Source organism: Eutrigla gurnardus (genome assembly GCF_963514095.1).
Source record: "Eutrigla gurnardus genome assembly, chromosome: 17".
Classification (NCBI taxonomy): Eukaryota; Metazoa; Chordata; class Actinopteri; order Perciformes; family Triglidae; genus Eutrigla; species Eutrigla gurnardus.
The window spans coordinates 20,917,111-20,981,906 of NC_139928.1; the positions used below are offsets into that span (position 1 = coordinate 20,917,111).

The 64,796-nt window shown below is 41.1% G+C and overlaps 5 protein-coding genes across 5 annotated transcripts; 1 reads left to right on the plus strand and 4 right to left on the minus strand.

Moving 5' to 3' along the window:
- Window positions 1–1,147: 1,147 nt before the first annotated feature.
- On the minus strand, window positions 1,148–16,548 carry LOC311027431 (uncharacterized protein; the record flags this gene model as incomplete). The annotated part of the gene is made up of 2 exons (XM_084031458.1): window positions 1,148–2,460; window positions 16,329–16,548. 2 exons carry the CDS (start codon window positions 16,546–16,548, stop codon window positions 1,778–1,780), a joined length of 903 nt encoding a protein of 300 aa, XP_083887584.1. The 3' UTR covers window positions 1,148–1,777.
- Window positions 16,549–33,955: 17,407 nt separating this feature from the next.
- Window positions 33,956–37,456, minus strand: LOC311027432 (uncharacterized protein; the record flags this gene model as incomplete). Its single annotated transcript, XM_084031459.1, has 2 exons — window positions 33,956–35,386; window positions 37,355–37,456. 2 exons carry the CDS (start codon window positions 37,454–37,456, stop codon window positions 34,268–34,270), a joined length of 1,221 nt encoding a protein of 406 aa, XP_083887585.1. The 3' UTR covers window positions 33,956–34,267.
- A 5,251-nt stretch (window positions 37,457–42,707) lies between these two features.
- LOC311028346 (uncharacterized protein) lies at window positions 42,708–45,388 on the minus strand. The gene has a single exon (XM_084032835.1). It carries the CDS (start codon window positions 45,307–45,309, stop codon window positions 44,143–44,145), a length of 1,167 nt encoding a protein of 388 aa, XP_083888961.1. The 5' UTR covers window positions 45,310–45,388; the 3' UTR covers window positions 42,708–44,142.
- Window positions 45,389–47,610: 2,222 nt separating this feature from the next.
- On the minus strand, window positions 47,611–52,547 carry LOC311028345 (uncharacterized protein). The gene is made up of 2 exons (XM_084032834.1): window positions 52,066–52,547; window positions 47,611–50,247 (listed from the first exon to the last, which is right to left on the minus strand). The coding sequence occupies exons 1-2, from the start codon at window positions 52,256–52,258 to the stop codon at window positions 48,992–48,994; spliced, it is 1,449 nt and encodes a 482-aa protein (XP_083888960.1). The 5' UTR covers window positions 52,259–52,547; the 3' UTR covers window positions 47,611–48,991.
- A 1,604-nt stretch (window positions 52,548–54,151) lies between these two features.
- On the plus strand, window positions 54,152–59,656 carry LOC311027433 (putative HLA class I histocompatibility antigen, alpha chain H; the record flags this gene model as incomplete). The annotated part of the gene is made up of 6 exons (XM_084031460.1): window positions 54,152–54,535; window positions 55,754–56,020; window positions 58,245–58,410; window positions 58,516–58,607; window positions 58,713–59,006; window positions 59,457–59,656. Exons 1-6 carry the CDS (start codon window positions 54,478–54,480, stop codon window positions 59,654–59,656), a joined length of 1,077 nt encoding a protein of 358 aa, XP_083887586.1. The 5' UTR covers window positions 54,152–54,477.
- Window positions 59,657–64,796: the final 5,140 nt, after the last annotated feature.

Sequence of the window (64,796 nt, forward strand, 5' to 3'; positions counted from 1 at the left end):
AGGAAGTTTCCGTATCACCGGTGAATATTTCGGCATCAAGTATATTAAGTTGTGATCCGAGTTGCCCAGCGGCGGAAGCAACTTGGCCACAAAACTCTCCTTAATGTTCGTATAGAACAAATCAAGAATTTTGTTGCCCCTCGTGGGGAAAGATACAATTTGTTTAAAAGACGGGAGAACGGAGGAGAGAGAGCAGTGGTTAAAATCCCCATTTATTATAACCAGTACGTGCTCCACTGTCTCCCTCTCCCCACAGCTACACTGACCCGTTGGATGTTTTCCTATTATATTAAGTGTTTTATTCAGTTTACTGTGCCCTATTCTTATTCTGCTCATGATTACTTGTTTTGTTCTATTGTCTCCATAACATCCTACCTCTCCTACTACTCCTTGTAATTTATGTAAATGTCTCCCTTTTTCCTGACTCTTCCAATACTGATTCCATTGATTGATTATTTCCTTCCATATTAAACTTTTCCCCTCTGCTTTTGATAAAGCCACGATTTCTTCTTCGTTTGGTCTTTTTTATGGCGTTTGGCAAACAATGTTGTGGTGCATCACCGCCACCAACCGGAGGAAAAACTCCACACAGAAGAACCTGAACCACCATGCAGCTGATGATTCTGATTACTATTCCCTAATTCTAATAATAAAGTAAATGATAAAAAAGCTATCCATCAAATTCGTCCTATTCATCACTGAGACAGAAATTAATAACACCATATCTCATGGATTATTTCTCAACTTAACTTCCCTGAGACTCGGTGTCTATAGTATTTATCAAAGGCCTTTAAGCTTATAGTTAAGATATAGATATCTCATCAATGAGATCAAATATATTTCCTGTATTTAACGATAGGGCGTGGAAAGAGACGACTCAAAGGATTATTTCTCTGGATTTATTTCTGTGTATCAGAAGAGGTGATGCACAGCAAGATCATTTCCATAAGACACGTAAATAAAAACATTAAAGAATAAGTTGTGCTGTAATGATGGGGCAGACACAGACCTGGCATTCATCCACTTTATTTGTATCAATGCAGATGTACACTTACAAGATCTTGACAGGAACGTGTTCACAGAGATCCAAAAAGCATAAGTATGCATTTCTACCACACAACAATTATGTGATCATATAATAGCACAAATACGAACATCAGAAGTCAAAAATATTTAAGAAATCAAATAAATCATCCAAAATACGTCATGAAAACTAATAATTATAAAAATACATATAAAAAGTAGGAATCAGTCAAAAATACTGGCCTAACATTTTAGGAATCCAGCCTGGTTTATCTGTATATTACCCACAATCATGAGCGTGTTGCTGCACGGTGGTGTAGTGGGTAGCACTCTCGCCTCACAGCGAGAGCATCGCAGGTTTGACTCCCAGGTCTTCTGTGTGGAGTTTGCATGTTCTCTCCGTGCACGCGTGGGTTCTCTCCGGGTTCTCCCTGGGGATAGGTTAATTGATGACTCTAAATTGCCCAAAGGTGTGAATGTGAGCATGAATGGTTGTTTGTCTCTACATGTTGGCCCTGCGATACACTGGCGTCCTTCGCCCAATGACAGCTGAGATCGGCTCCAGCCCCCCCGCAAGAAGGTAGAAAATGACAGAGCGTGTTCTAGTCCTGCTCTGTGTTAAGTGTCCACAGATAACTTCTGTTGTAATATGACACAATGAATAAAATGTTATTGAGTGAAACCTGTCACTTCCATATTGTTCTCCTGCAAATCTAGATAGCACAGTGCAAACTTCACTTCATTGCTCCATTTGTTAAACAGTCAGTGGCAGGACTCTTTTGTAACTGAAAGGTTTTTCTCCTGTATGAGTTCTCATGTGTTTCTTCAGATCTCGATTTTCAATGAAACCTTTACCACACACTGAGCAGCTGAAAGGTTTTTCTCCTGTATGAATTCTCATGTGTTTCTTCAAATTGCCACTTTCACTGAAAGCTTTACCACACACTGAGCAGCTGAAAGGTTTTTCTCCTGTATGAGTTCTCATGTGTTTCTTCAGATCTCCATTTTCAATGAAACGTTTACCACACACTGAGCAGCTGAAAGGTTTGTCTCCTGTATGAGTTCTCATGTGTGTCTTCAGACGTCGATTTACAGTGAAACCTTTACCACACACTGAGCAGCTGAAAGGTTTTTCCCCCGTATGAGTCATCATGTGTCTCTTCAGATGTCCATTTACAGTGAAACCATTACCACACACTGAGCAGCTGAAAGGTTTTTCTCCTGTATGATTCATCATGTGTATCTTTAAATCGTACGTGCTATTGAAGCCTTTACCACACACTGAGCAGTCGAAAGGTTTTTCTCTTGTATGAGTTCTCATGTGTTTCTTCAGATCTCCATTTTCAATGAAACGTTTACCACACACTGAGCAGCTGAAAGGTTTTTCTCCTGTATGCGTTCTCATGTGTCTCTTCAGAGTACCATTTTCAGTGAAACCTTTACCACACACTGAGCAGCTGAAAGGTTTTTCTCCTGTATGAGTTCTCATGTGTTTCTTCAGATTTCCACAGAAATTGAATTGTTTCCAACACTGAGAGCAGTTAAATGGTTTCTTTCCAGTTCTACATCTAAAATCACTGTCGGGATCATTTTTCAAAGCCTAAAACTGACCGAGGTTCTCTGGTCTCCTGCCAATCAGCACTGTCATCAGGCTCAGGTTCAGAAGAGTCTCCAGTCGTGTCATCAGTATCTGTTTGTAAATGTGAATCGGAGTTCCTGGCTGGTTCTGGTCCCCCACAGTCCTCTTCATCAGCTTCTGTTTTCATCTGTTCAGGTGAGTCTCTGGCTACAGCTGAAACCAGCCCTGAGGACTGAGGTTTCTCTTCATCGTTGTCTTCTTCACCCTTGATATCAACCTCCTCCAGGCCTCGATGCTTCTCTCCTTGCTGACTGGTCAAGAGTTCTTCCTGTTCTTCTTTAATGTGTGGGGGGTCTGGGTCTTCCTGGTCCAGACTGGAGCTCCAGTCCTGCTGCTCAAATTGAACCTCTTCTTTAGTCACCAACAGCTGCTGGACGTCTGCAGGAAAACAATAAACACACATACAGAATATAGAGACGTTTCAAATAGGGCTGAACGATATATCTTTATCGTATCTATATCTAGATATGAACATTCAAGATATTAATATCGAAAAAGCAACGATATAAACGATATAGATTTCCCCCGCGCTCGCCCTGCATGTACAGCTCTGGCAGTCACAATAAACTTCATTTTTACGATTGCCCTTGAATGCATCGCTATGGCCAGCCAACCACAAACCTTATTTCATGCTTGCTGTGGATCTGAAGCCAACCAATGACGAACATACGAGGGCGGGACTCCCGCCGCGGGAGTGAGGGAGCCGGAGACTGAGACACAACATACGCAGCGGGGAAATCAAAAGAAAGAAAATTGAGACGAGTGTGGAAGATAATGCGGCCGGTGGCGGTGCCGAATCTGATTTGGTGCCAAAACATAAATCATCGGGGACTTCCGGTTGGGGATCGGAATGTAGTGGCCGCATTAGCTTTGCTCTCCCATTACTTTTTCAAAAACAATAGCTTTAACTACCCCAAACCTCTTCAAATACGAACCAACGAACAATTAACGTGGTATCTATGTAAAACTGGCAAAATGTCATCGAAACCAGGCAAACAATCCAAGAAAGACGACGCCAAAAAGGTAGAAGCCCATGGCACGTGTGGTGGCTCCTGTGTTGCTAACATAGCTGAACTGCTAGAGGAGCACAGAGAAGCCATCTCATCTGAGTTTAAAATGGCATTTTCATCTCTGGAAGAGAAACTGATTCAAACCCAAGCCACAGTAGAAGATCACGACCAGCGCATCCTCTCGGTGGAGTCAAACGCTAACCTGCTGGAAGAGCGTATGTGTTTACTCGAGGAGAAGTGCACCACGCTAGCTGATAGCAACGCTAAGCTAGCAGCTAAAACAGCGGACCTGGAGGGTCGGAGCCGGAGGAACAATATCAGGATAATCGGGCTGCCAGAGTCGATTGAGGGGCCCCGGCCGACAACTTTCTTTTCAGACTTGCTTGTGGAACTACTCGGCAGCCAAATACTACCAACTCCCCCCGAACTTGACCGGGCACATCGAGCCCTCATCGCCAAACCACCCCCGGGGGGTAAGCCACGGGTTGTTATTATTCGCTTCCACCGCTACCAAGTGCGAGAATTGGTCGTCAGAGAGGCCCGCAAACAGAGAGGTAAACTGCAATACAGGGGGAAACCGGTACTGATTTTCGAGGATTATACACCAGAAGTCCTGGAGCAGCGAACCAGATATCGAGAAGTCATGGCTGAGCTGTACAACTTGGGTCTGAGGCCATCTCTGCTCTTCCCGGCAAGGCTATCGATTGTGCTGAAAGATGGGGCCAGGAGAGGTTTCTCCTCGCCCGAAGAAGCCCGGGTGTTTGCCGCAGCCCACCACCAGCAGCCTGCGGCCCGATCGGGAGTGCCGTGAACGAAACAAAAGGGACAAACAACTCATCTGGTAACAACGTAGATCTTTATTTACTTTTTAAATAATTGCCATTGCAGAGCGGAATGAATCTTTACCCACTCAGGGTACTAGACTTCACTCACGCTGCGGGCTATTTCAACAAACAGGTGAGCCGATCCCAGCTGTCATGTTAACTTAGCTTACGTCCTCTCGGCAATACTGTTGGGCTGCGTTACTATTGATGAAAATGTTGTGCTCTTAGGAGCTATGATTGTGCTGTTACTCTTGTTATTAGCCATAACTGAGCTGTTACTCGTGTTATTGCTCCTGCCTCGTTAGTTTGCGTTACTGAGAAGGTATGTTTCGCTTATGTTGTGCTGTGAGGCCGAATATAGCCTAATGTAAATTGGACACTTGCTGCTTGATATCCTCTGCACTGAAATTTGCTCCATAGATTTGTACCACTATGTGATATGTTCCAGGTGGACTTAACTGATCTGCTGCTTAATCTTATCTTTCATTTTATTCCAAAATATATATGTGTGGGTGTGTGTGTGTGTGTGTGGGGGGGGGGGTGTGTGTGTTTATATATATATTTTTTTTTTATATACCGGTGTATGTATATATATATATATATATATATATTTTATTTTTTTTACCATTATTTTGTTTTGATCCTCATGTTATTTATGTGTGTGTGTATCTAAGATATACACTTTATTTTTTTACTATTATTATTATTTCATATACATATATTATACTACTGCACCATCCCCCCCTCCTTCCTTTTTTTTTTTTTTTTTTCATGTGTGGACAAGCAAGCACTAGAAGCTCATAATTCACTCACCTTCTCAAAGCCTGTTGCTGTTAAAGAGGATGGAGTATTATTAATCACACGTATAGCTAATTATACTACGGACCAAGTTCTTTGGAATATTTCTGTGTTCTATTGTTCGTTTGACCTTAATAATGGGGATACTGTTACATATTTTGGGAAGAGAAGCTAAGCATTCGAGTGAAGGTTAGTAAAGGTTGAATAGTGTGCGCCAATGCAATTGGCGAAGAGGTATGATAACCAAAGGGTTAGGGAAGTTATGGGGTTCGGGGAGGTGGGGAGGGGCATGGCTGGGGTAAGTAAGCCAACTTCCTTTTTTGTGTATTTTGTTAGTTTGTTTTTTTGTCCCATCGGTCTCATTGTGTCTTTCAATGTTGCATTTATTTACCTTTTCTTTTTCTCATTTGCTCTGGAACAATCCACAGACTGCAGTGCTGGTATGTTACACTTCATATCGATCTTTGTGCTATGGCCGATGTAGCCCATTCACAGAAGGGTGGTGGACAGGTGGTAAGAATACTCTCATTAAATGTAGGTGGACTCAATGCCACAGTCAAGCGTGCTAGGATATTCTCACACATTCAAAACCTTAAAGCTGACATAATGTTTCTCCAAGAGACACACTTACTTAATATTGATCACCAGAAATTGTCTAGACCTTGGATAGGACAAATCTTTCATTCTAAATTTAACCTGAAAACGAGAGGTGTGGCCATACTTGTTAGGAAAAACGTGCATTTCACTCCAGACAAAATTATTGCAGACCCAAATGGTCGCTATGTGATTGTCCCCGGTACATTGTACCAGAAACCGGTTGTCCTCGTATCTGTCTATGCTCCTAATTGGGATGACTATAACTTCATGAAAAACCTATTGTCTTCTCTTCCTAACTTAAATTCCCATGTGCTAATTGCGGGAGGTGATATGAACTGTGTCATTAACCCTCTACTGGATAGGTCTAGCTCCAGAACTTCAACACCATCTAAAATGTCTCAGACCCTCTCTGCCTTTATGGAACAATATGGCTATGTTGATCCCTACAGACTTCTACATCCCACTATTAAGCAGTACTCTTTCTTTTCACACGTACATCGTACTTTTTCACGCATAGATTACTTTCTCATTGACAAAACACTAATTCCCTCGGTAATATCCACACAATACTCACCTATAGTCGTATCTGACCACTCCGCAGTAACCCTTGACCTTCGCTTTGACCATAGGCCTAAAGATTATAGGACATGGCGCTTAGATCCTCTGTTGCTGGCTGATGGGAATTTCTGTAAACAAATCTCCGAAGCCATTGACCTCTTTTTGGAAACCAATAACACAGAAGGCATCTGCCCTATGCTATTATGGGAAACCCTAAAGGCCTTTATTAGGGGTAAAATTATTTCATATACGTCCTATATTAATAAAAATCGTAGAGCGCGCCAAAAAGAACTGGAAGAATCCATTGCCACTGTAGACCATCGCTACTCAATTGATCAATCACCTGACCTTTACAAGGAAAGGTTGAAACTTAAGACTGAACTTGATCTTTTGACAACAAGAGAGGCTGAACAACTTCTGCTCCGCTCCAGAGGCACTCAGTATGAATTTGGAGATAAGGCAAGTCGGCTTTTAGCCCATCAGCTGAAAACTAAAACTGCTTCCAACCAGATTACTCAGATCCGTACTAATACCGGTGCGCTTACGTCTGACCCCGTAGAAATAAATAACATTTTTAAAACATTCTATTCTCAGCTCTATACGTCGGAGTCCTCCAATAATGAAGCTCATATGTCTGAATTTTTCACAGCACTAGACGTACCCGTGATTTCAGAGGATAACAGACAGATGCTGGACAGCCCTTTGCAACTTAACGAGATTACCGAAGCAATAAAACTGATGAATAATAATAAATCACCCGGACCGGATGGTTTTCCGGTGGAATTTTTTAAAAAATTTATAGAAAAATTAGCTCCATTACTACTAAGGATGTTTACGCAGTCGCTCCGGCAGGGCTGCTTGCCACCCACCCTCACCCAGGCCTCAATTTCCCTTATATTAAAGAAGGACAAAGATCCCTTAAACTGTGCGTCTTTTCGTCCAATATCGTTACTGTCGGTTGATGTTAAAATACTTGCGAAGGCAATTTCACGTCGGTTGGAGACTGTTATGACCGCCATTGTGTCAGAAGACCAGACGGGGTTCATTAGACAACGACACTCATTCACCAACATTAGAAGGCTTCTCGGCATCATCCACACCCCACCTTCCCCTTCTGACCCAGAAGTAATCGTGTCCCTTGATGCCGAGAAGGCCTTCGATAGGGTGGAGTGGTCCTACTTGTTCACCGCGTTGCGGCATTTTGGCTTTGGAGGCAATTTTATATCCTGGATTCAATTGCTTTACACCTCTCCTCAAGCATCGGTATGCACAAATACTTCTTGTTCTAAGACTTTTCCCCTTTCCCGTGGAACGCGCCAGGGGTGCCCGCTTTCCCCTCTTCTATTCGCCATCGCCATAGAGCCACTCTCGATAGCACTTAAAATGGAAAGAGGTTTTCTGGGCATCCAGCGATGGGGAACAGAACACAAAGTATCCCTCTACGCAGATTACCTGCTTTTGTACGTAAGGAACCCGTTGTCTAGTATTCCTCGGATCTTATCAATTCTTAACTTCTTCAGCACTTTTTCGGGATACAAATTAAATGTTCAAAAAAGTGAATGTTTTCCAGTTAATCAGCCAGCCTTGGACATCCCAGCACTGTCTATCCCGTTTAAGTTTTCCAGCTCAGAGTTTAAATACTTAGGTGTCGTCATTACACGATCTATAAGGTCCCTACGTGAACAAAACTTTGCAGCTCTCACCTCAAAAATCAAGTCTGACCTCCAAAGGTGGAGCCACTTACCCCTTTCACTAGCAGGGAGGGTACAAATAGTCAAGATGAACGTTTTACCTCGCTATCTATACCTCTTCCAATGCCTTCCCATCTTTTTACCCCAATCGTTTTTCAAATCTATTGACTCTGTTGTCTCTCAATTCATATGGGCGGGTAAACATCCTAGAATCTGCAAAGCTGCCATGCAGCGGAGTAGACCTTCAGGTGGACTTGGCTTGCCAAACTTCCAATCTTATTACTGGGCGGCAAACGCGCACAAACTATTACTCTGGTTTACATCCCCACAGAGCAGCTGGTGCCAATTGGAATCTGACTCATGCATATCGTCATCGCCGCAGGCTCTGGCATGCGGCACCCTGCCCTTACCTTACTCACAGTACACATCTAACCCCCTTGTCGTTGCATCACTCAAAATCTGGGCTCAAATAAGGGGACATTTTAAGTGGTCTTCCCTTCCTCAATCAACACCCATCTGCAAAAACCATCTCTTTGCACCAGCCAGAACTGATCCGCGCTTTGTGTTCCTGGGCAGAGGGGGTCTGCGTTCATTAAAAGATTTGTATGTAGAAGGGTCATTTGCAAGTTTCAACCAGCTACAAGCCATATTTGGATTAACCAGTTCGGATTTCTTTAGATATTTTCAACTACGGGATTTTGGAAGAACTCATTCACCTACATTCCCACTTATCCCAACCGTAACTGGTATGGACCACATTCTCTTAGCTAACACCACCCCTAAAGGACATGTCTCCTACCTATATGACCTACTGTTGCCAGCCAATGAATTAACTATTGAAAAAATCAAATCGAACTGGGAAGACGAACTGCAAGTGACCCTTTCTGATCGGTTCTGGAGTAAAGCCCTTACAAATATCAAACTTTCCTCTTCATGTATGCGGCTTAGCCTCATTCAATTTAAAGTGCTGCACAGGATTCATTATAGCATGTCCAGGCTCTCTAGAATCTACCCAGATACAGTTGAAGATAAATGTAATAGATGCTCGCTCTCACCGTGTGACCTTACACATATGTTTTGGACATGCCCTAAGTTGTTTACTTTCTGGGATTCATTCTTTAAGGTTATTTCTGAAATAACGCAGATCCATATCCCACCATCTCCTCATGTAGCTATTTTTGGAAGACTTCCAGATGAAAATGTTGCAACAAATACTCAATCCAATGTAATTGCTTTCTCCTCTCTGATCGCTCGAAGGAGCATTTTGCTCTTATGGAAATCCCGCCTCCCTCCATCACTCAAATCTTGGCTTCGTGACATCATGTCCTTTCTAAAATTGGAAAAAATTTAATTTGCTTTGAGAGGCCGCTCGGATAAATTCCATTGTCACTGGCAACCGTTGATTAACTATTTCGACCGTCTGCCTGCGAGTGAAATTGCACAGTAGAATCCAAAACATACTTTACATTAAACTACACTACTTTGCATTAATTTATTATCTGTGCGCTGCTGCCTGTCCACCACCCTGCCCTCTTCTGTAGGAGTGACGTATATATGAACACTGTGGTTTTAAAACATGTTTAAAAAACAACTCTGCCTTCTATAGCTGGTGGTATAAGTACTGCAACAATTCCATTATTTGCATAACACAATATTGAGACATTTTTTTTTTAATTTTTTTTTATTTTTTATTTTTAGATATATTTATATATCTATACATATAAAGATACTTTAATATTATAATTCATCTTTGTATCTTTTTTATTAAAGGTTTTGTTTTATATCATATTCATTTACTTGCTTAATTATTTGCATACATGTCTTTTGTCCTAGCCTGTCCATGTTTGCTCTTGTCTGTCTTTATCTTTTATATATAATTTTTCTTTTTTAGTTTTTCTTATGTTGAGGAAGCTGGGGGTGGGTATGGGAGGGGTTAAGAAGAAATAATAATTTGAAAAAACTGAAAATGCCTTTGTAACTGTCTCTGAATGTACATCATACTTTGTCATCATTTTCTTTAATAAAATGTTTAAACAAAAAAAACATAAATCATCCTCCATTATTTGGAGGTATTTTGGATTTAATAACGATGATGTCAACCAGAGCGAGGTGTTGTGCAGGTCGTGTTTGGCGAAAATTGAGTGTATTGCAATGCGTTCAGAAGCGTTACACTGTATGAGTCGGCATCCACCAGACATAAAGACATTACAGACGCTATAACATACCACATTGCAAAAGACATGGTACCCGTGTAGACGGTCTTAAATGTTTTTTTATTTATTGATTGGTGACTTTATGTTAATGTCGATGACTGGCAGTGAGTTATCAATAAAACTGCAGTTTCTACATCCTTTTGTATTATGATGTTTTTATTTTTCTGAAAAATATTTGGTTTTCACCGAACCCGTAGTCATATCGTATCGATATTAAGATATCTGGCATGAATATCGAGATATGAAATTTTGTCCATATCGTTCAGCCTTAGCTTCAAACAGCTGAACAATCAGTCACCAGTACACTGTTTTTTTTCTGAAACAAAACAGGCAGACAGACAACCTGCAAAAATACAATGCACCAGCAGTAATGCAGTCATCAGTATATATAAATCTTTATTATGGACTCAGATGGTCCACTCACATCCAACATACACACACACATATGACACATTAAAATACATACTCAAAAATACTATACTAAAATAGGTGCAAGCTATCATGCCAATGGTTTCGAAGCCTGGATGTGAACCGATAGCCCATCATAGGGTTGGTTAAGGCTATAATGATGCTATTTTCTGATAAATCCAATCGACACATGAAATTGAACATTAGCTTTCGTAACAGTGCCTGACATGTAGGTACATTAGAGGACACAAATAGCTGGCTAGCACTGTGCCACCTAGGAACACGGAGCAACAACCTCATGGCATCATTATATGCCACTCTAAGCCTCTGCATAGTTCTCACTCTGTAAGAGGACCAGAGATGAGCTGTATACAGCGGCGTGACATAAGGCCTAAACAAAGCACACTTAACATCTGTGGAACACATGGAAAATTTCCTCAACATCACGTTGGCCTGTGCATATATTTTACACCACGACGAATGTCACCGTCATCCATGAGATCATCTGAGAAGACATGTCCTAGATATTTTAATTCCCTGCATATTTCTAAGAGGCCATCTGCGAGGTGGAAAGCAGGAAAAGAGGATTTTTTGTCCTCTCTAGATCTCACAACAACAACCTTACTCTTTTTGGAATTATAGTTGATGTCAAATTCTCTTCCATATTGTGTGCATATCCTCAACAGCTCTTGTAACCCAGCAGAATATGGACAATGTAAAACCAGGTCATCAGCATACATGAGATGATTCACAACTTGATCTCCCACAATACATCCTGTTGTACATTCATTTAGCTGTCTTGAAAGGTCATCAATATATACATTAAAAAGAATAGGGGATAATATTCCTCCTTGACGGACCCCATTCGCCACATGAAAAGGATCAGAAACAGTATTATCCCATTTGACCTGGAATGTTTGCTGAGCATACCAATACATTAGAATTCTGACAATATATTTAGGAACATCTCTCATGAGTAGTTTTTCAAATAGTTTTGCATGGTTGATTCTATCGAATGCCTTAGAGGCATCAATAAAACAGAGAAACATAGAGGTGTTTTGGCGTTGATATTTAGCGACAATCTCCTTTAAAGCATAAATGCATAAGTCAGTACTATGTTTTGTCTTGAACCCAAATTGATTGTCTGTAGTTAATACATACATTTCGATCCTATTTAAAATAATTTAATAATAATTTATTTACTTAGACAGGGTACTGGCAAGGGCAATTGGCCTATAATTGTCCATGCTGTTTAATTTGCCAGCCTTCTCCTTAAGCACAGGAACCAGCAAAACAGACAAGATGGAATCAGGGAGAACACCATGCACCATGATACCAGAGAAACACATGGCTAACAGTGGAGAGAGCCTATAGCTGGCATGCTTAAGATGCTCTGCAGCAATACCATCTGTACCACATGTTTTGTTGTTATCAAGCATCTCAATAGCATGTGCCATCTCCGCTGGCCTTACTGTAACATTAGTGTCCAAATCAACATTATTAACAGCAACAACAGTAGCTTGAGATGAATACATTTGTTACAGTTTTTCATAATTGTTAATAACTTGAACCCTTCCAACCTTTCATCTAAACTGTAAACACAAAACCCAGTTTTCAAACTACATTCACAAAACCTCTGATTCTTCTGGATAAATCAAACCATCACATACTGACTGTAATTGTGTTTAACTTCTGCAGCCTGTGGTCAGCATAATGCATCAGAAGTACATCACAGAGAAACATGTGTTTTTGTAAGTGAGAATGTGTTTAGCTTCAATTAAAAACATGCGTTTAGGCCACCGACCTTTGGGTTCAGAGATTAGGATTTAGTCTTTCAGCAAATGTGAACAACTGTAATACGGATGCAGAAGTAAACGTTTTGGTCCTATGCGTGTTGCATGTTACCTCCTGTCACACGTTAACGCAACTCATATTAGAACACTGCCATACCTAACGTATAAAAAGTAAGCACCAACCTGCTCTGTGTAACCGGACTTCAGGCAGGAAAACAGCGTCCAGTAGCTTCCGCTGTCGCTCGTTCTCCTCTTTAGAACGAGAAAGTTCCTCCTCGTATTCTGCTACCGTTCTTTCAAACAGCCCAAATATCTCTTCAGCAGCCGCACTCAGTCGCTGCTCCACCAAAGCTCTCATCACTTGGACTTTACTCATTTTCCCACGACGAGAGAGACGTTTTGACTCCAAAACGTGGTTTAACCCTACTTCTCAGTAGCCAATGGGAACTTATGACTCTCACCCGTTCAAACTGGAAAATTGGCCAAAGGGCTCACAATTACATGAAATGAACGCGTCGTTGACGCGTCGTTAACACGTTAACAACACGTAGACAACATGTAAACAACACATTAACGACACGTTAACGACGCGTGAAAAAATTGACGCGTTGACAACGTGTTGTCTACGTGTTGTTAACGTGTTGTCTACGTGCAGTCTACGTGTTGTCTACGTGTTGTTAACGTGTTAGAATTCACGTATATTTGAACTGGATGACCTTCCATACATACCTGACGTATAAAAAGTAAGCACCAACCTGCTCTGTGTAACCGGACTTCAGGCAGGAAAACAGCGTCCAGTAGCTTCCGCTGTCGCTCGTTCTCCTCTTTAGAACGAGAAAGTTCCTCCTCGTATTCTGCTACCGTTCTTTCAAACAGCCCAAATATCTCTTCAGCAGCCGCACTTAGTCGCTGCTCCACCAAAGCTCTCATCACTTGGACTTTACTCATTTTCCCACGACGAGAGAGACGTTTTGACTCCACACAAACTCCGTCAAAATCTGTTTCCAGCTAGCATGCTAAGCTAACTAGCTTAGCTTCGTAGGCTCTCGGGAGATGATTGAGAGTTAAAACATTCAGAATAAAAGGTGAAGAGTACAAAGTCCGTCCAGACAGGTTTATCCAGACACACAGAGACTCTGATGGATCAGTACTGGTGAAGCTAACAGACACTTTCTCAACACCACGAAGTAACTCTTCTACTGAAACCAGGCGCCATTGTTGAAGATGGAACATCCGGGTACGCCGCGACTTCTTCTTCTTCTTCTGTTGGATTTGATTGGCGGCTGGCATCCAGTTTACAGGTGCATTGCCGCCACCTACCGGACTGGAGTGTGGTACATTCGATGTGCAGTTAGGATAGACGCCGCGACTTCTTCTTCTTCTTTGGCGTTTAATGGCAGTCGGCATCCTTAATGTTGCATATACCGCCATCTGCTGGACTTTACTTCTTTCTTATTTCCTCTTTTGTTATATTCTTTTAATTAGACCAGATGAGATAAGAAATCTCATAATGATTCTTCTCCCTTCCTTAGATTTTCCACATTCTACTAGACCCTTGAAGTTATTTTCCACTTTTCCAACCTTTCGCAACCCTGTCTTCATCATTTCCCTCTCTCTTTCATATCTAGGACAAGCTACAATTACATGCTGCACTGTCTCCCTCTCCCCACAGCTACACTGACCCGTTGGATGTTTTCCTATTATATTAAGTGTGTTATTCAGTTTACTGTGCCCTATTCTTATTCTGCTCATGATTACTTGTTTTGTTCTATTGTCTCCATAACATCCTACCTCTCCTACTACTCCCTGTAATTTATGTAAATGTCTCCCTTTTTCCTGGCTCTTCCAATACTGATTCCATTGATTGATTATTTCCTTCCATATTAAACTTTTCCCCTCTGCTTTTGATAAAGCCACGATTTCTTCTTCGTTTGGTCTTTTTTATGGCGTTTGGCAAACAATGTTGTGGTGCATCACCGCCACCAACCGGAGGAAAAACTCCACACAGAAGAACCTGAACCACCATGCAGCTGATGATTCTGATTACTATTCCCTAATTCTAATAATAAAGAAAATCATAAAAAAGCTATCCATCAAATTCGTCCTATTCGTCATTGAGACAGAAATTAATAACACCATATCTCATGGATTATTTCTCAACTTAACTTCCCTGAGACTCGGTGTCTATAGTATTTATCAAAGGCCTTTAAGCTTATAGTTAAGATATAGATATCTCATCAATGAGATCAAATATATTTCCTGTATTTAACGATAGGGCGTGGAAAGAGACGACTCAAAGGATTAATTCCCTGGATTTATTTCTGTGTATCAGAAGAGGTGATGCACAGCAAGATCATTTCCATAAGAAACGTAAATAAAAACATTAAAGAATAAGTTGTGCTGTAATGATGGGGCAGACACAGACCTGACATTCATCCACTTTATTTGTATCAATGCAGATGTACACTTACAATATATTGACAGGACCGTGTTCACAGATATCCAAAAAGCATAAGTATGCATTTCTACCAGACAACAATTATGTGATCATATAATAGCACAAATACGAACATCAGAAGTCAAAAATATTTAAGAAATCAAATAAATCATCCAAAATACGTCATGAAAACTAATAATTATAAAAATACATATAAAAAGTAGTAATCAGTCAAAAATACTGGCCTAACATTTTAGGAATCCAGCCTGGTTTATCTGTATATTACCCACAATCATGAGCGTGTTGCTGCACGTTGGTGTAGCACTCTCGCCTCACAGCGAGAGCATCGCGGGTTTGATTCCCAGGTCTTCTGTGTGGAGTTTGCATGTTCTCTCCGTGCATGCGTGGGTTCTCCCTGGGGGAGGTTAATTGATGACTCTAAATTGCCCCTAGGTGTGAATGTGAGCATGAATGGTTGTTTGTCTCTACATGTTGGCCCTGCGATAGACTGGCGTCCTTCGCCCAATGACAGCTGAGATCGGCTCCCGGTCCCGATTTCGAGAAGGTAGAAAATGACAGAGCGTGTTCTAGACCTGGTCTGTGTTAAGTGTCCACAGATAACTTCTGTTGTAATATGACACAATCAATAAAATGTTATTGAGTGAAACCTGTCACTTCCATATTGTTCTCCTGCAAATCTAGATAGCACAGTGCAAACTTCACTTCATTGCTCCATTTGTTAAACAGTCAGTGGCAGGACTCTTTTGTAACTGAAAGGTTTTCTCCTGTATGAGTTCTCATGTGTTTCTTCAAATTGCCACTAACACTGAAAGCTTTACCACACACTGAGCAGCTGAAAGGTTTTTCTCCTGTATGACTTCTCATGTGTCTCTTCAGATCTCCATTTTCAGGGAAACCTTTACCACACACTGAGCAGCTGAAAGGTTTTTCTCCTGTATGAGCTCTCATGTGTGTCTTCAAATGTCCATTTGAAGTGAAACCTTTACCACACACTGAGCAGCTGAAAGGTTTTTCTCCTGTATGAGCTCTCATGTGTGTCTTCAAACGTCCATTTACAGTGAAACCTTTACCACACACTGAGCAGCTGAAAGGTTTTTCCCCTGTATGAGTCATCATGTGTCTCTTCAGATTTCCATTCACATTGAAACCTTTATCACACACTGAGCAGCTGAAAGGTTTTTCTCCTGTATGAGTTCTCATGTGCGTCTTCAGATATCCACTTTCAGTGAAACGTTTAACACACACTGAGCAGCCGAAAGGTTTTTCTTCTGCATGAGTTATCATGTGTTTCTTCAGATCTCGATTTTCAATGAAACCTTTACCACACACTGAGCAGCTGAAAGGTTTTTCTCCTGTATGAGTTCTCATGTGTTTCTTCAAATTGCCACTTTCACTGAAAGCTTTACCACACACTGAGCAGCTGAAAGGTTTTTCTCCTGTATGAGTTCTCATGTGTTTCTTCAGATCTCCATTTACAGTGAAACGTTTACCACACACTGAGCAGCTGAAAGGTTTTTCTCCTGTATGAGTTCTCATGTGTCTCTTTAGATTTCCACGGATGCTGAATTGTTTCCAACCCTGAGAGCAGTTAAATGGTTTCTTACCAGTTCTACATCTAAAATCACTGTAAGGATCATTTTTCAAAGCCTTTAAAACTGACCGAGGTGCTCTGGTCTCCTGCCAATCAGCACTGTCATCAGTCTCAGGTTCAGAAGAGTCTCCAGTCTTGTCATCAGTATCTGTTTGTAAATGTGAATCGGAGTTCCTGGCTGGTTCTGGTCCCCCACAGTCCACTTCCTCAGCTTCTGTTTCCATCTGTTCAGTTGAGCCTCTGGCTGCAGCTGAAACCAGCCCTGAGGACTGAGGTTTCTCTTCATCGTCGTCTTCTTCACTCTTAACAGGGACAACAGTCAATGGGAACTTGATACCAACCTCCTCCAGGCCTCGATGCTTCTCTCCTTGCTGACTGGTCAAGAGTTCTTCCTGTTCTTCTTTAATGTGTGGGGGGTCTGGGTCCTCCTGGTCCAGACTGGGGCTCCAGTCCTCCTGGTCCAGACTGGGGCTCCAGTCCTGCTGCTCAAATTGAACCTCTTCTTTAGTCACCAACAGCTGCTGGACGTCTGCAGGAAAACAATAAACACACATACAGAATATAGAGACGTTTCAAATATCGTATCTATATCTAGATATGAACATTCAAGATATTAATATCGAAAAAGCAACGATATAAACGATATAGATTTCCCCCGCGCTCGCCCTGCATGTACAGTTCTGGCAGTCACAATAAACTTCATTTTTACGATTGCCCTTGAATGCATCGCTATGGCCAGCCAACCACAAACCTTATTTCATGCTTGCTGTGGATCGACAGCTGAAGCCAACCAATGACGAACATACGAGGGCGCGACTCCCGCCGCGGGAGTGAGGGAGCCGGAGACTGAGACACAACATACGCAGCGGGGAAATCAAAAGAAAGAAAAGTGAGACGAGTGTGGAAGATAATGCGGCCGGTGGCGGTGCCGAATCTGATTTGGTGCCAAAACATTAATCATCCTCCATTATTTGGAGGTATTTTGGATTTAATAACGATGATGTCAACCAGAGCGAGGTGTTGTGCAGGTCGTGTTTGGCGAAAATTGAGTGTATTGCAATGCGTTCAGAAGCGTTACACCGTATGAGTCGGCATCCACCAGACATAAAGACATTACAGACGCTATAACATACCACATTGCAAAAGACATGGTACCCGTGTAGACGGTCTTAAATGTTTTTTTATTTATTGATTGGTGACTTTATGTTAATGTCGATGACTGGCAGTGAGTTATCAATAAAACTGCAGTTTCCACATCCTTTTGTATTATGATGTTTTTATTTTTCTGAAAAATATTTGGTTTTCACCGAACCCGTAGTCATATCGTATCGATATTAAGATATCTGGCATGAATATCGAGATATGAAATTTTGTCCATATCGTTCAGCCTTAGCTTCAAACAGCTGAACAATCAGTCACCAGTACACTGTTTTTTTTCTGAAACAAAACAGGCAGACAGACAACCTGCAAAAATAAAATGCACCAGCAGTAATGCAGTCATCAGTATATATAAATCTTTATTATGGACTCAGATGGTCCACTCACATCCAACATACACACACACATATGACACATTAAAATACATACTCGAAAATACTGTACTAAAATAGGTGCAAGCTATCATGCCAATGGTTTCGAAGCCTGGATGTGAACCGATAGCCCATCATAGGGTTGGTTAAGGCTATAATGACGCTATTTTCTGATAAATCCAATCGACACATGAAATTGAACATTAGCTTTCGTAACAGTGCCTGACATGTAGGTACATTAGAGGACACAAATAGCTGGCTAGCACTGTGCCACCTAGGAACACGGAGCAACAACCTCATGGCATCATTATATGCCACTCTAAGCCTCTGCATAGTTCTCACTCTGTAAGAGGACCAGAGATGAGCTGTATACAGCGGCGTGACATAAGCCCTAAACAAAGCACACTTAACATCTGTGGAACACATGGAAAATTTCCTCAACATCACGTTGGCCTGTGCATATATTTTACACCATTGATAGGGCTGTACGGTATGGACTAAAATTGATATCACGGTATGATTTGAGGCATAGACGGTAACGGTATTATATCGCAGTATTTTAATTTTATCTTTTAGTTTCTATGTAAATGCTTCTGAATTGGTAAAATACTGGTTAGGCAGCTATTACAGTACTTTTGTATTACTAGGACACATTTCACATAGTACAGAAGTGTTTTAAGAACATTTATTGAGCAAAACTGCAATAGAAAAAAATGCTTAATATTTTCTCATCTGTGAAAAACATATATTTTTTGAATACAATATAATCAAGCTGCACAAAGTTAAAATACAAACTGAATTCAAGTGCAGCTGGAATGGAGGTATCGTTCCCTCAACAAACTTGAACAAAATAAAACTATCACAATGGTATATTTGTTGAAACAAAGTAAGTGACTCTTCTTCAGCAACAGTATTGCAAGAATTGTCATAATTGCACATTGTGTCTATGTTCCATTGGCCTCATTGCTTTTACCCTTAAAACAATAAAATATAGCAGCATAATATTAAATTCAAGTAAATTCAATAACAGCAGGAGAGAAACTTTTTCATCAACATCAATAAACATGATGCAACAACTCTCATAACACAACATTAGAAATAAGTAGCTGCTCTTCAGTAACAAAGCATGAATAGGCCTACATAGTGCAACAAACAAAAAAAGTGCAAAAACAAACAAAATTTGCTTAACAAATATTGTAATTTAACATCCCTTCTTATGACTCATTCATTTCTGAAAGTGGCTGTTGTATTACAGGTTATAAGCAAGGAAGACAAGTCTGTCAACTGTCTCTGGCTTCAGAGCAGATCTGTGGCAGGTCACAATGTTGCCACCAGTGCTGAATGCCCTCTCTGAAGGGGCACTGGTGGCAGGAATACAGAGGTATTTCCTGGCCAAGCATGCCACTCTTGGAAAATTTGCCTTGTGCAGCCTCCACCACTCCAGGGGATCTGTCTCGCCATCAACCTCCTCTGCCTGCAGGTAGCTCTTGAGCTCAGCTTCCACAGCATCTCTACTGGAATAGGCAACTGGGCCAATTGGTTGAGCTTTCTTGAAAAAGCTACCCAGACTTCGCTTTGCTTTCTTTGGTGCCGCGGCTGCCTCTGCAGTTTCTACTGCAGCTCCTTCTTCTGCAGCTTCTCTTGTTTGAGGCTCTTGGGTAGAATTAGCCTGTCTTTGCAGCAGTGACGTAATCTCTGCTGCAGCTTTAGTTTTTATATATTCTTTCCTGTCATCTGCGATGTATGTTGCTCTGAAACGTGGATCTAGGAGGGAGGCCATGTCTAGCAGGTCATCTGTGGCAGCCTCAGAGTATTTTTCATTTAAATACTTGAGGATGGACTTCTTCATATCCTTTGTCAGGTCTGTGTCATCTTCAGCTGGAGTCAGGACAGTGTTGTTGAGAAGATGGAGCACAGGTTTGAGGTATGATACACTGACATATTCTTCTCCGGAGAGTGCATCAGTGAACTCAATCAGGGGGCCAAGGGTCTTGCTCACTGACTCCAGAACATCCATCTCTTGCCATGATGGCGCCAGGTGCCGGGTTTTCTTTTCAGCCCTAAGGACCTGAGATATGGCTTTTTCCTGTTCGATCACCCTTTGGATTAGGCTGGGTGAACCCTGCCTGAAACTTCCGGGAAATTTGGATTTCGCTCGGCAGTTTAGGCTGGAGACCCTCAGGCTTACTTTCGCTGTTACATTGCCAGAATCTTTGGCTCCAATCAGAAACGGCCATTCTCTCCTGGCACGCTATTGGCCGGTGACGTGACGATGACGAAACATAAGCGACGCGAAGCAGCAGTTGTTGTCCGGAAAGTTGCTCTGATTGGTTGTAGGACTATCCAATTGCGTACGGAGTCATTTGAACGATGCCCATTGATCCCGCCTCTTGAGCAGTAGAAACAAAGCGCAGCTTCCCCAGACTAATGTTCAATCTTAAAAGATTGACCTTAGTATGGTGAAAACCAGACTACCTTTGGATCATTTTCTGGCGAGATCCCCATCTCAGTGTTTCCCCCACGTTCACGCGCCGCTGCTGAATTTTCTCCGCCGCTGCAATAAAAATCCTTTAAAAAAAAAAAAAAAATTTTTTTTTTTTTTTTTTTTACGTAGCTCCTTTTAGAAAATGTACAGCGCGTAACGTCAATTGCGCAGCACGCGGCACATCGTCACGTAACCAACATCAAAGAAGAAAAAGACACAGCGAGTGTGGCAGTTGTTGGCAGTAGGCTACCCTACACGGTTGCAAAGTTACATTGATTCTAGCAGTAGCGAGTGAAGCGGAAGATCGAAGAAAGAAGGAAAGAGTGAGACAGACAGAGAGAGAGAGAGACAGACAGAGAGAGAGAGAGAAAGTAAGTTGCTAAAATGTGTCTACATGACCACCAGTGTTAAAAACCCTCTGAGCCCAATCATTTTATTGTATCTATAAACCGCAACCTCCGTGCCGTTTTTCCTCTAGTATTGTGTGTGTAGGCCTATGTGTGTGTGTGCGTGATGTCGGTCTTTTTGGGATCACTCATAGCCTTTACAGGAGCTTATATCCAGTCAGGAATTTATAGCCTAGGTATTTTCGGGAACTTTGAAAAATGAATCCATACTGTTAGATCCGATGTTGTTCTTTATTGCCATATAAAATCCGTTTTCATCGCGTATTTTAGTTAGGGATTTATGCTAATCGCCTGTAAGCATGTGGTCATTAGCATAAATGCAGGGAAAAAACCTAAGGACTTCTTAAAACATCATGAATAGTTTCTATTATGTATAACTTATATTTATTTTATAATTTTCTCATCACTCTCACCTGAGGTCTATTTGTAGTGCTAAGGCTCACACTGATTGGTATTCAATTAGCTTTATTTTTTGTTTTTCATGTGTGTGAGTCTGTGTTCTTTTCAAATTTTAGTTAGGTTTATAATTTAAAAAGATGTGTTTTGCCCATTGTTGCAGGAGATTTCATTTTTGAACAAAGTGTCTTATGTAAAAAACAGTTATGCTTTGGGCATAGCAACCATGTTTAGTGTTTAAGCATTAGGCAAAAATCTGTAAATAAATTGTGCAAATTATATTTGCGTTGTGGCATTTTTTGTTAAATATTACTATACAAAAATATAAAAATCTGTAAATGAAGACACAAAAGGCAAAGTTACAACACCAATAATCCCATCTACAGTAATACACAGGACTGTTTGAATAGGATTTAAGTGCATATTCTCCTCTCAAAGTGCACCAGATTCATGCATTCCAATGTAAAGGGTACAAAAAAATTTCGGCCGGGGGGGCATGCCCCCCCTGACCCCCCTAGAGGGTTCGGGGACCACACCACCGCTGCTGAAAAAATCCTGCGGGAAACACTGCATCTGGTTGGCGTTTCGGTGATGAGGCGGTGAGGAGGTAGTCGAAGTTCAGCCTGGGCATCAGCCAATTCTCTCCTCCTTTTCCTTGAGTAGGAAAACGCACTCACAATCTTCTTACATATGCCGACTGCATGTTCAACAACAGGCTCTCTGGCACTTCTCTCTGTAAAATAAATAATTCATTATTCTATATGTACACACATCCACATACATTTTATGTTATTTGAGAACACACAACATAAAAAAATATATATTCATAAAATGAATAAAGGTATGTGCATATATATAAAGAATAATGATAATGATTAGGAATTATTCTATATACACACATCCTGATACATTTTTGAGAGAATGCCTATTAAATTGCAAATTCACACTGGTTGTGTATACAAATCAATTTTTTTAAATATAGGATACAACATGACAGACCAGAAAAAAATATATTTAGAAAGACGTTTTTAAAAGACATCCTCACCTATTACAGTACACTGACTGGACTACTTACAAGGATATAAGAACAGTGTAAAATGAACCAGTAGTTGGCGATAATGCCCCGTGTAGTTGTGAATTAAAAATAGAATAAAAAAAACATTTAGACCTACCGATGGCGAGGTGCAGCCGGTGGCCAAAGCACTGCAATCTGGTCCAGTCGTTCAGTGCTACTGCCTTCACAACATTTGCGCCATTGTCGGTGGTGATGCATACTTGCGACTCTTCTTTAAGTCCCCATGATTCAAGCGATTCCCTCAAGCCTTGGGCGATTGCTTCTCCAGTGTGGTCATCGGGGAAATATGACGTTTGTAAACACTTGCTGCACAACTCCCACTCGTTGTTGATGAAATGGATGGTCAAACTTAGATACGGCTCCATTGTCCGACTTGACCATAAGTCAGTGGTCGTTGCATAATGTTCGATGCTTCGGATTTCTTTCTCCACTTGCCCGCGGACCTTGCCGTATAGTTTGGACATCGCAATATGACTGAAATGTGTTCGCGCAGGTAACACGTACCTGGGATCCAGTGCCTTGACCATATCTTTGAATCCCTTTCGATCGACCGTTTGAAATGGAACCATATCTTTACACAGGTAAACAGTGACGGCGTTTGTTACCTCGTTCCACCGCTGGCTTTTTTTGTCGTAAGGACTGCCTCTGGAAAATGCCTGCGTGAGCGATGTCTGAGACGCAGAGACAGCTATTTTCTGTGGAGGACGCATCCTTTGGCTCTCTTCATATTCCAACACGTGATTTCTTTGTAAGTGATGGAAAAGGTTTGTGGTATTACCGCCGTTTGCCACCACTGTTTTCTTGCACAATTTGCAGTAGACAGTTTTCTGCTCGGTGTCTGACACTTTAAAACCAAACCATGTCCAGATAATGGAATGTGCACCCTTCTTTTTCACCAACTGCTCCTCTTCCTCGCGTGCTGCGCTTTCAGCCATATCTCCGTCTGTTAAGCCACTGCCGCTATTTCGTGCATGTTGTACACATGGACATGTTTGTAAACAGTGTGATGCTTACGCCTGGTTCACACTGGACGCGGAAGCGCCGCGAATAGACGCGTAGCGGAGCCCGCTTCCATTCGGCGCCCCTGTTAAGCTATGGTGTCGTTCACACTGGACGCGGAGCGCCGCGAATGCGCGCGGCCCTCCCGCGCCGTGAAGCGATCGTTTCGGCGTCTGCTCTATTTTTTGCGCGTGCCGCGAGCGAACGCGTCAATTCTGGCAGGAAATCACATAGAGAAACACGAGACAATCCGGTCAATTTTCAAAATAAAAGCAATTTTCAAAATAAAATACCGCGATTGACAAACGCGATCATATTTGTGTATCTAAACTCGCACTGTCGGAAACAGGAAGAGACAATACGTTTAATAAATATGAACAGTAGATAAAAAAAATGTGTATTTCAACGGTGTATCTGCACAACTACTGTCTACTACCATACACACTCTCTCTGTCTGTGTGTGTGTGTGTGTGTCCCTCTCGGAGAGAGAGAGAACGGATAAATACAAGAAGTGTACAAACTTCTTGGTTACAGAAACATGGCGTATTAATTGTATGGGGTTTAATGGAAAAAATAGCTCTGAATGAACAACAGCTGAGCAGAAGCGCTTGTCGACCGCCGGAGAAATACGTGTCTGAACGGGGGTGCGCGGATCGCTCGCGATTTTCGGCGGCGCACCGCGCCGTGGCGCTTCCGCGTCCAGTGTGAACCAGGCGCGGGCTGCCTGGACGCATTGCGGTGATGTCTGTTAAGAAGTCTGTTATGTCTGTCGCAAAAGGGGAGCGCAAAAGCGCTCGTCAAAATAAAAGGGGGAAAAAAAGAAAGTGTTCATCTACTGGTCACACCGGTCCCGCGGTAACGTCAAAATCCATCCCGTAGCGAAATTCATACCGGTATACCTTCAGCACCGTTTATACCGTACACCCCTACCATTGACGACGAATGTCACCGTCATCCATGAGATCATCTGAGAAGACATGTCCTAGATATTTTAATTCCCTGCATATTTCTAAGAGGCCATCTGCGAGGTGGAAAGCAGGAAAAGAGGATTTTTTGTCCTCTCTAGATCTCACAACAACAACAACCTTACTCTTTTTGGAATTATAGTTGATGTCAAATTCTCTTCCATATTGTGTGCATATCCTCAACAGCTCTTGTAACCCAGCAGAATATGGACAATGTAAAACCAGGTCATCAGCATACATGAGATGATTCACAACTTGATCTCCCACAATACATCCTGTTGTACATTCATTTAGCTGTCTTGAAAGGTCATCAATATATACATTAAAAAGAATAGGGGATAATATTCCTCCTTGACGGACCCCATTCGCCACATGAAAAGGATCAGAAACAGTATTATCCCATTTGACCTGGAATGTTTGCTGAGCATACCAATACATTAGAATTCTGACAATATATTTAGGAACATCTCTCATGAGTAGTTTTTCAAATAGTTTTGCATGGTTGATTCTATCGAATGCCTTAGAGGCATCAATAAAACAGAGAAACATAGAGGTGTTTTGGCGTTGATATTTAGCGACAATCTCCTTTAAAGCATAAATGCATAAGTCAGTACTATGTTTTGTCTTGAACCCAAATTGATTGTCTGTAGTTAATACATACATTTCGATCCTATTTAAAATATTTTTTTCCAGCACCTTAGACAGGGTACTGGCAAAGGCAATTGGCCTATAATTGTCCATGCTGTTTAATTTGCCAGCCTTCTCCTTAAGCACAGGAACCAGCAAAACAGACAAGACGGAATCAGGGAGAACACCATGCACCATGATACCAGAGAAACACATGGCTAACAGTGGAGAGAGCCTATAGCTGGCATGCTTAAGATGCTCTGCAGCAATACCATCTGTACCACATGTTTTGTTGTTATCAAGCATCTCAATAGCATGTGCCATCTCCGCTGGCCTTACTGTAACATTAGTGTCCAAATCAACATTATTAACAGCAACAACAGTAGCTTGAGATGAATACATTTGTTACAGTTTTTCATAATTGTTAATAACTTGAACCCTTCCAACCTTTCATCTAAACTGTAAACACAAAACCCAGTTTTCAAACTACATTCACAAAACCTCTGATTCTTCTGGATAAATCAAACCATCACATACTGACTGTAATTGTGTTTAACTTCTGCAGCCTGTGGTCAGCATAATGCATCAAAAGTACATCACAGAGAAACATGTGTTTTTGTAAGTGAGAATGTGTTTAGCTTCAATTAAAAACATGCGTTTAGGCCACCGACCTTTAGGTTCAGAGATTAGGATTTAGTCTTTCAGCAAATGTGAACAACTGTAATACGGATGCAGAAGTAAACGTTTTGGTCCTATGCGTGTTGCATGTTAACTCCTGTCACACGTTAACGCAACTCATATTAGAACACTGCCATACCTGACGTATAAAAAGTAAGCACCAACCTGCTCTGTGTAACCGGACTTCAGGCAGGAAAACAGCGTCCAGTAGCTTCCGCTGTCGCTCGTTCTCCTCTTTAGAACGAGAAAGTTCCTCCTCGTATTCTGCTACCGTTCTTTCAAACAGCCCAAATATCTCTTCAGCAGCCGCACTTAGTCGCTGCTCCACCAAAGCTCTCATCACTTGGACTTTACTCATTTTCCCGCGACGAGAGAGACGTTTTGACTCCACACAAACTCCGTCAAAATCTGTTTCCAGCTAGCATGCTAAGCTAACTAGCTTAGCTTCGTAGGCTCTCGGGAGATGATTGAGAGTTAAAACATTCAGAATAAAAGGTGAAGAGTACAAAGTCCATCCAGACAGGTTTATCCAGACACACAGAGACTCTGATGGATCAGTACTGGTGAAGCTAACAGACACTTTCTCAACACCACGAAGGAACTCTTCTACTGAAACCAGGCGCCATTGTTGAAGATGGAACATCCGGGTACGCCGCGACTTCTTCTTCTTCTGTGGCGTTTAATGGCAGTCGGCATCCTTAATGTTGCATATACCGCCATCTGCTGGACTTTACTTCTTTCTTCTTTCCTCTTTTGTTATATTCTTTTAATTAGACCAGATGAGATAAGAAATCTCATAATGATTCTTCTCCCTTCCTTAGATTTTCCACATTCTACTAGACCCTTGAAGTTATTTTCCCCTTTTCCAACCTTTCGCAACCCTGTCTTCATCATTTCCCTCTCTCTTTCATATCTAGGACAAGCTACAATTACATGCTCCACTGTCTCCCTCTCCCCACAGCTACACTGACCCGTTGGATGTTTTCTTATTATATTAAGTGTGTTATTCAGTTTACTGTGCCCTATTCTTATTCTGCTCATGATTACGTGTTTTGTTCTATTGTCTCCATAACATCCTACCTCTCCTACTACTCCTTGTAATTTATGTAAATGTCTCCCTTTTTCCTGACTCTTCCAATACTGATTCCATTGATTGATTATTTCCTTTCCTGAAACTTTTCCCCTCTGCTTTTGATAAAGCCACGATTTCTTCTTCGTTTGGTCTTTTCTATGGCGGTTGGCAAACAATGTTGTGGTGCATCACCGCCACCAACCGGAGGAAAAACTCCACACAGAAGAACCTGAACCACCATGCAGCTGATGATTCTGATTACTATTCCCTAATTCTAATAATAAAGAAAATGATAAAAAAGCTATCAATCCAAGTAATCCTTAACGTCACTGAGACAGAAATTAGTAACACCATATCCCATGGATTATTTCCCAACTTAACTTCCCTGAGACTCGGTGTCTATAGCATTTATCAAAAGCCTTTAAGCTTATAGTTAAGATATACTGTAGATATCTCATCAATGAGATCAAATATATTTCCTGTATTTAACGGTAGGGCGTGGAAAGAGACGACTCAAAGGATTATTTCTCTGGATTTATTTCTGTGTATCAGAAGAGGTGAAGCACAGCAAGATAATTTCCATAAGAAACGTAAATAAAAACATTAAAGAATAAGTTGTGCTGTAATGATGGGGCAGACACAGACCTGACATTCATCCACTTTATTTGTATCAATGCAGATGTACACTTACAATATATTGACAGGACCGTGTTCACAGAGATCCAAAAAGCATAAGTATGCATTTCTATCAGACAACAATTATGTGATCATATTATAGCACAAATACAAACATCAGAAGTAGAATATATTTAAGAAATCAAACAAATCATCCAAAATATATCATGAAAACTAAGAATTATAAAAATACATATAAAAGTAGGAATCAGTCAAAAATACTGGCCTAACATTTTCGGAATCCAGGCTGGTTATCTGTATATTAACCACAATCATGTGGTTAAATGATTAAAGACTTCTCTGACGGTAAGCGCTTTGCGTCATTTCCTGTTTCTCTGTGATAGTCGCTACAGGCTGTGTTTTTCTCTCTAGCCTAACTCTGTTAATTAAACATAGTTTCCCTGTTCAGCGGCTTACTACCGCCAAGTTTAAACTAAGCACACGCTATCCCTGCTTCGGCAGACACATCGCTCACTCTCTGAGTTGCCTCGCTAAATTTGCTGTTGTTTACGCGCCATCTCTGCTAGCTACTTTAGCGCAACAGCTAGCCTAGCGGCTACGATGGCTTCTCTCTTTCCCTGTCCTCCTCTTCTCTCCTGTCCGGTGTGTCTGATGTTCAGCTACTACTCTGCCTCCTTTACTGATAACGGTACATGTAATAAATGTAGTTCACTTTTTGCTTTGGAGGCGAGGATAAATGATTTGGAAGCGCGGTTCCGCACCAACAATCCTCCGTCGGCTGCCGCTGTAACCGGCCAGCTGACGCTAGCTGTACACGGTGCGGACCGACATAGCGTAGCAGCTAGCCGTCCCTCGGCAAACCCCGAGCAGCCGGGAGGCTGGGTGACTGTCCGAAGGAGGCATCGTTCTAAACCGAAGCCCACGGTTAACCACCATGTTCACGTGTCCAATCGATTTTCCCCACTCAGCGACACACCCGCTGACAAGCCAACTCTGGTCATTGGTAGCTCCATAGTGAGACACGTGAAAATAGCGACACCAGCGACCATAGTCAAATGTGTCCCAGGGGCCAGAGCGGGCGACATCGAAGCTCAATTGAAACGTTTGGCTAAGGATAAACGTAAATACAGTAAGTATGTTCCCCCGGAGTCCCTGTGCTCTCAGTGTTTCCCCTAGAATTTTTTTCAGGCCCAGTGGTACCCACCGAAAAAACCCTACACGGACGAGACGCGTGGGATGGTGTATTGGTGCATTTGGATTAAGTGGTACAGCAAGCAGTCTGCAATTCTGCAATTATTATATTTGCATTCAAATTTATGTTCAACCCGAGTGTATTGAAGATCACAAGGAGAGAGTGACTTATTAAGGTGCATTTATTGCATACAGTACAAATGGAACATGCTACATGTGCACTTCAACCACACAGTGTGCATTGTTCTCTGCTGCACTTGATTTTTCTGGGTTTTGTGAAGAACTTCACCAAGGCCTTGTCGTAGGGGAACTTGGCCACAAGTTTTTTATTCATTTTATGAACAGAGTTACATACATTTGACAATGCCTGGGAAAACTAGCCTATTGTCTGTGTTATTTTCATCATTGTTGCTTACCAAAAGAGAGAGAGAGAGAGAGAGAGAGAGAAGCTTGTTTGTTTTCATCTCTCTACTCTGTTTAGATACACAAATATGATCGCATTTGTCAATCGCTGTATTTTATTTTGAAAATTGCTTTTATTTGACCACAAATTGACCAGATTGTCTCGTGTTTCTTTGTGTGACTTTCTGCCAGAATTGACGCGATCGCTCGCGGCTCGCGCACATAGTACACCCGAAATAGACGGCGAAACGATCGCTACACGGCGCGTAGGATCGCGGCGCTCCGCGTCTGGTCTGAACTACACTATTGGTTAACAAGGGTGCCGAGAGGAAGCGGGCTCCGTTCCGTGGCTATTTGCGGTGCTTCGGCAGCCGGTGTGAACCCGGTGTGAACCCGGTGTGAACCGTGCAACGGTCCTCGACCAGCCCCCCTCTCCACTGCAATCTGCTCCCCTTTCTTCCGTCTCACCTGCACCTGTCTTTTTTTCTGGAGTTGACTCCGGCGGCGCCAGTTGGTTAGCTAACAAACCCTAAACATCCCAGAATGTATGCCCGCGCTCTCAGCAGCGGTACTCACATCGCTAGGCACGAAGCAGTTTGACTCGCGTCGCGCTGCACAGAGGCGCTCCTAATGTAAATGATTATTGATTTATGAATTAATTGATAAGTGGCTTATTTTTTTTTATTTTTTTGGCCTGGCGGCAGGTCTCCTTGGCCTGGCGGCCCGCCAGGCCTGTACAATGGTAGGGGAAACACTGGGCTCTCTTGCCTAGCAGGTCTCCCTGGACCGTGGTGGAACTTGGTCCAGACTGCACCGATGTTGTGGTCTTGTTTGCCTCTTACCGCCAGTATTTTTAATTAAAGTAATTGACTAAAATCGGCATCTCTACTGTCACTAACTTGACTTCTCCCAAGATCACTCCCGGGAGTCTGGCTATGCTTTCTGGTCCAGCAGAGTCCACTGAGGTCCTGACTGATGCAGACTGCTAACTGGCCTGATGCTGGAAACACCACATTGTAGCTCCACCTGCCCGCTGTGTGACTGTTCAACTACTCCTGCTTTTTGGTCTACGGCGACGTGGTTGGGATGGATCCATCTCGGCGTGGCTGTGCCTGCTGCCATGGACTACTACTGTTGATACTATTGCTTCTGTTGTTACCACCACTAAAGTTAATGCTACTACTACCATACTACCAACACCAAATGCAGTTGGAACCCAAGGGCCTGGGCTGCACGAGAGTTCTGCCGAAAAGCCTATTAAGGCAGTTTTTTCTCGCCACTGTCGCTGTAATACTTGCCCCTGGGTGTTGTTGGAACTTTGAAATTGTGTTGACTCTTGAAATTTTGAGCGTATTCTAGTCCTGCTCAATGTGTTAAGTGTCCTGAGATGACTTCTGTTGGGATTTGACACTATAAATAAAATTGAATTGAAATTGAATTGAATTGAAACCTGTCACTTCCATATTGTTCTCATGCAAATCTACATAGCACAGTGCACACTTCACTTCATTGCTCCATTTGTTAAACAGTCAGTGGCCGGACTCTTTTGTAACTGAAAGGCTTTCTCCTGTATGAGTTCTCATGTGTTTCTTCACAGAGCCACTTTCACTGAAAGCTTTACCGCACACTGAACAGCTGAAAGGTTTTTCCCCTGTATGAGTCATCATGTGTCTCTTCAGATTTCCATTCACATTGAAACCTTTACCACACACTGAGCAGCTGAAAGGTTTTTCTCCTGTATGAGTTATCATGTGCGTCTTCAGATGTCCACTTTCAGTGAAACCTTTGCCACACACTGAGCAGCTGAAAGGTTTTTCTCCTGTATGAGTCATTATGTGTCTCTTCAGATGTCCATTTACAGTGAAACCTTTACCACACACTGAGCAGCTGAAAGGTTTTTCTCCTGTATGAGTTATCATGTGCGTCTTCAGATGTCCACTTTCAGTGAAACCTTTACCACACACTGAGCAGCTGAAAGGTTTTTCTCCTGTATGAGTTCTCATGTGTCTCTTTAGATTTCCACGGATGCTGAATTGTTTCCAACACTGAGAGCAGTTAAATGGTTTCTTACCAGTTCTACATCTAAAATCACTGTTTGGATCATTTTTCAAGGCCTTTAAAACTGGCCGAGGTGCTCTGGTCTCCTGCCAATCAGCACTGTCATCAGTCTCAGGTTCAGAAGAGTCTCCAGTCGTGTCATCAGTATCTGTTTGTAAATGTGTATCTGAGTTCCTGGCTGGTTCTGGTCCCCCACAGTCCTCTTCATCAGCTTCTGTTTCCATCTGTTCAGTTGAGTCTCTGGCTGCAGCTGAAACCAGCCCTGAGGACTGAGGTTTCTCTTCATCGTTGTCTTCTTCACTCTTAACAGGGACAACAGTCAATGGGAACTTGATACCAACCTCCTCCAGGCCTCGATGCTTCTCTCCTTGTTGACTGGTCCAGAGTTCTTCCTGTTCTTCTTTAATGTGTGGGGGGTCTGGGTCCTCCTGGTCCAGACTGGAGCTCCAGTCCTGCTGCTCAAAGGGAACCTCTTCTTTAGTCACCAACAGCTGCTGGACGTCTGCAGGAAAACAATAAACACACATAAAGAATATAGAGACGTTTCAAACAGCTGAACAATCAGTCACCAGTACAGTGTTTTTTTTTTTTTAAACCAAACAGGCAGACGGACACAAACTGCAAAAATACAATGCACCAGCAGTAATGCAGTCATCAGTAGCTTGAGATGAATACATTTGTTACAGTTTTTCATAATTGTTAATAACTTGAAACCTTCCAACCTTTCATCTAAACTGTAAACACAAAACCCAGTTTTCAAACTACATTCACAAAACCTCTGATTCTTCTGGATAAATCAAACCATCACATACTGACTGTAATTGTGTTTAACTTCTGCAGCCTGTGGTCAGCATAATGCATCAAAAGTACATCACAGAGAAACATGTGTTTTTGTAAGTGAGAATGTGTTTAGCTTCAATTAAAAACATGCGTTTAGGCCACCGACCTTTAGGTTCAGAGATTAGGATTTAGTCTTTCAGCAAATGTGAACAACTGTAATACGGATGCAGAAGTAAACGTTTTGGTCCTATGCGTGTTGCATGTTACCTCCTGTCACACGTTAACGCAACTCATATTAGAACACTGCCATACCTAACGTATAAAAAGTAAGCACCAACCTGCTCTGTGTAACCGGACTTCAGGCAGGAAAACAGCGTCCAGTAGCTTCCGCTGTCGCTCGTTCTCCTCTTTAGAACGAGAAAGTTCCTCCTCATATTCTGCTACCGTTCTTTCAAACAGCCCAAATATCTCTTCAGCAGCCGCACTTAGTCGCTGCTCCACCAAAGCTCTCATCACTTGGACTTTACTCATTTTCCCGCGACGAGAGAGACGTTTTGACTCCACACAAACTCCGTCCAAATCTGTTTCCAGCTAGCATGCTAAGCTAACTAGCTTAGCTTCGTAGGCTCTCGGGAGATGATTGAGAGTTAAAACATTCAGAATAAAAGGTGAAGAGTACAAAGTCCATCCAGACAGGTTTATCCAGACACACAGAGACTCTGATGGATCAGTACTGGTGAAGCTAACAGACACTTTCTCAACACCACGAAGGAACTCTTCTACTGAAACCAGGCGCCATTGTTGAAGATGGAACATCCGGGTACGCCGCGACTTCTTCTTCTTCTTTGGCGTTTAATGGCAGTCGCCATCCTTAATGTTGCATATACCGCCATCTGCTGGACTTTACTTCTTTCTTATTTCCTCTTTTGTTATATTCTTTTAATTAGACCAGATGAGATAAGAAATCTCATAATGATTCTTCTCCCTTCCTTAGATTTTCCACATTCTACTAGACCCTTGAAGTTATTTCCCACTTTTCCAACCTTTCGCAACCCTGTCTTCATCATTTCCCTCTCTCTTTCATATCTAGGACAAGCTACAATTACATGCTCCACTGTCTCCCTCTCCCCACAGCTACACTGACCCGTTGGATGTTTTCCTATTATATTAAGTGTGTTATTCAGTTTACTGTGCCCTATTCTTATTCTGCTCATGATTACTTGTTTTGTTCTATTGTCTCCATAACATCCTACCTCTCCTACTACTCCTTGTAATTTATGTAAATGTATCCCTTTTTCCTGGCTCTTCCAATACTGATTCCATTGATTGATTATTTCCTTCCATATTAAACTATTCCCCTCTGCTTTTGATAAAGCCACGATTTCTTCTTCGTTTGGTCTTTTTTATGGCGTTTGGCAAACAATGTTGTGGTGCATCACCGCCACCAACCGGAGGAAAAACTCCACACAGAAGAACCTGAACCACCATGCAGCTGATGATTCTGATTACTATTCCCTAATTCTAATAATAAAGTAAATGATAAAAAAGCTATCCATCAAATTCGTCCTATTCATCACTGAGACAGAAATTAATAACACCATATCTCATGGATTATTTCTCAACTTAACTTCCCTGAGACTCGGTGTCTATAGTATTTATCAAAAGCCTTTAAGCTTATAGTTAAGATATAGATATCTCATCAATGAGATCAAATATATTTCCTGTATTTAACGATAGGGCGTGGAAAGAGACGACTCAAAGGATTATTTCTCTGGATTTATTTCTGTGTATCAGAAGAGGTGATGCACAGCAAGATCATTTCCATAAGAAACGCAAATAAAAACATTAAAGGATAAGTTGTGCTGTAATGATGGGGCAGACACAGACCTGACATTCATCCACTTTATTTGTATCAATGCAGATGTACACTTACAATATATTGACAGGACCGTGTTCACAGAGATCCAAAAAGCATAAGTATGCATTTCTACCAGACAACAATTATGTGATCATATTATAGCACAAATACAAACATCAGAAATCAAAAATATTTAAGAAATCAAATAAATCATCCAAAATACGTCATGAAAACTAATAATTATAAAAATACATATAAAAAGTAGTAATCAGTCAAAAATACTGGCCTAACATTTTAGGAATCCAGCCTGGTTTATCTGTATATTACCCACAATCATGAGCGTGTTCTAGTCCTGCTCTGTATTAAGTGTCCACAGATAACTTCTGTTGTAATATGACACAATGAATAAAATGTTATTGAGTGAAACCTGTCACTTCCATCTTCTTCTCCTGCAAATCTAGATAGCACAGTGCAAACTTCACTTCATTGCTCCATTTGTTAAACAGTCAGTGGCAGGACTCTTTTGTAACTGAAAGGTTTTCTCCTGTATGAGTTCTCATGTGTTTCTTCAGATCTCGATTTTCAATGAAACCTTTACCACACACTGAGCAGCTGAAAGGTTTTTCTCCTGTATGAGTTCTCATGTGTTTCTTCAAATTGCCACTTTCACTGAAAGCTTTACCACACACTGAGCAGCTGAAAGGTTTTTCTCCTGTATGAGTTCTCATGTGTTTCTTCAGATCTCCATTTACAGTGAAACGTTTACCACACACTGAGCAGCTGAAAGGTTTTTCTCCTGTATGAGTCATCATGTGTGTCTTCAGACGTCGATTTACAGGGAAACCTTTACCACACACTGAGCAGCTGAAAGGTTTTTCCCCTGTATGAGTTCTCATGTGTGTCTTCAGACGTCGATTTACAGGGAAACCTTTACCACACACTGAGCAGCTGAAAGGTTTTTCCCCTGTATGAGTCATCATGTGTCTCTTCAGAATACCATTTTCAGTGAAACCTTTACCACACACTGAGCAGCTGAAAGGTTTTTCTCCTGTATGATTCCTCATGTGTATCTTTAAACCGTACGTGCTATTGAAGCCTTTACCACACACTGAGCAGCCGAAAGGTTTTTCTCCTGTATGAGTTCTCATGTGTTTCTTCAGATCTCCATTTACAGTGAAACCTTTACCACACACTGAGCAGCCGAAAGGTTTTTCTCCTGTATGAGTTCTCATGTGTTTCTTCAGATCTCCATTTACAGTGAAACCTTTACCACACACTGAGCAGCTGAAAGGTTTTTCTCCTGTATGAGTTCTCATGTGTTTCTTCAGATCTCCATTTACAGTGAAACCTTTACCACACACTGAGCAGCCGAAAGGTTTTTCTCCTGTATGAGTTATCATGTGTATCTTCAGATTTCCATTCACACTGAAACCTTTACCACACACTGAGCAGCTGAAAGGTTTTTTTCCTGTATGAGTTCTCACGTGTCTCTTTAGATTTCCACGGATGCTGAATTGTTTCCAACCCTGAGAGCAGTTAAATGGTTTCTTACCAGTTCTACATCTAAAATCACTGTCGGGATCATTTTTCAAAGCCTTTAAAACTGACCGAGGTGCTCTGGTCTCCTGCCAATCAGCACTGTCATCAGTCTCAGGTTCAGAAGAGTCTCCAGTCGTGTTATCAGTATCTGTTTGTAAATGTGAATCGGAGTTCCTGGCTGGTTCTGGTCCCCCACAGTCCTCTTCATCAGCTTCTGTTTCCATCTGTTCTGTTGAGCCTCTGGCTGCAGCTGAAACCAGCCCTGAGGACTGAGGTTTCTCTTCATCGTCGTCTTCTTCTTCACTCTTAACAGGGACAACAGTCAATGGGAACTTGATATCAACCTCCTCCAGGCCTCGATGCTTCTCTCCTTGCTGACTGGTCAAGAGTTCTTCCTGTTCTTCTTTAATGTGTGGGGGGTCTGGGTCCTCCTGGTCCAGACTGGGGCTCCAGTCCTCCTGGTCCAGACTGGGGCTCCAGTCCTGCTGCTCAAATTGAACCTCTTCTTTAGTCACCAACAGCTGCTGGACGTCTGCAGGAAAACAATAAACACACATACAGAATATAGAGACGTTTCAAATATTGTATCTATATCTAGATATGAACATTCAAGATATTAATATCGAAAAAGCAACGATATAAACGATATAGATTTCCCCCGCGCTCGCCCTGCATGTACAGTTCTGGCAGTCACAATAAACATTATTTTTACGATTGTCCTTGAATGCATCGCTATGGCCAGCCAACCACAAACCTTATTTCATGCTTGCTGGATCTGAAGCCAACCAATGACGAACATACGAGGGCGGGACTTCCGCCGCGGGAGTGAGGGAGCCGGAGACTGAGACAAAACATACGCAGCGGGGAAATCAAAAGAAAGAAAAGTGAGACGAGTGTGGAAGATAATGCGGCCGGTGGCGGTGCCGAATCTGATTTGGTGCCAAAACATTAATCATCCTCCATTATTTGGAGGTATTCTGGATTTAATAATGATGATGTCAACCAGAGCGAGGTGTTGTGCAGGTCGTGTTTGGCGAAAATTGAGTGTATTGCAACGTGTTCAGTAGCGTTACACCGTATGAGTCGGCGTCCACCAGACATAAAGACATTACAGACGCTATAACATACCACATTGCAAAAGACATGGTACCCGTGTAGACGGTCTTAAATGTTGGATTTTTTATTTATTGATTGGTGACTTTATGTTAATGTCGATGACTGGCAGTGAGTTATCAATAAAACTGCGGTTTCCACATCCTTTTGTATTATGATGTTTTTATTTTTCTGAAAAATATTTGGTTTTCACCGAACCTGTAGTCATATCGTATCGATATCAAGATATCTGGCATGAATATCGAGATATGAAATTTTCTCCATATCGTTCAGCCTTAGCTTCAAACAGCTGAACAATCAGTCACCAGTACACTGTTTTTTTTCTGAAACAAAACAGGCAGACAGATAACCTGCAAAAATACAATGCACCAGCAGTAATGCAGTCATCAGTAGCTTGAAATGAATACATTTGTTACAGTTTTTCATAATTGTTAATAACTTGAAACCTTCCAACCTTTCATCTAAACTGTAAACACAAAACCCAGTTTTCAATCTACATTCACAAAACCTCTGATTCTTCTGGATAAATCAAACCATCACATACTGACTGTAATTGTGTTTAACTTCTGCAGCCTGTGGTCAGCATAATGCATCAGAAGTACATCACAGAGAAACATGTGTTTTTGTAAGTGAGAATGTGTTTAGCTTCAATTAAAAACATGCGTTTAGGCCACCGACCTTTAGGTTCAGAGATTAGGATTTAGTCTTTCAGCAGATGTGAACAACTGTAATACGGATGCAGAAGTAAACGTTTTGGTCCTATGCGTGTTGCATGTTACCTCCTGTCACACGTTAACGCAACTCATATTAGAACACTGCCATACCTAACGTATAAAAAGTAAGCACCAACCTGCTCTGTGTAACCGGACTTCAGGCAGGAAAACAGCGTCCAGTAGCTTCCGCTGTCGCTCGTTCTCCTCTTTAGAACGAGAAAGTTCCTCCTCGTATTCTGCTACCGTTCTTTCAAACAGCCCAAATATCTCTTCAACAGCCGCACTTAGTCGCTGCTCCACCAAAGCTCTCATCACTTGGACTTTACTCATTTTCCCACGACGAGAGAGACGTTTTTACTCCACACAAACTCCGTCAAAATCTGTTTCCAGCTAGCATGCTAAGCTAACTAGCTTAGCTTCGTAGGCTCCCGGGAGATGATTGCGAGTTAAAACATTCAGAATAAAAGGTGAAGAGTACAAAGTCCGTCCAGATAGGTTTATACAGACACACAGAGACTCTGATGGCTCAGTACTGGTGAAGCTAACAGACACTTTCTCAACACCACGAAGGAACTCTTCTTCTGAAACTAGGCGCCGTTGTTGAAGATGGAACATCCGGGTACGCCGCGACTTCTTCTTTTGGTCTTTTATTTGGCGGTTGGCAAACAACGTTGTGGTGCATCACCGCCACCAACCGGAGAACAAACCCCACACAGAAGGAACCAGAGGAACTCCATTTCATTAAAATTAAGGTGATGCGTGATTCTTTCTTGTGGCTTACTTGTGACTTACCGGGCCGGCGGTCCGGCGGAGAGTTTACCTGAAACTGAAGTGAGGTTCCATCTCTGGTCTGTTACAGGTCTGTAGTCTCAGTGGGTCCAGCCCCCTATAGGCGGGTTGAAAACATGAGGAACTGGTGTTGTAGTCTTAACTCCCTCTAACCAAAGCAGCCTCCGATGACGAAAATCAGATCAGATTCAGAATAGAAATATGGAGATCGCCCATCTCTGGGGAAATGAGGAAATGATGCACGACCTGGAGGTGAGGTTCGCCCAGGGCGTCATGAGACCTAGGACCGCCACCGGCCCCCTTCCTCTTAGCTGGACCGCTACGGATGGGTGTAAGTGGAACACCATATTTTGTCTGACATGAAAGAAAATAACTATACAAATGTTTTAGAGCTAACTGAATACAAATTGTTTACTGCAAGAAATAAAGATTGTTAACTTATACATCATACATGCCTGTATTCATTTGTGTGCGGACCTGTGTATGGGATGTTTTCGGGAAACCCCCTCTGAGATATTAAAGTTAAAGGAGTATACTCTTTAGGTGAAAGTCCTAAGGTGGCGTTGTCGGTGTTATATAGATTCTCTAGATCTGCTGCTCACAGTTAGACGGGGCCCAAGTGCACGCAGCGGCGGCGACGGGCCACAGAGACAAAGACGTATTCTGCGCTTGATGGCAATACGGCGGCTTATATACTTACACTTGTAAACGGTGGGCGCTGCCATGACTCTGCAACAGACAGTCTGATTGCACAATTAGTACCTGCCCGGGCTGGCTACTTTAATTCATTTTCTTCTTCTTTGGTGGTGAATAGACAGCAGACAATGGTGTTTGAGGTTAATTATTGCCACCGCATGGACATATTTTTCGTGCACCACTGCAATGCATTGTGGGTGATATACAGCTCTGGAGTGACCATCGCTGTTGACTCGATCACTCAGCCCTCAAGGCTCGATCTCACCGGAGTTCACTTCAGCTGTTCAGAGAAATGGAACTGCCCTTATGATGGCGGCGGGGATTCCCCCGAGGGCAAGTGAGCGAGGGCGACTCAACCTGTTTTTGAAACGCAGCCCGGATGTTCTCTTTTCAACAATGGCGCCTGGTTTCAGTAGAAGAGTTCCTTCGTGCTGGTTGGTTGGAAAAGTGGGAAATAACTTCAAGGGTCTAGTAGAATGTGGAAAATCTAAGGAAGGGAGAAGAATAATTATGAGATTTCTTATCTCATCTGGTTTAATTAAAAGAATATAACAAAAGAGGAAATAAGAAAGAAGTAAAGTCCAGCAGATGGCGGTATATGCAACATTAAGGATACCGACTGCCATTAAACGCCACAGAAGAAGAAGAAGTCGCGGCGTACCCGGATGTTCCATCTTCAACAATGGCGCCTGGTTTCAGTAGAGGAGTTCCTTCGTGGAGTTGAGAAAGTGTCTGTTAGCTTCAGCAGTACTGATCCATCAGAGTCTCTGTGTGTCTGGATAAACCTGTTTGGATGGACTTTGTACTCTTCACCTTTTATTCTGAATATTTTAACTCTCAATCATCTCCCGGGAGCCTACGAAGCTAAGCTAGCTAGCTTAGCATGCTAGCTGGAAACAGATTTTGACGGAGTTTGTGTGGAGTAAAACCGTCTCTCTCGTCGCGGGAAAATGAGTAAAGTCCAAGTGATGAGAGCTTTGGTGGAGCAGCGACTAAGTGCGGCTGCTGAAGAGATATTTGGGCTGTTTGAAAGAACGGTAGCAGAATACGAGGAGGAACTTTCTCGTTCTAAAGAGGAGAACGAGCGACAGCGGAAGCTACTGGACGCTGTTTTCCTGCCTGAAGTCCGGTTACACAGAGCAGGTTGGTGCTTACTTTTTATACGTTAGGTACGGCAGTGTTCTAATATGAGTTGCGTTAACGTGTGACAGGAGGTAACATGCAACACGCATAGGACCAAAACGTTTACTTCTGCATCCGTATTACAGTTGTTCACATTTGCTGAAAGACTAAATCCTAATCTCTGAACCTAAAGGTCGGTGGCCTAAACGCATGTTTTTAATTGAAGCTAAACACATTCTCACTTACAAAAACACATGTTTCTCTGTGATGTACTTTTGATGCATTATGCTGACCACAGGCTGCAGAAGTTAAACACAATTACAGTCAGTATGTGATGGTTTGATTTATCCAGAAGAATCAGAGGTTTTGTGAATGTAGTTTGAAAACTGGGTTTTGTGTTTACAGTTTAGAAGAAAGTTTGGAATGTTTCAAGTTCTTAACAATTATGAAAAACTGTAACAAATGTATTCATCTCAAGCTACTGATGACTGCATTACTGCTGGTGCATTTTATTTTTGCAGTTTGTCTGTCTGCCTGTTTGGTTTCAGAAAAAAAACAGTGTACTGGTGACTGATTGTTCAGCTGTTCGAAACGTCTCTATATTCTGTATGTGTGTTTATTGTTTTCCTGCAGACGTCCAGCAGCTGTTGGTGACTAAAGAAGAGGTTCCCTTTGAGCAGCAGGACTGGAGCTCCAGTCTGGACCAGGAGGACCCAGACCCCCCACACATTAAAGAAGAATGGGAAGAACTCTGGACCAGTCAGCAAGGAGAGAAGCATCGAGGCCTGGAGGAGGTTGGTATCAAGTTCCCATTGACTCTTGTCCCTGTTAAGAGTGAAGAAGACAACGATGAAGAGAAACCTCAGTCCTCAGGGCTGGTTTCAGCTGCAGCCAGAGGCTCAACTGAACAGATGGAAACAGAAGCTGATGAAGAGGACTGTAGGGGACTAGAACCAGCCAGGAACTCAGATTCACATTTACAACCAGATACTGATGACAAGACTGGAGACTCTTCTGAACCTGAGACTGATGACTCTTCTGATTGGCAGGAGACCAACGAACTTCGGTCAGGTTTAAAGGCTTTGAAAAATTATCCTGTCAGTGAATTTAGATGCAGAACTGGTAAGAAACCAATTCGCTGCTCTCAGTGTTGGAAACAATTCAGCCTCCGTGGAAGTCTAAACAGACACATGAAAAGTCATACAGGAGAAAAACCTTTCAGCTGCTCAGTGTGTGGTAGAGGTTTTACTGAAAATGGTAATCTGAAGACACACATGAGAACTCATACAGGAGAAAAACCTTTCAGCTGCTCAGTGTGTGGTAAATGTTTCACAGTAAGTGGACGTCTGAAGACACACATGAGAGCTCATACAGGAGAAAAACCTTTCAGCTGCTCAGTGTGTGGTAAAGGTTTCACTGTAAATGGTGCTATGAAGACACACATGATGACTCATACAGGAGAAAAACCCTTCAGCTGCTCAGTGTGTGGTAAAGGTTTCACTGTAAATGGTACTCTGAAGACACACATGAGAACACATACAGGAGAAAAACCCTTCAGCTGCTCAGTGTGTGGTAAAGGTTTCACTGTAAGTGGACATCTGAAGACACACATGATGACTCATACAGGAGAAAAACCTTTCAGCTGCTCAGTGTGTAATAAATCATTTATACAACGTCAACATTTACATACACACATGAGAAGTCATACATGAGCATAGTATAACAGTACACATTAAATTGGTTCAGGTTTTCACTGAGCTTTTATTGTTTTGATTTCGTCCTCATGATATGTGGGTTGTTGGCTTTAGGTTATGCTGATAGATGAGGATCTCTATTTATTTTTGGGGGGGATAAAATCTGACATTCAAGCAGTTTAGTTTTTATTTTCCTTTCTGTAAGTATCAACACTGATTCTGGTTAATTGACAGCCTGGATTCCTAAAAATACCCATGTCAGGCCAGTATTTTACTTTTTCCATGTATTTTCATAATTAGCCATTTTTATGATATATTTTGGATGATTTATTTGATTTCTTAAGTATATTCTACTTCGGATGTTTGTATTTTTGCTAAAATATGATCACATAATTGTTGTCTTGTAGAAATGCATACTACTACTCTGTGAACACGGTCCTGTCAATATATTGTAAGTGTACATCTGCATTGATACAAATAAATTGGATGTATGCCAGGTCTGTGTCTGCCCCATCATTACAGCACAACTTATTCTTTAATGTTTTTATTTACGTTTCTTATGGAAATGATCTTGCTGTGCATCACCTCTTCTGATACACAGAAATAAATCCAGAGAAATAATCCTTTGAGTCGTCTCTTTCCACGCCCTACCGTTAAATACAGGATATATATTTGATCTCATCTATGAGATATCTACAGTATATCTTAACTATAAGCTTAAAGGCTTTTGATAAATACTATAGACACTGAGTCTCAGGGAAGTTAAGTTGAGAAATAATCCATGGGATATGGTGTTATTAATTTCTGCCTCAGTGATGAATAGGACAAATTTGATGGATAGCTTGTTTATTATTGTCTTTATTATTAGAATTAGGGAATAGTAATCAGAATCATCAGCTGCATGGGGGTTCAGGTTCTTCTGAATATTAAGTTCTTCAAATAAGTGAAACAACACAGAGTTCCCTCAGGAACGTTTATCTGGACATCGTCGGTGAAAAAAAAAGTACAGTTTTGACACTGATATCAGCGATGTGTGGTCGAGTTCCGTCTCCTTCGAGTCAACGATAGCACGCCACGCTTAATGAATTTAGCATTTATGGCTAACAAGAAAAGTTGAAACTTGGCAGAAAGTCCTCTTATGGTTAGAGATGTTCCGATACCATTTTCCCCTCCCGATACCGATATTTGTGCTGTGGGTATCGGCCGATAGCGAGTACCAATACCGATACCAGTACACCCTGAGGAAGGCGCAAGCCGACACACGTTTTTTTTTTAATTACCCACTAAAATAAAGGGTTTTTAACTTTTTCAAACTCACCTAAGTGCCTGTACTTTTTTTCTTTTTGATTAAATTACCCTTAGCAAGAGCACCGGTGGTTTGAGGGACACCAGCAGCGCTCCTGTGATCCTTTTCTACCGATACCAGTGTGTTTAAAAAAGAAAGAAAGAAAACGATCATACTACGCTTGCATGACTGGGATATGATTATCATTGTGGTACGGCCTGGCTTAGGTTAAACCCTTTGTAAAACATGAATCAATACAGCAAGTGGAAGCCATTTATTTTAAAATAGAACAGTATAAAACAGCAACTTAACTAAATAAATATAGGAATAATTATTAAAAATTGAAGTGCAGCCACAATATTTTCCAGGACTGTCAGGGGTCGGTCATCCAGCACAATAAACTCGAAAATTTTGTCGGTTATCTTTGTTGCTTTTTGGCTGACTTTGAGGAATTTATCTCGTCACTGGAAGGCAGTTTCCAGACTTTGCTGCTGCAGTATGTAGTTCTTTTCCTCCTTAGCTTTGTTAAATTCGTCGCGTCGCGTCTTCAAATGTTTGATTAAGTTGCTGGTGTTGAAATTGAGTCTTTGCATATGTTGCTTGTCACCGTCTTACTGGTGGGAACATCCACTGTGAAGTACTGCCAAACCGCCAACATGATGCGCTAACTTTAGCTCCTTTTAATCGGTGTCAGGTGATCAATTCTTCTTCGTCCAATAGACATCTGGTTAGGCAATGTTTGCCCTGCTCGTAATATTCAATTAAAATGCTATTCGTTTTCCATCCACTTTATGAGGTATGGTTGAAAGCCTTTGGTTTATTGTGTTACAGTTGATACAAGTGTGTTTGTTGAAGTTTACGTCAGTGTAGAGTGCAAATCATTACTGTTAATCCTTTGTACCTTAGCTCCAGAGGTAACCTTTGCAGGATTTGTGGGCCTAAAGCAACCACAGATATGGGGCCCATCCTCACTCTTTCAATTGCAATTAACCTTTGCAAAACCTCATTAAGTGGTTTTAATTCCTGGTTCACTTGAATTATAGCAGTGTTTAGCCTCTCTGATAGATTGTGCAAGCTTTCCACATTTTGATGTGTTCAGCAGACCTGTCATGCTGTTTTAACTGGGATGATATAGGTTTTTTGGAGCCTCTATTTATTGGACTTTTGTCACTAGTGAGCAGGGTTCTTTATCTGACAGTTGTTTTGGCCAGAGAGCAGGTACATCCTGCAGTACAGTAAGATCTTTACAACAATCACCATGTGTGTGAGAGAGGGGTAGCGATGGCATCTTTATCATCAGCGCAAGCATTATCACATTTTTCTGTGACGTCATTTCTGTGAACTTTTTTCATCACAAACTGTAACTGAATGGTTGCTCCCCTGTGTGTTGTGACAAATGGGTATGTCAGATTTCCAATTTGTATAAAACCTTAGTCACAAACAGAACTGAAGGGGATCTCTTCAGTGTGAGTTATCATGTGCACTTTCAGATCTGCCTTGCACACAAATATTTTATAACAGACTGAGCAACTGAAAGATTCCTCTCCTGTGTGGATTGTCATGTGTTTCTGTAAACATCGGCCCTCTGCAAAAGATTTTTTACAAACTGAGCAAATGAATGGTTTTTCGCCTGTATGAGTTCTTATGTGTCTCTTCAGATCTACACTTTGAGTGAAACCTTTATGACACACTGAGCAGCTGAAAGGTCTTTCTCCTGTATGAATTATCATGTGCTTCTGTAAACTTCCGCTCTGTGTAAAACATTTATCACAAACTGAGCAGCTAAAAGGTCTTTCTCCTGTATGAGTTCGCATGTGTCTCTTCAGATCTCCCCTTTCAATAAAACCTTTATGACACACTGAGCAGCTGAAAGGTATCTCTCCTGTGTGAGTCACCATGTGTTTCTGTAAGTTTCCACTGTGTGCAAAAGATTTCTCACAAACTGAGCAGCTGAAAGGTTTTCCTCCTGTGTGACTTATCATGTGTACCTTTAGGGCTGCCTTACGCACAAATCTTTTATCGCAAACTGAGCAGCTGAAGGGTTTCTCCCCAGTGTGAGTTATCATGTGTGTCTTTAAACGTCGGCTCTGTGCAAAAGATTTCTCACAAACTGAGCAGCTATAAGGTTTTTCTCCTGTATGAGTTATCACGTGTCTCTTTAGATCCCCCCTTTCAAAGAAACCTTTATCACACACAGAGCAGCTGAAACGTTTCTCTCCTGTGTGGACTCTGACATGTTTCTGTAAAGTTCCACTCTGTGCAAAAGACTTCTCACAAACCAAGCAGCTGAAAGGTTTTTCTCCTGTGTGAGTTCTAATATGTCTCTTCAGGTTTCCACTGTTGCCAAATGTTTTTCTACACTGAGAGCAGCTAAATGTTTTTTCACCAGTCCTACAAATAAAATCACTGTCAGGGACTTCATCATTTTTCAAAGCCTTTAAACCAGACTGATGTTCTCTGGTCTCCCGCCAATCATCACTGTGTTCAGTCTCAGGTTCAGAAGAGTCTCCAATCTCATCATCAGTATCTGGTTGGAAATGTGAGTTCCTGGCTGGTTCTGGTCCTCCAAAGTCCTCTTCATCAGCTTCTGTTTCCATCTTTTCAGTTGAGCATCTGGCTGCAGCTGAAACCAGCCCTGAGGACTGAGGTTTCTCTTCATCGTCGTCTTCTTCACTCTTAACAGGGACAACAGTCAATGGGAACTTGATACCAACCTCCTCCAGGCCTCGATGCTTCTCTCCTTGCTGACTGGTCCAGAGTTCTTCCTGTTCTTCTTTAATGTGTGGGGGGTCTGGGTCCTCCTGGTCCAGACTGGAGCTCCAGTCCTGCTGCTCAAAGGGAACCTCTTCTTTAGTCACCAACAGCTGCTGGACGTCTGCAAGAAAACAATAAACACACACACACACCCACACACACACACACAGTTACAGAGACATTTTTAGTAAAACAGCTGTAGATATAGTGTTTTTTCTGCCATCATTCATCACCTCTGGTGCTTTTTACACCATAGAGATCGACCTTTGGTGACACCTGCTGTGTGTTTTACAATACATCATATCAATACAGCGTTATAGAAAATGGGTTGCCTGTATTAAGTGGCAGGGGGAAGTGAATAAGTGGCAGCAATGCCTTTTTGGATATTTAATTACTTTAATGGAGATATAGTAATTTGAATGTTGTTGATAAATGTGAGTGGACAGTGAAAACAATTTAGTTTCATTTGTACTTTGTTTTTCAATCATTTCAAACTAAACTCAAGAGATCAAATGATATGTGAATTCAGCAAACTGTCAAAAAATAATGATTGGTTATGAACGAGTTTCATTATCAACATGAACAAATATTAAATCTCCGAAAATGAGTGAAATAGACCCAACCACCTTCCCCATAACTCAAACAATTAATAACTTAATTTGTCATATAAACTGTTGTGACTGGAAGCCTAGATTCCCTTTTAATGTGAATTCCAACCTTGGAATTAAATAATATTTCTAATAATTTGAACCTTCTTTATATCCAGTCGGACCTGATGAGCCATTCAGGACACAGAAGCCCTCAAAGATGAGCCCGTGAACAGTGAGAGGAGAAGTAAAGTGAACCAACCTGCTCTGTGTAACCGGACTTCAGGGATGGAAACAGCGTCCAGTAGCTTCCGCTGTCGCTCGTTCTCCTCTTTAGAACGAGAAAGTTCATCCTCGTATTCTGCTACCGTTCTTTCAAACAGCTCAAATATCTCTTCAGCAGCCGCACTTAGTCGCTGCTCCACCAAAGCTCTCATCACTTGGACTTTACTCATTTTCCCGCGACGAGAGAGACGTTTTTACTGCACACAAACGCCAACCCAGCTAGCATGCTAAGCTAACTAGCTTAGCTTCCTAGGCTACTGGGCGATGATTCAGAGTTAAAACATTCAGAATAAAAGGTGAAGAGTACAAAGTCCATCCAGACAGGTTTATCCAGACACACAGAGACTCTGATGGATCAGTACTGGTGAAGCTAACAGACACTTTCTCAACACCATGAAGGAACTCTCGTTTCTCGCTGTTTCTACTAACGCCAGGCGCCATCTTGCTAAAAGACAACATCCGGTGGGTAACCTTCTTCTTCTTCTTTTAGTTTTATGGCGGGTTGCAGCCATTACTTTGAAGGTGCACACCGCCACCTACTGAACGGGAGTATGTATAATGAGCCCTTGGACTACTTTACATCACCAGGCAACAAATAAATACATTAAAAAACAACAACAACCACCACTATTCATTTAACTCTATGAATTAACCATATCTTCACATATTAGACAACAGCTTTCTATGTGTCCTGTACCCCCCTTCCTGTTGCTCCCATGATACCCACACGGTTCTGGTGGGCAACCTACAAAATAAAAGTCCCTAAATATATAAATTATTCTGCGAACCTTTCCATCTCTTCTTGGTGCAGAGGCGACTTGTCAGTGAAGTTGCAATCATGCTTGTGTCATATACAACATGATGACGTATGTACAAAGTAAAGAGGTGTGTGAGGATGGGGGACATTTAATAAAGGAAAACACATACTTGCAGAAGACAATCCAATAATGGCCTTCTGGTCATTTTTTGCTCCTAAATATGCAAAATAATTAAAGTTACACAACAAAATGAATGCCAAAATCTCTGCAGCACTACGTTGTAACAATATGAATTAAATGTTGTAACATAAATAGCCCTGTGAGGGGCAGACGGGGGCTATGAAAACTTAGGAGGTAGAGAATATGGATGTATTATTATAACATCCATGGTACAGAGGAGGTGATGTGCTGCATCATCCTTTGTGCAGGAAACTGTAATTAAAATAACGTTTATTAAAAACAAGTTGTGGTGTATTGATGAAGTGGATGCAGACGTAGTATTTATTCACTTTATTCATCCATAGCTCTTACAACACATTGACAGGACCATGTTCACAGAGGTACCAAAAGCACAAGTACGCATTTCTACCACACAACAATTATGTGTTCAATAATATACCACAAATACCTACATATATTAACATCACATCAGAGGAGGTGTCAAATGTATTTAGTAAATCACATAAATCAAACAAAATTATCCTGAAAAATCTTTTTTAAAAATCTGGTTGGTTCAGCCTGGCATTTTGACACCTATATAAAGAACATCACAAACAAAACTAGAATGAAACGGGAGGTTGCATTAACAAGAGTTAACTTTTGGAGATACAATCAAATCATTAAGATAATTGTAAGAGTAAAGTATATATATATTTTTAAGTGTAAATCAAAGCCCTTAGGTGATTTATATATTAGTATTTAAAGGTAAACATATAGAATGTCTCTCTTTTCAAAAGGACATCGTTGATGTCCTGTACCCTCCTGGACTTCCTCACATGTTCAGTCCCGGTGCATCACAGTGTGGATGGGTTGTGTTTGATTAAGTTGAAATTAATGGCCACAGGGTGCTTTTGATCGTATTCTACCTCTATTCTCTGAAATATGGGTCTTGAGACAGCATGCTGTTTCACCTACGAATGCCAAGCCACAGACACATTTGATCATTTAGAGGATGTATTTTTCTCTGACAGTTTACAGTGAAATTGTACTTAAACTTAAAAAAAATGTATAAACAATGAGTGGTTATTATTAAAGAAGGCTCTGAATAAGTCATCAGATAAGGTTCTGTAGGCTTTTTCTTATCTTCAATGTGATCAGGGGTCAACCACTTCAACTGGATGAAATTACAAAGTGCGAATCGACAGAATAGTAGCTTTATGTAGGTCTATCCCATCCTTTTACCCCCAGTTTCTGAATTTAAGTTCTGACCAGCTGAGCTGAAAGCTCACTTGATGTGCTTGTTGCTGGATGAACAGCACCATTTAGCAGGCATGTGTGTAGTGAAGGCCCCTATCTCCCATCATGCAGTGCAGGACAGAGTATTGTGTCAAGTTTGCTGTTTAATGTCCCAAAATGCAAATGTTCTTTATTTCCTATGTGTTTTAGTTTGTAATTTGTCTGTTCAGAACACAATGGTTTAGGTTGGTAGTAGCCATTATTTTTTAACCATTAGTGAGGTCACCGTTCAGTTCTGTTTGTTAAAAAAGAAAAGCCGATGTAATGGCGGATCTTCTTTTCATCATAATATTTATGTGAAAGGCTACATAAGTTTGTCATATCTGCTCTTTCTGAAAAATATACCACAAACGTTGCAACTAAATGGTTCCTCCCCTGTGTTATGTGTCGTGTGGTATGTCAGTTTTACTTTTAGTTTAAAACCTTTATCACAAACATAACTAATTATCTCCTATATGAGTTATCATGTGTGCCTTCAGACCGGACTTGCGCACAAATCTTTTATCGCAAACTGAGCAACTGAAAGGCTTCTCTCCTGTGTGGATTCTCATGTGTGTCTGTAAACATCCTTTCTGTGCAAAAGAATTCTTACAGACTGAACAACTGTAAGGTTTTTCTCCTGTATGAGTTCTCATGTGTCTCTTCAGATCACCGCCTTCAATGAAACCTTTACCACAAACTGAGCAGCTGAAAGGTTTCTCTCCTGTGTGGATTCTCATGTGTTTTTGTAAACTTCTACTATGTGTAAAATATTTCTTACAAACTGAGCAGTTGAAGGGTTTTTCTCCTGTGTGAGTTATCATGTGTCTCTTCAGGTGTCCACTCTCAGTGAAACCTTTAAGACAAACTGAGCAACTGTACGGTTTCTCTCCTGTGTGAGTTGCCATGTGTTTCTGTAAACTTCCACTCTGGGCAAAAGAGTTGTTACAAACTGAGCAGCTGTATGGCTTCTCTCCTGTATGCGTTCTCATGTGTCTCTTCAGATCTCCACTTTCAATGAAACCTTTATCACACACGGAGCAGCTGAAAGGTTTCTCTCCTGTGTGGATTCTCATGTGTCTCAGTAAACATCTACTCTGTGTAAAAGAGTTATTACAAACTGAGCAGCAGAAAGGTTTTTCTCCTGTATGAGTTCTCATGTGCATCTTCAGATGATCACTGACACCGAATGTTTTCCCACACTCAGAACATCTGAATGCTTTCTCATCAGCACTACATCTAAAATCACTGTCAGGAACATCATCATTCTTTAAACCTGACCGAGGTTCTCTGGTCTCCTGCCAATCATCACTGTGTTCAGTCTCAGGTTCAGAAGAGTCTCCAGTCTTGTCATAAGTATCTGGTTGTAAATGTGAGTTCCTGGCTGGTTCTGATCCTCCACAGTCCTCTTCATCAGTCTCTGTATCCATGTGTGCAATTTGTCTTTGATGAAGATGTGAGGACTCAGGTTTCTCTTCTTCATCATCATCTTCATCTTCATCATCATCATCTTCACTCTTCACAAGTACAGGAGTGAATGGGAACTTGATATAAGCATCTTCCAGCCCTTGAAGATGCTTTCCCTCCTGACTGGTCCAGAGTTCCTCCTCTTCCTCTTTAATGTGTGGGGTCTCTAGGTCCTCCTGGTCCAGACTGGAGCTCCAGTCCTGCTGCTCAAAGGGAACCTCTTCTTTACTCACCACCAGCTGCTGGACGTCTGCAGGAAAACAGGAAACACACACACAGAATTGGTTAAATGTTTGATTCGGTTAGTGAAGAAGTTGTTGGAAGATAGGTTTCTCCACAGTGTAAACAGAGATCTGGTCCATGCTAATGTATTCAGCTACAGCCCTGTTTCTGCCTAGCTCCGCCATTAACATTATCGTTTTATTAATAGCTGCTAGCTTAATGCTAACTTAACAGAAGTAACTGTTTAATACTTCAATGTTGTTGAAATGGGAGCTTTACTGACTCTCAAAATCCAGAATGTCTTTCATTTTAAAGTATTTTTCTTTTTAAGTCTATTTGTCTTTATTGTTGCTTAACACAAACATGACTGGGGGAGCGCTTTAACTTCGCGGTCACTAGGTAGCTCAACCAGCATGTTTTGTTTTAAACAAGATGATGAATCAGGAGTGCTAAAAGCTCCTCTTCTGTCGAACCATCTTCCAGTTTTGGTTCGTTCTCTCTGTTCTTTTTATGTCTGCCTCATAAAGCATGCTGTAATTGCTTGCTTTGATAAGGGAAATAAGTACAATGTATTATTATTATCGTTATTATAAGCAACCACACAACATATATGGATGTTAACGGATTAAATCTTCACGTCACAACACGAGTTGCCTAGTGTGAGTGGGCCCTCTGGGACTTAAATGAGGTCGCCTGGCTGGTGTGAGAGGCTGCGAGGGTCTGGAATGGCACAAACACAAACGTCACATTACTTTGATGACACAACAAACATGTTATCTAAAAATGTTGGGTTAGGGTTGGAGGTGTGTCTGACTTGATCCCGACTTGTTCCACCGACTGCAAAACCTGGAGCATGATGGGAAACGCCCGGCTGTCGCCTCATCTAAGAGCTGAGTGGCTCTTAGTTTTTTGACAACAAACACCATGTTTAGTAGAAAATGCAAATTTTCTGTGTGATTCTAATATTCAATGCTAGATCTTGGGCTTATTGTATGATGTTGTGCATTAAAATCTGTTAAAGCACAAACTTTTTGTGGTTGATAATAATAATAATGGCAATAATAGGTTATAAATACAGCTGTTATAAATACGAGCAATTAGCCTACGACTGCTTTACGAGGCAGACATAAAAAGCAGAAAGGATAGAACACAATGCCGTTTAATACGGTATAACTGCCAAACTTTACTTATGTGATACATTACATATATTTGGTGTCAATACTGTATACTTATTTGACTTTACTAATGTGTCTAGGTCACCTTACTGTGTCTATACGCCCTTTCACATTATTTTTCCTTTCTTTCCTGACTCTTACGAAACAAACTTCCAAGTATACAATTTCCCGAGTTTACTTTCGAATTGTGATTCTGATTTCCACGGATATATACGAACAAATATCAATTTAAATGCAAATTGAATTTGAGCTAGGAGAAGGAATTTAACGTCGAGGTGAGTTTTAACAAACCATGACAAACATTTTCAGGTAATTTCATGTAAAGGTTATTTCATCTAGACGAAATGTAGACAAACTATCTAAAAAAAATAAAGCAATTTTGGTAACCATGGTAGAGGTAACACTGGTTTGGTCCTTGGAGAACTTGAGATGTTCAAGTTAAGTCTGCTCCAACATGATTGGTCAATACTACTCAAGAGTATAAACGTAAACGCTTCCGATACTGTTGCCTTTTCTGTATTAATACGCAGACTCCGTTTCGATGTCAACGGGTTGCATGTTCTTATCTTCGGGGATGAAGTGGGTCGTGAACCAGCAATCATCTGAACTGCAAAACCCACGCTGGTGTTAACGCAGAGAACACATTCACACTGAGTGTTTAATGGACAAACCTGCTCGGTTTAACTTAAGGCGAGGTTTGGAGTCAGCGTCCAGTAGCTTCCGTATTCGCTCGTTCTCCTCTTTAGAACGAGAAAGTTCCTCCTCGTATTCTGCTACCGTTCTTTCAAACAGCCCAAATATCTCTTCAACAGCCGCACTTAGTCGCTGCTCCACCAAAGCTCTCATCACTTGGACTTTACTCATTTTCCCGCGACGAGAGAGACGTTTTTACTGCACACAAACTCCATCAAACTCCCACTAGCGCCGCGATGCTAACTTCCGAGCAGTCTCCAGCTAGCATGCTAAGACAACTAGCTTAGCTTCCTAGGCTAATGGGAAGAGATGAGTCAGAGCTTAAACATTCAGACAAAAAAATATGAAAAGCCCATTCAGACGGGTTTATCCAGACATACAGAGACTCTGGAGGGTCAGTACTGGTGAAGCTAACAGACACTTTCTCAGCACCACGAAGGAACTCTCCGTTTCTCGCTGTTTCTACTGACGCCAAGCGCCATTTTGCTAAAAGACAAACATCCGGTTCCGCAGTTACTTCGTGGGTAACCTACAAAATAAAAGCACATAAACTTACATTACAAAAATAATATTTAATTTCTCTTGCACTTGCATCTTTCTTACTAGCCATGTTTAGATCATCTGACTAAAGGTTGGGCGTCCTGCTACATTAAAGTAGGGGGTAATTACCTCAATTCCAAAACTAAACAAACATAATGAATAATTTGCTCTGTTCGATCCACTTAAGGTTGTTTTTTTTTTTTTTACTTTTTTTTACTTGCAGAGAGAAGAAAAATAAATAATAATAGTGGTGAATCTGTCTTCTTTTTTCATTGCTAGGGGTCCTCAAAAACCTTCATCTCCTTGTAAGCCTGGAGGAGAGCTCTCGTGTTTCCCTTTCATTAGTTTTAAGGCGCAAAGATGGTTGGCTACAAGGTCCCGCTTAAAAAACATAAAAAAAGGGATTTTGTTCCCCTCCATTTTGAGGTATGGATGAAAAACTTTGCCATCAGTATTATATTGTTCAGAATCAAGTCAGTCTTAATGACCTTCATTATAACACCAAACACAATATTTTCTCTTGTGAGAGGAGTGAGAAGTTTGATTTTGGTTGAGAGACAGTCCTGTAAATCCTCCCAAAAGGCTTCGCAGTACATACAAAGTATAAACAGGTGATCAGTAGTTTCAGATTCAGTATCACAAAAGTTAAAATTTTTATGATCCACACCAAATCTTTTTCTTAGCAGCTCGTTGGATGGATAAATATTACTCATAATTTTAAAATGGACTTCTTTTGTCTTGGGGCTTACAGGATACTTGATATATTTGGTTCTAAATTTCTTAACGTCAGATTCCGAGAAAAGTTGCAGTATGGAGTTTCTGTTTGTTCGTATCGGGAAGAGTATATCATTAAGATGAATGCGCATTAATTTGTTTGAATTTCTCTCGTCCAAACAATTATTACCATTAAAATGGAGTGTGGGTAGATTTACCATAACCAATTGACTATCTATGTTATGTACTAACCCTTTTAATGACAGAGGGATGGCTTCGATTACTTTGTCAAATTGAGCATGTGTGCAAACTATGTCATAATGTGAGCAGAAGCTGTCATATGTTAGCCAGCGTCCCTGGTCATCAATCAAATGGGCAACTGACCAGATATTTTTATCCATCCAGTGCTGTAAGTAGAAAGATCTGCGATCGCATAGAACGTATCTGTTGTTCCAGATGGGATGGATTTTTTTTGAACAAACCTTTGGGGAGATAGTACCACATAAAATTCTTGTTTAGCAGGAATGACTTTAACCATTTTAATTTTAACATAGCATTTAAGCATTCAAAATCAATAGCCTTAAGACCGCCATCCTCGTAATCTTGTACTGTTTCCGATTTTTTCATGTAATGTACCCGATTCTTCCATATGAAATTAAGGTTCAATTGATTAATGGTTTTGTTAGGTGATTAGATGATCATGGACGCGCATTTTCATGAACGTGCCACCCACCCTTTGTCTGTGATTGGTTGGAACATTGTTTATTTTGCTTTTGAGGTGTTGGTAGTACCATTTGTTTTTGTGTGCGATCTCGGAGCCTAGGCTGCCTAGAGAGACGCGGTTTTTTGACGGCCTGCTTATGGGGCGGGCAGCTAGCGGATCGTGAGGTAAAAACAGATGAATGTGATCATTTGTGTTTCGGCCCAGAATCGCTGATACAACCTTTTACTTTCGTTATTAACCTCAGTGGCTCAGTCTTACCCGGCTATTAGTGACGTCAGTGCTCAGCTAAAATCCCCATTGGCTCAGACGGAGGGTGAAGTCAGCGCACCACTACTGCCAGGACCGTTATCACTTTGCCTCCACAATAATAACAAGTGAAGAGTTGAAGACAGCTTGAGAAGGACAGGTGACGATGGAGACGTGGACTGTGCTTCTTCTCCTGGCCGTCGGCCTCCACAGCGCGGCCGCAGGTGAGTCCACACTTTAGTTGTTGGCTTTTAAGTTGCTCGCTTGTAACAGAAGAACTGCGTCATGTCTTTAAGCCCTGTTTATATGAGCCGACGCTTCTTTCGGTCGTCTTTGGTGTTCAGCTCCAGGACTTCCTCCAAGTTCGGGATGAAATGTGTCTCCACACTGAAACACTCGTCTGTTTGAATGTAGTACGTCACTACTGAGTTGGTTTGGTCAGATCTGAAGCTGTTTAGTAGAACTTCACTCACAAATCATCCGTATTAGCACATATTATCATATTACATATATATCATATCAGAGTGTATAAATATTGTGTGATAAGTAAGAAGAAATCCAGGTGAAGAAATGACAAAGTTTGAGGTAATTCATGAGCAGCGTCTCCATTACATAGTTTGTCCTCCAGAGGGAGCTTTTTCATGTTTAACCCTGTATGTAAGACCCAGATATAGAAAAACCTTTTTTACCTTTCAGATGTTGTTGTAGGAGGCCTTTGATGCAGAAATTTAAGAGTTTAAAAAAAAGGTTTATGTATGAATTTAGAGAATAATAATACTAAAAAATAATATTGCAAAATTGGGCTTAGATGGGAGCAGAATTCCTGTATTTGTGCTCACGTCATCTGAACAACAATTCAGAACAACTAAGGGTTCATTTGCAAGGTTGATTGCTTACTACAAAAAAAGACATTTTACTTTTTGTTGAATCTGATGAATCCAGTCCAATGAAACGGAGAGATGTTAGAAGGAAACCTTGAGAGGTTGTGTGAGTTCATGGCCATAAAGCGGGACTTACAAACAAATGTACGATCCAATAGCATTGTGAGACTGAACAATAGAACCCAATAAATAAAATAAAATAATATAAAGCTGAGAGGATTTGGTTTCACACAACATGTTGTTTAACAACGATGTTGAGATTTAACTTCAGTTTACAGAAATCAAGATTTATGAAAGTGAGGGACAAACGGTCAGATTTGGTTTCTTGGTTCTTTCTGTATTTAAAAAAATAACTTTTATACTCAAACATCTGAAATCCACAAACACTCTGACGACAACATCAAACAAAATAAAACCTATTAGTTGAATATGAAAAATAACAAACAGCAATAGAAGAGAGAGAGAAGTAGTTCTTTTGGATTGTGTGTGCAGGAAAACAACATTGTTCAGTGATTTGTTGAAGATAAAAACTGAGATCATGATGTTCATCTTGTGTTGCAGAGATTCACTCGATGAAGTATTTCTTCACGGCGTCCTCTGGAGTCCCAAACTTCCCAGAGTATGTGGCTGTTGCGTTGGTTGATGACGTTGAGGTAATTCACTATGACAGCAACACCAGGAGAGTAGAACCCAAACAGGACTGGATGAGCAGAATCAAAGAAGATTATCCTCAGTACTGGCAGAGTTACACTGAGAGCTGTGAGGTTGTTCAGCAGGCCGACAAAAACAAAATTGAAGTTACAAAGCAGCACTTCAACCAAAGTGGAGGTTTGTTTATATTTCACTTCATTCTGACAACATTTGGTTTATACTTTCATCCTGTATTTTAATAAACACACACACACACAAACACACCCACACACACACACCCACACACACACACACACACACACACACACACACACATCCACTAGATAATCAGCAGAACATTGATTATCAGTCTTTTATTTAATAAATCAGAAAACACGTTCTAGTTCCAGTTTCTCTAATTAGATAATTTTCTGCATTTCTGTGTTTTATATAATTTTGTATTAACTCCTGTTCAGTGTTGTTCAGACAAAAGATTTGAAGATTCAACCTCAGTTCTGATTCTGGTCCACCTCAGCTCTGATGGGGCCTCAGTCCTGCTCACACTGTAGTTCATTAAAGTTAATGCTTTCTCCTTCATTGACGTGATGTTTAGTGTCATTTCCACACAGAAAGAATTCTGAGCTTTTTAATTCTTTAATTCTCTATAAAATATCTATTTTACAAGGTTACATTAGAACACATCATGATAATGTTTAATATGGCCCAGTGCTCTTTGTTACTGAATAATGATGATCATGATGTAACGCAATGCGATCTCCTTGAACGTGATTAGCTGTTAGCTCTGTTATTTAGCCAATTAGGTAACCGGTGTCTCCTGATGATTTGAATTTGTATTTGCTGTTTACAAGATGGATCAGCAACTAGAAAGAGTTGAAGCCACTATTCAGATTTCATATTTGTACTGAATGAATCGGTGGCTGATATGACTGTGTCCCAAACAGAAAGTCTAGAGCAGAGATCTTGAACAGGGGGTCCGGGACCCCTAGGAGGTCCACAGTATGACTGCAGAGGGTCCCCAAAATTATTTGATCCCAAATAAATCCCCAAAGATATGTCAACAAATACACCTTAACATGAATACAACCTATATTGAGGACATACAAATCTTCCAGTTTGTTTAATATTAAGGGTAGAGGGCCCGTTTCACAAAGCAGGTTCAACAAACTCTGAACCTAACCCTGAACTCTGAGTTGAACAACTCTGAGATGGGCAACTCTGAGTTTTCAGTTTCAGAACAGCGGTTTTGAATTAGTTCAGTCAACTCTGAGTATGTAAACTCTGAGTTACGCGCGTGCCTGCCGACTCTACAAAGCCATCATCAATGGAGCTCCGATACTACGATTCACCATGGCAACGGGGAGAGCGTTATTAGATATTACTGATTGTTTATGTAGAAAACAAGCTCATCCTGAGAAAGCGGAGCAACGTAACTGCAGCAAAGTAGAGATAGTTGGCGTGGCAGACAATTACTGCCCGATCTAATGTGTATAACTGTAACTACAATTTTAATAATATTTCACATATTAAACAGTAATATAAGCAGGTATGTCAACAAAGAAATGTACTTAAACATTTCATAAATCTCCCGTTCGCAAAAAAGCTAGCTCCGCAAAGAATCTGGTTGCGGATTATGTCCGCGATATGAAATGTTGAAAATGTCGGAGAATATTGTTTAGATAATATCTAATGTGATTGGAAGGAAAGGTAATCAAAATCCTCTCCCGACGCAAAGCTGCTAGAATCACTTTCATTTCCATATCGATTAGGTTGACGATGAAAGGACGGCACAATTTTTCAGAGTTGATTCAGATTGAGGAAAAAGGCGGAGACATGTAGGGAGAAACTCAGGGTTTGTTGAAGCAAACCTGCTAGCGAGCAGGTTAAGTTCACAGAGTATGTTAGCCGGGTAACTGACTCAGATTTATGCTGAACTGGCTTTGTGAAACCGAAAGAGTTTCCCTCATCTCAGGGTTAACTAACTCAAGGTTTTTACTAAACCTGCTTTGTGAAACGGACCCCGGGTCACTATAAGTCTTGGGGCTACTTGGCCTGAAAACGTTGAAGACCTCTGGTCTAGAGGGGTAAAATACGATGGCAAAGCGAAGCTGGAACACTTTGTGTTCACAATGACCAGGCAAAGCGAACTGCAACACGGACTTGAAGAGAACCGTACTCAGACCATCTCCCCCTGAGACGTCCACACTGTCCAGGTGATGGTTGGCTTTCATGGAGCCAATAACAGTAGCAGGTGTAGCTCCTCTGTTGTCTGTCGATCAGTGTGTGTCTCCATGGAAACGATGTGATATTAACTGATGATCTCACTCTGGTTTAATGCTCTCTCTCTCTCTCTCTCTCTCTCTCTCTCTCTCTCTCTCTCTCTCTCTCTCTCTCTCTCTCTCAGGTGTCCACATTCTCCAGAAGATACTTGGCTGTGAATGGGATGATGAGACCAATGAGGGAAATGGTTTCTTTCAATATGGATATGATGGAGAAGACTTCATTGCGTTTAACTCGAAGACAAAGAGATTGATCGTTTCAAAACAACAGGCTGTCATCACCAATCACAAGTGGGATATGAATAAAGCTGGGTACTGTGCCTCGGCACGGTTACCTGTTGCACATACGTCATCACGTCGTAATACAACACACGTATGGCTTGATGTTGTTTTCAGGGAGCGCCGTCTCCAAGTCATCACAACAGAGATCGACACAGAGAACATGACTGAAACTTTACTGACAAGTCACATCTGCATATATTTCTCGTGTATGTGTCACTAAGGCATTTCAGATACATCAGACATGATCATTAATACACAGCAGATCATAATAATAAGGATAAAGAACCTCTAACCCGTCTCTCTCTCCTCAGACCTTCCCTCAGTGTCCTTCCTCCAGAAGACTCCCTCCTCTCCAATCAGCTGCCACGCTACAGGTTTCTACCCTCAAAGAGCCGAACTGTTCTGGAGGAGAGATGGAGAGGATCTCCATGAGGACGTGGACCTCGGAGAGATCCTCCCCAACCACGATGGAACCTTCCAGATGAGTGCCGACCTGAAACTCTCAGTGGCAGCTGAAGACCGGAGCAGGTACGAGTGTGTGTTTCAGCTCTCTGGTGTGAAGAAGGACATCGTCAACACACTGGACGTCATCAGGAGCAACAAAGGTGAGACTGAGACCAGAAGTGATGAAGGTGGGAAGCACACGCTGAGAAACATAATCAAACATACAAAATACACGTTTATGAAGCGCCTTTTGTTTCTTTTTATGCTTTGAAAGACGTTTTCTTTTCACCCTGTTTGTAAATTAATATTCGTTTTTAAGCTGTAAATGATAAAAACGTTGTGTATCTGTTTTAATGTGCAACCACAGTTCAGCGGTCGTAGGCGCCGTATTGAATGAACTACTGGTCAGTTTTAGAGGATGAGTAGAATGATTTAATAACTGGATGAATGTATGTATCTGTCAGGAGATCAGTCAGGATCAAGTTTTCAAAAGGACCAACATACACACTGAATACAGGATTGTGGTCCGGTTGACAAATGGAGGTTCTTCTCCTGGAACCTGCTTCATCTGTTCAGGTTGTGACTATTTCCTCTTGTTTTGTGCTCAACAGAGAAGCCCACTGACATGACCACCGTCATCATCGTCATCGCTGCAGTCGTACTTCTTGCTCTCGTCCTCGCTGGGATTGGATTCGTGGTTTACAAAAAGAAGAACTGTAAGACCCAAACGGAGACGTTGTCTCATCTCTTCTTGAGTTCAGGCTTTGAGTTGGTGACTTTATCCAGCAAACTTCAACAACAAGCGCTATAAGGCCACGACTAGAAGACACAAACTCATATTCAAGTTCAACATTCATTATATTTTTATTGTCAGATTCAGGTTTCATCACATTTGCTCCTATCTTTCATGTATTTAGTTTAATCCCAGTTTTTCTTTCAGACAAATGCCCGCATACTTGTTAGTACATCTTGTTTTATTATATTTAACATTTTTGTTGCGTTGATTTCCAAAAGTGGCTTTCACTGAGTGCTAAAGTTGGTCAAGGTTTAATTCCTGCTGAAAACAAAATGTGAAGCGACCAGCAGCATGGGGTGCAAGGCTCAGAGAAACATCGCCCTCTGCTGCTGCTGCTGTAGTCACCATGTCGTCTGGTCTCTCACGTACTTAACAAAGTCTGCGTTCATGCTGATGAGCATTCAAGTTGTTACTAGATAAGAGTTGGTGCTGTGTGTCGGTTCAATGCAGCAAAGTCATTGGAAACAGTTTAAACTTCATTTCTAAACAATGTAGATATAGTTGAGAGAGTCATCTTTTATTTTTAATTCCAGATTACCTCATCTAAATTAACAGAGGTTGTTGTAGATTGTATTTAAAATGTTATATTTTGACTAGATCCTCATACCGACTGTGGTTTACACTGAGCTTTAATTCCCGATTCAAACTTTAAATAATAATAACATTTAAAAGTAATAATCACTTGAAAAGCAGTCGCTCCCTATATTTTAAATTTTCATTCCAACTGCATGGAAGGATGAATGAATGAAATGTTGCGGTGAAGGAGGATTCTCTTATTTGTGTACTTTATTGCTTACAAATTATGTTGTTCAACTACAATATCAATATATTGTATGGTGAAAAAGTTAAGTAGAAAATAATAAGAATGAAATGAATACAAAATAAAAGGTAGGCTAGTATGATGCTGCAGATATACTGTGAATGTGCATATATATATGTGAGTAGTAGACTAGAGAATGTCATGACAGTCACCCAGGTGTCACACCGGTATGTCAAGTTTGAGTTTTTGTCCTGTCTCCATGTTTGTTTTGTGACTTCCTGGTTTATTTTGGAAATTAACTCTCCTCTCGTTTCAGGTCACTTGCCCTTCCTCATGTGTCACCAGTCTGATTGTCTCCCCTGATTCCTGATTGTGTCCACCTGTTCCCCATTTCCCTCCATGTGTTTATAGTCTGCGTCTCCCTTTTGTCCTGTGCCAGTGTGTCATGTTCCTAGTACAGATCACCAGCTCACGTCATAGTCAAGCTCAGTCTAGTTCCATAGTTCCTCAAGGGAGTGATTTTTGTTGGCTCTGCCTTTAGTAGTTTGTCTCATAGTCTAGGTTTTTGTTGTTCCTCTAATTCCTCGAAAGAGTGATTTTTGTTGGCTCTGCCTTTAGTGGTTTATCTCATAGTCTAGGTTTTTGTTTTTCCTCTAGTTCCTCGAAAGAGTGATTTTTGTTGGCTCTGCCTTTTTGTAGTTTATCTCTTAGTCTAGGTTGTTAGGTAGTTTCAGTTTAGACCATCCCTCGTCGTGAGGCGCCTTTTGTTTCCCCGGTGTGTCCGGTAAAACTGAAATTAAAGACTAACTGCTTCATCCCGAACTCTGCACTCGAGTCCGCTCATTCAAGTTTTCCTTCTGTGTCACCCAGGATTGACCTTGTGTTGATTTATTTTGTTCTGTTTTTTTAGACAAGAAGACCCCATATGAGACTTCAACTACAGAATCGTTGAATATCCAATCAGGTCCATATCCATCTGTCTGTCCGTACAAAACGCGTCTTTATCTGATTTTGTCCTTTACTTGACTATTGTTTTGTATTTTGGTCTCTTCAGACTCAGAGTTCAAGCAGCAACACACCGTTGGATAAAAGGTAACTAATGTGTGACGCCTGTACTATCCCAGTGGTTTCACACCTTCCATTCCTGATACCTTATTGCCATATTATTACGTTTTGCACTGTTCATTTTTAATGCTTGTATATTTGACAGATGTGAGTGACTGCAGGAAGAGGAGGGTGAACTTCAGTCCATAACTTCAGACTCTGTTATGTACAAAGTTTGACACAATCTGAAATCGATTTGAACCACAAAACCGGTTTAATGTCCCCTAAATTCATGTGGCCAAAACATTAACGTTGCCAAACGCAACAAGGCTTTAAAAGGAGCAATAATCAATATTTGAGAATTAAAAATGTATCAAATGACGATGCGTAATTTGAAAAGCGACTTGTCCGAGGATTATCGATGCTGTCGGTGATGTCATCGTAGATGCTCATTGATTGGAAAACGACATTTCAAAATTAGGTTGGTATATATTTTACAAGTACGATTTGGATTTTTGCTTTTTGTTTTAGTTTACAAAATGTAATTTTGAGGTTTGTGTTCATCTATAAATAATACAGCATAGCTGAACTTTAATACTTTTAAATGCTTTTTAATGCTGTCAGGCTTTTCACAAATGTAAATTCACATGTCGACACACATCCATGAACGTGCATTCACATTTTCATATCTACACTCGTAGCATCCGGCAGTTTGATGATAACGAGAGATAACAGATATTAGCGTTTTTCTCTCCGTTGTTGGATCGGTGTTGCCGACCCCGACACCAGTGTTGGTCAAGTTACTTGGAAAAAGTAATTAGTTACTGATTACTGATTACTTATCCAAGAAAGTAATCCAGTTACTTTACTGATTACTTATTTTCAAAAGTAATTAGTTACTTTACTAATTACTTTACTTTTTACTTTTCAAAAATACACTAGCTATACACAACCTCAATACGCTTTTTTTAAAACTTGTTTTTATTACTCAATCTTTTTAACTATGCACATTGCAAACAAAAAAATAAATTAAATGCAACAGTCTCATTTAAAGAAAATCGTTTTGGTGTGTATACACACCTTCATTCGAATAGATGTAAATAAAATACAGCAATAAAATAATTAAAACCAAAGTCTCTATTAACATTTACATCTTTTAACAGTTGCAGTGCAGAGAGGAGTAATGCGTTTACCAAAACAGAAAATGCTGTTGCATGCCACATTTAGGCGTCGGAATGAATCAGAGTCTACAGTGGAAATGGGCAACATGTCCTCGACAATATAGCCAGCGACAAGCTTCTTCAGTTCAGCGGCACTAAGTCCTGTCGCTGACGCTCTTAAATCTATTTTCACCTGTTTAGCAGGAGAGGGTCCCTCTGTTGCTGCAGCGGCCATGTCGGGATTTCGGGGTGTCTCAGTGAGTTTCACATTCTTGTGCCGGCTTGCTAGGTGCTTGCTCAGATTTGAGGTGGAATTTTTCGCTGTAGACAAAATCTTTCTTCCCACGCAGAGTGTACAGCGGACGTTAATGTTTTTTACATCTTTTACCGAGTCAAACTCAAAGTAATGTCTGAACTTCCATGAATTAAATGCTCCATGTTCGCTCTTTCTCCCGCACTCCATGTCTTGCACACACGTGTCTGTTGTTTACTTCTAGACGTCGCGCCGCTACGTCATTGTCACGAGTCGACTCATGAGAGAGTGTCACGTGGCAAAGATAAATCACGGTTTAGTAACGCAGTAACGCAGGCTGCTTGCAGGAAGGTAAAAGTAATCGAATTACTATTTTTGCAATTGTAATCCTTTACTTTACTCGTTATTTGAAAAAAGTAATTGGATTACAGTAACGCGTTACTTCTAACGCGTTACTGCCCATCACTGCCCGACACACACACACACACACACATTTTCCAGTTGTGTAAATAGTTTGTATATTTCTTGAAAACGTAAGTTTGTTTTTACGATGATTGACTTCCTAGAGGTTTTTCTTCGTGTGTCTGGAATATGATGATGTGTCAAACAGCCTGTTTTCTCCAACCGGCGAATGATTGACGCAACAATTCGTCGTCCCGTCGCTGCAATAAGAACGCCTTTCTAGCTTCTTGTTAGTCGTTCGTACGCCACGCCGTCTGCACTGCAACGTAAACGCATCTGCATGAAGAAGCAGCGTCGTGAACAAGTGAGGACGTTTAGAACGTGAGTCTGCCGGTGGAGGGTCAAACAAACACACGACTTGCACCAAGGAGACTGGTGTCCCAGACCCGTGTCCCGGAGCGTTGCTGCTTTCTTTTAAAAGTTCATAGTTTCACGACGCGTTTCCTGTTAACTTGTTTCATTACGTATGCAGCGTAGATTACATACTGATTTGAAGCCCGCCCGTGAAGTTTTCCTAAATCTAACTTAGTCATGCAACCGCTTCGCTGTGGCTTAACGACGTGGGAAAAGCCTAAAATGCTTAACGACAGCACGTGGAAATGTGCCGTTTATTATATGTCTCATGACATCCAACACTCCACTTTCATCCCCACTTTCTAATCTCACTGGAAAACATATCTATTTAGACAAGCCTCCTCCCTCTAATTCAGTTGCTCCTTGTACACTGTTTTATTAGGGTTTGCTCGCTGTGATGAATGTCTGATTGATGCTCTCATTGTTTTTATTTGACTTTGTATGGTGACCTTGAGTGTTTAGAAAGGCGCCCATAAAGGAAATAAATTATTATTATTTGTTCACATGAGATCTGGTTGTTTCATCTCTTTTGATGTGTTTTTGAAATATATTTATATTTTTTATATATTAATATTTATGATGGTGAAAATGAAATGAGATGTTTCTGAAAGTATGTCCTGCTGGTGTTTTGGGACAGCGGACGTCTGCTCTCTTAGTTTGGTAGAAACTGAGCAGCGATGCTCAGAATCACTTCTGGTGTTGCATGAAGTAGATGATTGCACAACTAAGTTGCTCAATTTTATTGCTTTTCTACTTTGTTTTTTTTTTGTCAATAAATTGTCTGATATTCTAAAATGGTCTTTTTGTGATTCCATATATGCTTACAGATCTTGTGATCTTCAGTCTATTGATATGAAGGATATTGATTTTTGACATTTTTATGCTAACTGAAGCAACAGGAAGTAAAGAAGGACAACACAAGACAGAAGGACTACAAAATAAAAAAGGAAACCAACAACAACAAGAGACAGAAACTACAAAACAGGAGAAACAAACAAAACCCAAGATCATCACATTCATTCACTTTAAATGTTGCCCTCACAAGGAATTGTGGGTCGGTGTAATCTCCTTTCCTTTCGTAATGGAAGATCTGTTGCATCCTATGCTAAAGGAGATCTGAAA

Bases quoted from the DNA above. Each gene is read 5' to 3' on its own strand.
- LOC311028346 (XM_084032835.1), bottom strand. From the start codon at position 45,309: ATGGAAACAGAAGCTGATGAAGAGGACTTTGGAGGACCAGAACCAGCC.
- LOC311028345 (XM_084032834.1), bottom strand. From the start codon at position 52,258: ATGAGTAAAGTCCAAGTGATGAGAGCTTTGGTGGAGCAGCGACTAAGT. The intron at 50,248-52,065 runs GTTTGTCCATTA...GTTTTCCTGCAG, and splicing joins CCTTAAGTTAAACCGAGCAG to ACGTCCAGCAGCTGGTGGTG.